Source organism: Thunnus maccoyii, chromosome 12 (assembly GCF_910596095.1).
Source record: "Thunnus maccoyii chromosome 12, fThuMac1.1, whole genome shotgun sequence".
NCBI lineage: Eukaryota > Metazoa > Chordata > Actinopteri > Scombriformes > Scombridae > Thunnus > Thunnus maccoyii.
The window spans coordinates 32,561,999-32,622,946 of record NC_056544.1 but is presented as its reverse complement, the minus strand read 5'-3'; the positions used below and the strand labels follow the sequence as shown (position 1 = coordinate 32,622,946).

Here is a 60,948-nt window from a genome sequence, read left to right as displayed (position 1 = left end):
GAATCACCTGAGTATTACTGCAGATACTGATGTAGTGTGTCAGTGTTTGTCTGTTCAAGTCTCCATTCTGGGGCCTTTTCTGTTCAACATCTACATGCTGCCACTAGCTCAGGTTATGGAAAACAACTAAATATGTTACTAGTTATGCAGATGATACACAAATTTACATAACCATATCACCAGGGGACTATGGTCCAATACAAGCACTGAGTAAGTGCAAAGAAGAAATCAATGATTGGATGTGCCAGAATTTACTTCAATTAAACAAAGATAAAACTGAAGTAATTGTTTTTGGAGCCAAGGAAGAACATTTAAAAGTCAGCACTCAGCTTCAGTCGATAATGTTAAAAACTACAAACCAAGCCAGAAATCTTGGTGCAGTCATGGACTCAGACCTGAATTTCAACAGCTACATTAAGACAATTACAAAGTCAGCCTACTATCACCTGAAGAATATATCAAGAACTAAAGGACTTATGTCTCAGCAGGATTTGGAAAAACTTGTCCATGTATTTATCTTCAGTAGACTCGACTACTGTAACGCTGTCTTCACAGGTCTCCCTAAAAAACAATCAGACAGCTGCAGCTGATTCAGACGCTGCTGCTCGAGTCCTCACTAAGACCAAGAAAGTGGATCATATCACTCCAGTTCTTGGATCTTTACACTGGCTTCCTGTCTGTCAAACAACTGATGTCAAAATACTGCTGTATGTTTATAAAGCACTGAATGGTTTAAAATACATTTCTGACCTGCTGCTTCATTATGAACCATCCAGACCTCTCAGGTTGTCTGGATCAGGTCTGCTTTCTGTCCCCAGAGTCAAAACTAAACATGGAGAAGCAGCGTTCAGTTTTTATGCTCCACATATCTGAACAAACTCCCAGAAAACTGCAGATCTGCTGCAACTCTCAGTTCTTTTAAATCACAGCTGAAGACTTTTCTGTTTGAGTTTTATTGAACCAAATTTAAGGGTCAATATTTTACACTGCACTGTAACTTTTATTCTCCTGTTTTATCTGTCTTTTTCTTTTTTTAGCTTCTTTTTATTTCCAAATTTAACACTTTTTATTGTATTTAAATGTCTTTTTACTTTTGTTGCCTTTATATTCTGTTTTGGTGCCTTTTATGCTCTATGTAAAGCACTTTGAATTGCCTTGTTGTTGAAATGTGCTTCACAAATAAACTTGCCTTTCCTAACAGAGAGAACTATAAGTACAGAACTACAAAGAGACGGAGAGATTCAGGGAGGAGCTAAGCTGTTACTGAACTATAGAAGAGAGACGAACTTCCATATTCAGCAGAGTTCAATACACAAACCACAAACATTACCTTCATTCAACATGCTGGCTTTGCAATACTCCGTATTTTACTTACTATTTCTGGCCATTCTTGCAGGTATGTTGGATTCTGAATTTTATAAAAGTTTAATACTATTAGTATCTGGATGTGATTCATTGAGACTTTGACAACATGTTATAACAGAGTTATCTCTTCCTTTAGGTGTCAGCTGTGAAGAACTCACTCCAGTCAACAATGAAGAGAACAGTTTAGAAGGCAGCACTGTTACTCTGTCCTACAAATACTACAAAGAAGCCGCTTATAGTGATTATTTCTACTGGTATCGACAATATCCAGGAAAACCACCAGAGTTCCTCATTTCCCATTTCGGTTCAGGAGATCCACTATCAGATCCAGTACCTAGATTGTATTTTAATGTGAGTGCAGATAAAACCCAAATGGATCTGCAGATCTCCTCTGCTGCAGTGTCTGACTCTGCTGTGTACTACTGTGCTCTGCAGCCCACAGTGACAGGAAACACCAAAACTCTGTACAAAAACTTTTGGAGCAAAGACAACAGAATACTCCACAACATCCACTAGAGGGAGTCACACACTGTTAAACTTCACAGGTTTGAATCTTCACATATTTGACTCAGCCCTACAAAAGACTTATCTGTATCCAACATGTGTGAAACCTGGATTATGATGGTGACTGCAGCATCAGTGTCATTTCCACAGTTGAATCAAAGAAGTGTAACAGAGGGGATGATTGGGTCCGACTCTTTCTCTCTTGATAAGGATTCCTGTCTCTCAGCTCAGAGTATCTGCTGATGCAGAGTACTGATCCCATAGCAGTGCTCTCTTTCTCCCACATTCAAATCTGTGCACCCCACTGCTTGAAACTCATTGGAACAACTTCAACATGAGGTCACATGAGGTCATGGATTGCTGACGTGACTGAATGAATATAACTGGTAGTGAAAACACTGAAATGTTATAATGACATGGAAGAAGAGACTGTATTACATGTAGATTGGTCTCATCATGGCAGATACTTGATCTGATGAATCACCTGAGTATTACTGCAGATACTGATGTAGTGTGTCAGTGTTTGTCTGTTCAAGTCTCCATTCTGGGGCCTTTTCTGTTCAACATCTACATGCTGCCACTAGCTCAGGTTATGGAAAACAACTAAATATGTTACTAGTTATGCAGATGATACACAAATTTACATAACCATATCACCAGGAAACTATGGTCCAATACAAGCACTGAGTAAGTGCAAAGAAGAAATCAATGATTGGATGTGCCAGAATTTACTTCAATTAAACAAAGATAAAACTGAAGTAATTGTTTTTGGAGCCAAGGAAGAACATTTAAAAGTCAGCACTCAGCTTCAGTCGATAATGTTAAAAACTACAAACCAAGCCAGAAATCTTGGTGCAGTCATGGACTCAGACCTGAATTTCAACAGCTACATTAAGACAATTACAAAGTCAGCCTACTATCACCTGAAGAATATATCAAGAACTAAAGGACTTATGTCTCAGCAGGATTTGGAAAAAATCCTGCTGAGACAACAGAATACTCCACAACATCCACTAGAGGGAGTCACACACTGTTAAACTTCAGTGGTTTCTTATCAAACAGTCTAGATTCTTTTCCCTCATGAGACACAGTTGTGATGAAGAGTTTTACAAATGAATGTCATTTGACATATGAGTCTCCTCCTACTGACTGCAGAGGTGGCTGCATGGCAGAGAGCTGTTTGATTCCAGCTGTGAACATCAGACCAAACACAACTCACAAAACCACTCAACACTTATTCAAACTCAACATTCACTTACAGCATTTCACTTGTGTAACCATGGAAACACTGGCTGTCATTTTACTGTTTTCAGCTCTTGTAGGTACGTATGTTTTTGTCATTGTGTGATATTTTCCAAATGATGGATATTTGACTCTGGAACAGAACTTTAATACAACATGTTTCCTTCACTAGGTAACACCTTGGAAGATGATTTCTATAGAAATCAGTCAAATGAACAGTTGATCAGTTTGTGTCCACAGAGTAACACTGTACAGTTGACATTTTCCACTGTCTTCTCCTCTCAGCCTCATGAACAATGTTAGTCTAATGGCTTCATTTTCTCTACTTTTTCCAGGACTAATAGCTGGAGACACAATCTCTCCTGTAAAAGATGAAGTCAGTGGAAGAGAAGGAGAATCTGTCACATTCACATGTACCTATGAGACACGTTATAGGAGTATTGGCCTTTTCTGGTACAGACATCATTCTGACCTTCAGGCACCTCAGTTTATACTCTGGAAAGGAGCAAAGGGGGACACAGATCAATATATTCCTGATGAACGATATGAATCCACAACATCAGATACAACAACTGAGCTGACCATACAGAGTCTAACCCTGGCAGACACAGCTCTCTACTACTGTGCTCTAGACACACAGTGATAGAAAGTGTAGAAGAGGCTGTACAAAATCCTGAACACAGATATCTGACTACTCTTCAAAGAGGAGGGAAGTGGTATTCAAACCACAGCTTCATATCAGATGGATTCTGCTAATTCCTGTTTTATCGGAGTCACTGTGGTTACAGCTGCTAATGAAACACTGTGGGAGGATTCACATGAGCAGCAAATCCACATCAATGACAAACCAGCTGGATGATGCTTCAAACACAAGACACCATTTCAGAGACAAAAAATATTAAATGAAAAAAACAAATAATAATAAACTTTATTTATATAGCAAAAATTAGTTTAATTGGTTCACTAGTTTCTAAACAAGGAATTACATTTTACCCGTGTCATTTTAGGTCAGGTTGCATGAAATTTCAGGCCACTGTCAGGAGATTTGTTTTGAATGTCTGACTGCGTCAGTAGAATCTACGTATCCACCTATCTGTGTTGTCTAGGAAACCCTCCTCCGACCTCGGTGACCATGGCGATGCTGATTTACCCTCCATCAGAGAGGTTTCTGCTTTCCCCAAAACATCACAGACAGCTGGATTCTCAAGGAGAGGAGAATATATCCCATTCCTGCTTAAGAATTACAGTGTGACCTCAAGGCCCAGGCTTGACCCAATGCAACCCAATTAATAACCCCTGAAGAAGGAAAATTCCATAACACACGCTTTACATGAACGGCTGTGTGAGCAAAACTCCACAAAACTACATTGTAAAATTCTCTGATGACGCCACCATTCTGGGCTTATTACACAGTGATGAAGACACATCACTTTACCACTATGATATCAAACAGTTTGTGGATTAATGTGACGCTCACCATCTTATCTTGAATATAAATAAAACAGAGGAGATGATATTCGATCCAAAGTCAATTGGTGACCATAGTCCAACTATCATTCACAACACACCCAACAAACAGGTTTCTTCATACAAATATCTCGTTGTTCACACTGACAGCTCGCTCACATGGCATGTACATGTTGAAAATCTGCTCCAGGCTACAACAGAGGATGTACTTTGTGAGAAGGCTTAAACTCTAAACAGCAAACTAATGTTTTTATTTTTACCAAATGATTTTTAGAAAGTTTGGTAACCTGTCAGCACTTTTTAAGTCTAAGCTTGCACATCTTATCCAAACAGACATGAAGATTATAGGTCAAAAAGAACAAAACCATCTTCAGTCTTTATGTGAAAAATCTGTGCTCAGAGAGGCACAGAAAATTCTGAATGATCCAACACACATCCTGAACTCTGAATTTGAAGTGTTGCCTTTCAGGATCCTGCAATGCAGACTGAACCGGTACAAGAACTCATTCATTCCATCCTCCATCAAGATATTAAATAGCTACAAGTAGTGGAGTTTATTCATCGTGCATAAAATATTAAATGGCTATAGTCAAAGAAAACTAATATCTTTTTTCCTCTGAGTGATTTATAATTGAATCAAAAAGGCTTCCTTGTAATTACTGAGTAATTAGTACAACTTACACAAGTCTCTCCTGACTGAACTGTTACTGAGGACGAAGTGATGATGTGAAAAAAAACTGAAATTATTTTAATGTAAAATCACTTTTTGTATCCAACATGAGTGAAACATGATTTATATGATGGTGACTGCAGCATCAGAGTTTCCAGAGTTGAAGGTAGAGGAAGAGTAACTGAGAGAAGTGAAAATACAGATCTAAGAGGAGACGGAGAGATTCAGGGAGGAGCTAAGCTGTTACTGAACTATAGAAGAGAGACGAACTTCCATATTCAGCAGAGTTCAATACACAAACCACAAACAGTAGTGACAGCAAACCCACAGTCTCTGTACAAAAACACAAGCTGACACACTGACAAGCTGCTGGAAGCCTTTTTTCCACACTGTTGTACTGAACTTTTTACCTCCACTAGAGGGCCACATTATCAAGTAGGCGGTGCACTACTTCTGCACTGTGTTCAACCATTCTGTCAATAATAACTGCTGCTGTGAAGAGAACAATTCTCAGACTGAATGTTGAACATCAGATAGTTTCTCCTGTTGATTTAAACCTTGTTGTAGAGATGGAACATTGGCTGTGGATTATTCTTGCTGCTCTTTTCTTTGGTAAGACAGAAAGCAGAATGTGTTTCCTTTCTCAACAGTTTTTAACACAGAACTGATCTATAAGTGCTTTTAATGTCCATCATAGAGGAAACATTTATAACTTTTTTAGAAAAAAAGATGTAGTTCAGTCTGACAGACAGCAGTCAGTAAAAAACAGACTATTCTAGATGTCTCAGTGTCTGCTAGGTAACTCTTTAAAGCTGCTGATTGTTCTCCTTTAATCAATCATCTTTATTGATTCATCTCTTCCTCTGCATGTTCTGTTCTTCCCCAGAGTGTAAAGGACAAGACAGCGTGACCCAGCCAACAGGAGATGTCATTGCTGCTGAAGGAGACACAGTTACACTTGCTTGTACATTTGAGACCACTAGAGCAAGTCCCACTTTGTTCTGGTACAAACAAGAAGTAAATGATTCCCCAAAGTATATGCTGCGGAAATTCATTTCTGGACCACCAGATAAAGCTCCAGAGTTCCAGAATAACAGATTTGATGCTACAATCAACGATCTGCAGATCTCCTCTGCTGCAGTGTCTGACTCTGCTGTGTACTACTGTGCTCTGCAGCCCACAGTGACAGGAAACACCAAAACTCTGTACAAAAACCTTTGGAGCAAAGACAACAGAATACTCCACAACATCCACTAGAGGGAGTCACACACTGTTAAACTTCAGTGGTTTCTTATCAAACAGTCTAGATTCTTTTCCCTCATGAGACACAGTTGTGATGAAGAGTTTTACAAATGAATGTCATTTGACATATGAGTCTCCTCCTACTGACTGCAGAGGTGGCTGCATGGCAGAGAGCTGTTTGATTCCAGCTGTGAACATCAGACCAAACACAACTCACAAAACCACTCAACACTTATTCAAACTCAACATTCACTTACAGCATTTCACTTGTGTAACCATGGAAACACTGGCTGTCATTTTACTGTTTTCAGCTCTTGTAGGTACGTATGTTTTTGTCATTGTGTGATATTTTCCAAATGATGGATATTTGACTCTGGAACAGAACTTTAATACAACATGTTTCCTTCACTAGGTAACACCTTGGAAGATGATTTCTATAGAAATCAGTCAAATGAACAGTTGATCAGTTTGTGTCCACAGAGTAACACTGTACAGTTGACATTTTCCACTGTCTTCTCCTCTCAGCCTCATGAACAATGTTAGTCTAATGGCTTCATTTTCTCTACTTTTTCCAGGACTAATAGCTGGAGACACAATCTCTCCTGAACGAGATGAAGTCAGTAGAGGAGAAGGAGAATCTGTCACACTCACATGTACCTATGAGACAAGCTCAGATTACCCTGAACTTTACTGGTACAAACATCATTCTGACCTTCAGGCACTTCAGTTTATACTCTGGAAAGGAGCAAAATCATGGAGTAGACAAGAACATATTCCTGTTAAACGATATAAATCCAAAACATCAGCTACAACAACTGAGCTGACCATACAGAGTCTAACTCTGGCAGACACAGCTCTCTACTACTGTGCTTTGAGGCCCACAGTGATAGAAAGTGTAGAAGAGGCTGTACAAAAACCTGAACACAGATATCTGACTACTCTTCAAAGAGGAGGGAAGTGGTATTCAAACCACAGCTTCATATCAGATGGATTCTGCTAATTCCTGTTTTATCAGAGTCACTGTGGTTACAGCTGCTAATGAAACACTGTGGGAGGATTCACATGAGCAGCAAATCCACATCAATGACAAACCAGCTGGATGATGCTTCAAACACAAGACACCATCAAACATAAAGTGACATAAAACTGTGTGTTGAACAAAAACCTGAAGTTACTGGTCGGGTAAAAAAGTGAATGTAATGAAAATATGAGAATGTTTGTTTCATACTGTCAGTTTTTATCATGAGCTGTTTCCATTAGACATTCAACAAGGGTGTCTGCTGCCTCCACTGTTTGAACTACGAGTGTGAATGAGATATGGTCACTGACTTCATGTTGTCTTCAGGTATTTACATTTGTTGACATAAGAACTGTCAGTTGTCAGTGTTTTACTATTATCTACCTGATAAAAGTTGTAAGTTATGTAAACCAGGACAGAAAAGACACAAACTTTCACTGTTTCCAGGTTTTCAAGCCTCTCATGAGCTGTTCTGGATAAGAACGTCAGCAGAAAAGACTGTTACAAGGATGTTTAATATAGAAAAACAGGGAATTCATCTTCATCTTTACCCAAAGTTGTGGGATATTAAATATGTAGATGAAGTATTTCTTACCTTTCTGTCCAATGTTTTATCCTTCGGGAGTGTAGCAGCTGTGAAATATAGGTGATCCCTCTGGAAACTAAAAATAAACTAAACAAGATACATAAATAAATGACCAAAAAACCTCTTCCATGGACGACCTGAACAAGGTCATCCCAGTCCTTCCATGTTATTAGCGGTGTTCCTCAGGGCTCTGTCTTGGGCCTCCTTCGTTTTATCATTTATCTCTTACCACAAAATTTGAAAAACATGTCCGCTGCTATGCGGATGACACGCAGCTCTACCTGTCTACCAAACCTACTTCCACTCTTGCATCCTCTTCCTCTTCCGCTTGCCTGCTGGAAATCAAATCCTGGCTTTCACATAATTTCCCCAAACTTAACAGTGATAAAACAGAGATTCTCCTCGTGGGTACAAAATTTACTTTATCCAAACTCACCAGTTTTTCACTGACTATTGATTATTCCACAGTCACCCCTTCCCCCAGGTTAAGAGTCTGGGCATCATCCTTGACAGCACATTATCTTTTGAGCCACACATCAATAATATCACCTTGTCTACTGACTTCCACTTACACAATATCTCTCATCTCTGTCTCTATATCCAACAGTACCGCCATTCTCACTCATGCTCTGATTACATCCTGTATCGATTACTTCAACTCTATCCTTTCTGGTCTTCCTCACAAGTTCCTCCATAAACTTCAACTGGTTCAAGATTCTGCCGCCTGTATCATTACCAGAACCTCTTCCAAAGAACATTTCACCTCTGTTCTCCAGCAACTATACTGGCTTCCTGTTAAACACTGTATTGACTTTAAGATTCTGCTTCTCACCTTCAAGGCCCTTCATAAGTTAGCACCTCTGTATCTCTCTGACCTCCTTCACACCTTCACACCCTCCTGTACTCTCAGATCATCCTCTGCCATTCTCCTCACTACACCTCCTGCCTGCTTGACAACCAAGGGGTCCAGAGCCTTCAGCTGTGCTGCCCCTCACCTCTGGACCTCTGTCTCCCAGACATACGCAACACTGATTCTCTCCCAACCTTCAAATCTCGTCTCAAAACGCACCTTTTCAAAGTGGCTTATTCCCTCTGATTGCTTTATTCAAATCAAGTTTGCACTGATGATAATTTTATACTTCTATTTGCTATTTTAACCCTATTTTATATGATGCTGCTTTGTTGGATTTATTGATGTTGTTTTCACTGCTGTGTGTTTGTAAGGTTTCCTTGTGGCAGTGGCAGGAAACACCAAAACTCTGTACAAAAACTTTTGGAGCAAAGACAACAGAATACTCCACAACATCCACTAGAGGGAGTCACACACTGTTAAACTTCAGTGGTTTGAAACTTCACATATTTGACTCAGCCCTACAAAAGACTCATCTGTATCCAACATGTGTGAAACCTGGATTATGATGGTGACTGCAGCATCAGTGTCATTTCCACAGTTGACTCAAAGAAGTGTAACAGAAGGGATGAATGGGTCCGACTCTTTCTCTCTTGATAAGGATTCCTGTCTCTCAGCTCAGAGTATCTGCTGATGCAGAGTACTGATCCCATAGCAGTGCTCTTTTTTTCCCACATTCAAATCTGTGCACCCCACTGCTTGAAACTCATTGGAACAACTTCAACATGAGGTCACATGAGGTCATGGATTGCTGACGTGACTGAATGAATATAACTGGTAGTGAAAACACTGAAATGATATAATAACATGGAGGAAGAGACTGTATTACATGTAGATTGGTCTCATCATGGCAGATACTTGATCTGATGAATCACCTGAGTATTACTGCAGATACTGATGTAGTGTGTCAGTGTTTGTCTGTTCAAGGCTCCATTCTGGGGCCTTTTCTGTTCAACATCTACATGCTGCCACTAGCTCAGGTTATGGAAAACAACTAAATATGTTACTAGTTATGCAGATGATACACAAATTTACATAACCATATCACTAGGGGACTATGGTCCAATACAAGCACTGAGTAAGTGCAATGAACAAATCAATGATTGGATGTGCCAGAATTTTCTTCAGTTAAACAAAGACAAAACTGAAGTAATTGTTTTTGGAGCCAAGGAAGAACGTTTAAAAGTCAGCACTCAGCTTCAGTCGATAATGTTAAAAACTACAAACCAAGCCAGAAATCTTGGTGTAGTCATGGACTCAGACCTGAATTTCAACAGCTACATTAAGACAATTACAAAGTCAGACTACTATCACCTGAAGAATATATCAAGAATTAAAGGAATTATGTCTCAGCAGGATTTGGAAAAACTTGTCCATGTATTTATCTTCAGTAGACTCGACTACTGTAACGCTGTCTTCACAGGTCTCCCTAAAAAACAATCAGACAGCTGCAGCTGATTCAGACGCTGCTGCTCGAGTCCTCACTAAGACCAAGAAAGAGGATCAAATCACTCCAGTTCTTGGATCTTTACACTGGCTTCCTGTCTGTTAAACAACTGATGTCAAAATACTGCTGTATGTTTATAAAGCACTGAATGGTTTAAAATACATTTCTGATCTGCTGCTTCATTATGAACCATCCAGACCTCTCAGTCATCTGGATCAGGTCTGCTTTCTGTCCCCAGAGTCAAAACTAAACATGGAGAAGCAGCCTTCAGATTTTATGCTCCACATATCTGAACAAACTCCAAGAAAACTGCAGATCTGCTGCAACTCTCAATTCTTTTAAATCACAGCTGAAGACTTTTGTTTGACTTTTATTAAACCAAATTTAAGGGTCAATATTTTACACTGCACTGTAACTTTTATTCTCCTGTTTTATCTGTCTTATTCTTTTTTTCAGCTTCTTTTTATTTCCAAATTTAACACTTTTTATTGTATTTAAATGTCTTTTTACTTGTGTTGCTTTTATATTCTGTCTTGATGCCTTTTATGCTCTATGTAAAGCACTTTGAATTGCCTTGTTGTTGAAATGTGCTACACAAATAAACTTGCCTTTCCTAACAGAGAGAACTATAAATACAGAACTACAAAGAGACAGAGACATTCAGGGAGGAGCTAAACTGTTACTGAACTATAGAAGAGAGACGAACTTCCATATTCAGCAGAGTTCAATACACAAACCACAAACATTACCTTCATTCAACATGCTGGCTTTGCAATACTCTTTATTTTCTTTACTATTTCTGGCCATTCTTGCAGGTATGTTGGATTCAGTATTTTATAAAAGTTTAATACTAATAGTATCTGGATGTGATTCATTTACTGAGACAACATGTTATAACAGAGTTATCTCTTCCTTTAGGTGTCAGCTGTCAAGAACTCACTCCAGTCAACAATGAAGAGAACAGTTTAGAAGGCAGCACTGTTACTCTGTCCTACAAATACTCCAAACAAGCTGATAGCAATGATAATTTCTTCTGGTATCGACAATATCCAGGAAAAACACCAGAATTCATCATCTATCATTTAGGAACTGGAAAGATATTAAATGCTCTAATTTCTGGACTGGAGATTACAGTGAAAGACAAACAAATCCATCTGCAGATCTCCTCTGCTGCAGTGACAGACTCTGCTCTGTACTACTGTGCTGTGAGGCCCACAGTGACAGCAAACCCACAGTCTCTGTACAAAAACACAAGCTGACACACTGACAAGCTGCTGGAAGCCTTTTTTCCACACTGTTGTACTGAACTTTTTACCTCCACTAGAGGGCCACATCATCAAGTAGACGGTGCACTACTTCTGCACTGTGTTCAACCATTCTGTCAATAATAACTGCTGCTGTGAAGAGAACAATTCTCAGACTGAATGTTGAACATCAGATAGTTTCTCCTGTTGATTTAAACCTTGTTGTAGAGATGGAACATTGGCTGTGGATTATTCTTGCTGCTCTTTTCTTTGGTAAGACAGAAAGCAGAATGTGTTTCCTTTCTCAACAGTTTTTAACACAGAACTGAGCTATAAGTGCTTTTAATGTCCATCATAGAGGGAACAGGTAATTCCTGCTGCCATTTACAACTTTTTTAGAAAACAAGATGTGGTTCAGTCTGACAGACAGCAGTCAGTAAAAAACAGACTATTCTAGATGTCTCAGTGTCTGCTAGGTAACTCTTTAAAGCTGCTGATTGTTCTCCTTTAATCAATCATCTTTATTGATTCATCTCTTCCTCTGCATGTTCTGTTCTTCCCCAGAGTGTAAAGGACAAGACAGCGTGACCCAGCCAACAGGAGATGTCATTGCTGCTGAAGGAGACACAGTTACACTTGGCTGTACATTTAAGACCAGTGACACAAATTCATACTTATTCTGGTACAAACAAGAAGTAAATGATTTCCCAAAGTTTATGCTGCGGCGTTACATGTCTGGAGGAGGAGATAATGCTGCAGAGTTCCAGAAAGACAGATTTGATGCTACATTGAACAAAACATCAGTTCCTCTGAAGATCCAGAAGCTGCAGCTGTCTGACTCTGCTGTGTACTACTGTGCTCTGCAGCCCACAGTGACAGGAAACACCAAAACTCTGTACAAAAACCTTTGGAGCAAAGACAACAGAATACTCCACAACATCCACTAGAGGGAGTCACACACTGTTAAACTTCAGTGGTTTCTTATCAAACAGTCTGGATTTCTTGTAGTGGTGATAAAAACAACAGACAAATTATAATACAGGTATAGAGTCTGAATAGATTTATTAACACAAGAGAAAAGCATGAATTGGCAGTATGGTGCAATATATCAGTTACAATCACCAAGTATTACAGTACAAAATGATTCATAGATAATATTTATCAGCTCAGAGATGCTGTCTGTTAAACATGACTCCAAGTCCAATATGTTCCCTTTAGTTGAGCTGTGAGGTGAGGTAGGAAGGGATTTATTGAGGAACAAAACTATGTCTGAAGGACAGAAAAGACACAAACTTTCACTGTGGTGTTTAAAACAAAACAAGTTTTCAATCCTCTTATGAGCTGTTCTGGATCAGAACATCAGCAGAATTCCTGAATATATTCTTGAATATAAGATGCTAAATGAAATATTCAGTTATTTGAAACAACAACTTTTAGGTTTTGCTGATCCTTCTTAATTTGAACTCTACTATTGAGAGATAAAACAACTTGAATCCATCATCTCCATGAACTGTGTAACTTCAGACTCTGGTATTGAATCTATTTATTCTTCATTTTATAATAGAATAGAATTGATTTCTCGGGTCACAATATTTCTGGTGTACCACAGGGTTCAATCCTAGGTCCTCTCAATTTCAGTTCATGTGTTGTCTTTGAATTGGTAACTATAGAATCTGATATATTTAGTTACTTACAGCAAAGTGTGGAACAACAGCATTTGAGTGATTCTAGAAAAGAGATCCTTTAACTTGCCGTTAAAATTCTTTCGACTGGTTTAACTCAAACCTGCTAAGGTGTCCATTATTGTTAAGCATACTGCTCATGGGCTGCATGGAATATTTGATGCTGAGGTTTCCTTCAAGCTTTTCAGCTGACTTATGTTATAACGAGACAAATAAATGTTGTATCAACTTTAGGAACATAGATTAGATCCTTCTTGAGTTTGTAAACCCTGAAAATGCGATCCATCCTTTAAATCATCGTGGCTACCTTTCTGTAACTGAGAGAAGCGAAAATACAGATCTAAGAGATTCAGGGAGGAGCTAAGCTGTTACTGAACTATAGAAGAGAGACGAACTTCCATATTCAGCAGAGTTCAATACACAAACCACAAACATTACCTTCATTCAACATGCTGGCATTGAATAGCTCTGTATTTATATTGCTGTTTCTCTGCATTTTAGCAGGTATGTTAGATTTAACCATTAAATAATTTAATGTTTTTGAAATGTAATTAATTTATTGAGAATTTCACATGTTATAACAGAGTTATCTCTTCCTTTAGGTGTCAGCTGTCAAGAACTCACTCCAGTCAACAATGAAGAGTACAGTTTAGAAGGCAGCACTGTTACTCTGTCCTACAAATACTCCAAAGCAGCTGCAGCTGATGATTATTTCTTCTGGTATCGACAATATCCAGGAAAACGACCAGAGTTCCTTATTTCCCATTTCGGTTCAGGGGATCCAATATCAGCTGCAGTACTTAGACTGTCTTTTAATGTGAGTGAAGATAAAATCCATCTGCAGATCTCCTCTGCTGCAGTGACAGACTCTGCTCTGTACTACTGTGCTGTGAGGCCCACAGTGACAGCAAACCCACAGTCTCTGTACAAAAACACAAGCTGACACACTGACAAGCTGCTGGAAGCCTTTTTTCCACACTGTTGTACTGAACTTTTTACCTCCACTAGAGGGCCACATTATCAAGTAGGCGGTGCACTACTTCTGCACTGTGTTCAACCATTCTGTCAATAATAACTGCTGCTGTGAAGAGAACAATTCTCAGACTGAATGTTGAACATCAGATAGTTTCTCCTGTTGATTTAAACCTTGTTGTAGAGATGGAACATTGGCTGTGGATTATTCTTGCTGCTCTTTTCTTTGGTAAGACAGAAAGCAGAATGTGTTTCCTTTCTCAACAGTTTTTAACACAGAACTGAGCTATAAGTGCTTTTAATGTCCATCATAATGGAAACAGGTAATTTCTGCTGCCATTTACAACCTTTTTAGAAAAAAAGATGTGGTTCAGTCTGACAGACTGCAGTCAGTAAAAAACAGACTATTCTAGATATGTCAGTGTCTGCTAGGTAACTCTTTAAAGCTGCTGATTGTTCTCCTTTAATCAATCATCTTTATTGATTCATCTCTTCCTCTGCATGTTCTGTTCTTCCCCAGAGTGTAAAGGACAAGACAGCGTGACCCAGCCAACAGGAGATGTCATTGCTGCTGAAGGAGACACGGTTACACTTGGCTGTCAATATAAGAGCAGTGTAACTCCCTATTTGTTCTGGTACAAACAAGAAGTAAATGATTCCCCAAAGTTTATACTGCGACGTGATAATTATGGAGCTGGACATAATGCTGCTGAGTTTGAGAAGAATAGATTTGATGCTACAGTTAACGGGACATCAGTTCCTCTGCAGATCTCCTCTGCTGCAGTGTCTGACTCTGCTGTGTACTACTGTGCTCTGCAGCCCACAGTGACAGGAAACACCAAAACTCTGTACAAAAACCTTTGGAGCAAAGACAACAGAATACTCCACAACATCCACTAGAGGGAGTCACACACTGTTAAACTTCAGTGCTTTCTTATCAAACAGTCTAGATTCTTTTCCCTCATGAGACACAGTTGTGATGAAGAGTTTTACAAATGAATGTCATTTGACATATGAGTCTCCTCCTACTGACTGCAGAGGTGGCTGCATGGCAGAGAGCTGTTTGATTCCAGCTGTGAACATCAGACCAAACACAACTCACAAAACCACTCAACACTTATTCAAACTCAACATTGACTTACAGCATTTCACTTGTGTAACCATGGAAACACTGGCTGTCATTTCACTGTTTTCAGCTCTTGTAGGTACGTATGTTTTTGTCATTGTGTGATATTTTCCAAATGATGGATATTTGACTCTGGAACAGAACTTTAATACAACATGTTTCCTTCACTAGGTAACACCTTGGAAGATGATTTCTATAGAAATCAGTCTAATGAACAGTTGATCAGTTTGTGTCCACAGAGTAACACTGTACAGTTGACATTTTCCACTGTCTTCTCCTCTCAGCCTCATGAACAATGTTAGTCTAATGGCTTCATTTTCTCTACTTTTTCCAGGACTAATAGCTGGAGACACAATCTCTCCTGTACGAGATAAAGTCAGTGGAAGAGAAGGAGAATCTGTCACACTCACATGTACCTATGAGACAAGTTATAAAAATATTTACCTTTACTGGTACAAACATCATTCTGACCTTCAGGCACCTCAGTTTATACTCTGGAAAGGAGCAAAATCATACAGTGCTTATGATCATATTCCTGATAAACGATATAAATCCTAAACAACAGATACATCAACTGAGCTGACCATACAGAGTCTAACCCTGGCAGACACAGCTCTCTACTACTGTGCTGTGAGACCCACAGTGATAGAAAGTGTAGAAGAGGCTGTACAAAAACCTGAACACAGATATCTGACTACTCTTCAAAGAGGAGGGAAGTGGTATTCAAACCACAGCTTCATATCAGATGGATTCTGCTAATTCCTGTTTTATCAGAGTCACTGTGGTTACAGCTGCTAATGAAACACTGTGGGAGGATTCACATGAGCAGCAAATCCACATCAATGACAAACCAGCTGGATGATGCTTCAAACACAAGACACCATCAAACATAAAGTGACATAAAACTGTGTGTTGAACAAAAACCTGAAGTTACTCGTCGGGTTAAAAAGTGAATGTAATGAAAATATGAGAATGTTTGTTTCATACTGTCAGTTTTTATAATGAGCTGTTTCCATTAGACATTCAACAAGGGTGTCTGCTGCCTCCACTGTTTGAACTACGAGTGTGAATGAGATATGGTCACTGACTACTGAGCATGTGCGAGAACGCTATTCTGTTAACAGAGCTTCGTTAGCTTCTTGTGCTACATATCACTGTCTATTAACATGGTACTACATTATGAATTTCTTGAAGAATTTCACTACAAGTTACAGTACATTTCTGAAACAGGTTGTAGCCACTGTAGGTCTTTGGTTATTGGCCATGATTAATGCTTCTTAACTGTTTAAGTTAACTAGTGTGCAGTGTCTGCTTAACAAACCTGATCTGGATCCAACTGTATGCAATCATTTCAGGTCTAGCTCAAAATGACCTTTTATTTCAAAAAATATTTTGAGTTGTTGGATCTTAGCTCAGATTTCGATACAGTGGATCATGGAGTCCTCAGTGACAGGCTACAACGGTGGGTTGGCCCATCTGTTTCTGATTTAAGCTGGTTTATATCATATTTATCAAATAAACAATTATTTGTGATGGTTGCTAATGATATGTCTGATGCTGCTGTCTTGAGTTATGGAGTGCCTCAAGAGTCTGTTATTGGTCCTATCTTATTTTCTATTCATATACTACTGTTTTAACATATCTTTTCACTTTTATGCAGACGACAAACAGCTGTACATTTCCCTCAGATGTGGCAATTTCAGCAAACTGTCTGATTTAAAGGATTGCCTGGACTCTATGAGAAGCTGGATGTTTAAAAACTTCTTTAACTTGCTTATTCAATGATGATACAACAGTTCATGGAGAGAGAGAATACCACCAACAAGGACCCCTTAATTTCTCTTCTTGTCTCTTTCTCTTCTTCACAAAATAACTCTTCTGTTAGCTTCCTGAGTGCAGTTTCTCCTTTGGAATGTAGGTAACAGTAGCAGGTAGCAGTTGACAGCTAGCTAGCTGTTTTGATTTAAAAATATATCTAAAGATGATATTTCCTCTACTGTTAATTAATTTTGTTACCTCTTCTGTAGAGTATCTTCTGAAGATTATTTGAAGGTTATTTTGCAAAATGTCCCACTTTGTAGGTCCAAGTTTGAGATGTATTCAGGAGCCCATCTCTGGTGCAGTCACTCTCTGAGCTGTGAGAGCAGGGAGGAGGAGATTAAGGGAGGAGCAAAACTGTCACTGAAGTACAGAAAGACACAAACTTTCACTGTGGTGTTTCATACTAAACAACACAGACAGTTTCTTCTTATCTTCAAGATGGTGTCAATGCAATTAAGTCTGTTTTCAACTTTGTTTCTGATCACACTAACAGGTAGGTGACACACTTCATATTTACTTCTGTTGATGTTTGATTGAAAACTGAGCATGAAGTTGTATGTATTCATGTTATGAGTCTTTGACAACATGTTATAACAGAGTTATCTCTTCCTTTAGGTGTCAGCTGTCAAGAACTCACTCCAGTCAACAATGAAGAGAACAGTCTAGAAGGCAGCACTGTTACTCTGTCCTACAACTACTCCAAACAAGCTGCTGGCAATGATCATTTCTTCTGGTATCGACAATATCCAGGAAAACCACCAGAGTTCCTCATGTACATCTCAGGACTGAACAAACCAAGACCAGCAGATTCTCTGAAGTCAGAAACAAGATTCTTTACTGATCTGTTTGAAGACAAGCGTGGAGTCAAACTGCAGATCTCCTCTGCTGCAATGTCTGACTCTGCTGTGTACTACTGTGCTCTGCAGCCCACAGTGACAGGAAACACCAAAACTCTGTACAAAAACCTTTGGAGCAAAGACAACAGAATACTCCACAACATCCACTAGAGGGAGTCACACACTGTTAAACTTCAGTGGTTTGTTTTCAAACAGTCTAGAGTTATTGTGGTGTACTACAGGGTTCAACCTGAGGTCCTCTCATTTTCATTTTACACATTTCCTTTGGGTTAAGATTTGTGGTTTAAAACAATAATTTCAGTCGTTTTACTGATAAAACTTGATGGTATATTACATTAAAATACAGTCATTATGGCAGCTGGTGTATTACATGTTAAGTGCTGCTGTTTCAGACTTTCCTACAGTTCAGTGATTCTAGAACTGAGATCCTTCAACTTGTGAAAATTCTGTCAACAAGTTGAAATCAAAGCTTGTTCAGCTGTCCATTAATGTGAAGCATATTGCTCATAGTCTGTGTATAATATCTGATGCTGAGCTTTCCTTTCATTATCAGCTGACTTCAGTTGTACAATGATGTAACAATTTTGTCTCTACTGTAGGAGCATAACATCAGGTCCTTTGTGTTTTTGTAAACCCTGAAAAGGTGATCCATCCTTTAAATAATCACAGCTACATGTCTGGAACTCCCTGTATAAAGGGGTCACTAAAAAAACATTTCCCTCTTCCAGCTGATATAAAATCATGCTAACAGTCTGTTAACTGTGAGCAGGAATCTTTGGGAAACTCACAGTTTGGGTTGAACATCCACCATAGGTGTCCTCTCTCTCTCTCTCTCTCTCTCTCTCTCTCTCTCTCTGTTGTTTATCCTTCAAACTGAAACTGGTTCACACAACCTGAAGGTTTTGGCCCAGAGGACAAATAAGACACATAATGATCACTGATTACTTTTATAAAAACATGAGGCAATTCTCTGCATTTTGACGGTGTTCCTCAGTGACGGCGTATAAATTCAATCTGTGTTTCTCTTGTTGAAGCAAATGTGTGATGTGGACGCTACAGACAATAAACTTTATCTCCAACAGGCAGAGTGACATTCAAGAGTTAACAGAATGATGCCATGATGGCTTCTTATCCATATTTTACATTTATTCTCATCATGCATAAAATATTAAATGGCTATACTCAAAGAAAACTAATATCATTTTTCCTCTGAGTGATTTATAATTTAATCAGATAGGTTTCCTCATAATTACTAAATAATTACTACCTCATACACCTATTTCCTTTATCTATTTAATCTCTAATGAAAACTGTCATTTAGTACAAGTCTCCTGACTGAACTGTTACTGAGGATGAAGTGATGATGTGAAAAATATATTTCTGTTATAAACTGAAATTATTTAAATGTAAAATCACTTTTTGTATCCAACATGAGTGAAACATGATTTATATGATGGTGACTGCAGCATCAGAGTTTCCAGAGTTGAAGGTAGAGGAAGAGTAACTGAGAGAAGTGAAAATACAGATCTAAGAGGAGACGGAGAGATTCAGGGAGGAGCTAAGCTGTTACTGAACTATAGAAGAGAGACGAACTTCCATATTCAGCAGAGTTCAATACACAAACCACAAACATTACCTTCATTCAACATGCTGGCATTGGACTATTATGTATTTTCTTTACTGTTTCTAGTCATTCTGACAGGTATGAAAGTTTCTGCATGAAAAAAATTCAATTCCACTTTTGTCTGAATGTGATTCCTTGATCGTGACTTTAACATGTTATAACAGAGTTATCTCTTCCTTTAGGTGTCAGCTGTCAAGAACTCACTCCAGTCAACAATGAAGAGAACAGTTTAGAAGGCAGCACTGTTACTCTGTCCTACAACTACTCCAAACAAGCTGATAGCAATGATTATTTCTTCTGGTATCGACAATATCCAGCAAAACCGCCAGAGTTCCTCATTTCCCATTTCGGTTCAGGAGATTCAATATCAGCTGCAGTACCTAGACTGTCTTTTAAAGTGAGTGAAGATAAAACCCAAATGGATCTGCAGATCTCCTTTGCTGCAGTGACAGACTCTGCTCTGTACTACTGTGCTGTGAGGCCCACAGTGACAGCAAACCCACAGTCTCTGTACAAAAACACAAGCTGACACACTGACAAGCTGCTGGAAGCCTTTTTTCCACACTGTTGTACTGAACTTTTTACCTCCACTAGAGGGCCACATTATCAAGTAGGCGGTGCACTACTTCTGCACTGTGTTCAACCATTCTGTCAATAATAACTGCTGCTGTGAAGAGAACAATTCTCAGACTGAATGTTGAACATCAGATAGTTTCTCCTGTTGATTTAAACCTTGTTGTAGAGATGGAACATTGGCTGTGGATTATTCTTGCTGCTCTTTTCTTTGGTAAGACAGAAAGCAGAATGTGTTTCCTTTCTCAACAGTTTTTAACACACAACTGATCTATAAGTGCTTTTAATGTCCATCATAAAGGAAACAGGTTATTTCTGCCTCCATTTATAACTTTTTTAGAAAAAAAGATGTGGTTCAGTCTGACAGACAGCAGTCAGTAGAAACAGACTATTCTAGATGTCTCAGTGTCTGCTAGGTAACTCTTTAAAGCTGCTGATTGTTCTCCTTTAATCAATCATCTTTATTGATTCATCTCTTCCTCTGCATGTTCTGTTCTTCCCCAGAGTGTAAAGGACAAGACAGCGTGACCCAGCCAACAGGAGATGTCATTGCTGCTGAAGGAGACACAGTTACACTTGATTGTACATTTGAGACCACTAGAACAGATTCCACTTTGTTCTGGTACAAACAAGAAGTAAATGATTTTCCAAAGTATATGCTGCGGCGTTACATCTCTGGTGGAGGAGATAATGCTGCAGAGTTCCAGAAAAACAGATTTGATGCTACAGTGAACAATCCATCAGCTCCTCTGAAGATCCAGAAGCTGCAGCTGTCTGACTCTGCTGTGTACTACTGTGCTCTGCAGCCCACAGTGACAGGAAACACCAAAACTCTGTACAAAAACCTTTGGAGCAAAGACAACAGAATACTCCACAACATCCACTAGAGGGAGTCACACACTGTTAAACTTCAGTGGTTTCTTGTCAAACAATCTAGATTCTTTTCCCTCATGAGACACAGTTGTGATGAAGAGTTTTACAAATGAATGTCATTTGACATATGAGTCTCCTCCTACTGACTGCAGAGGTGGCTGCATGGCAGAGAGCTGTTTGATTCCAGCTGTGAACATCAGACCAAACACAACTCACAAAACCACTCAACACTTAGTCAAACTCAACATTCACTTACAGCATTTCACTTGTGTAACCATGGAAACACTGGCTGTCATTTCACTGTTTTCAGCTCTTGTAGGTACGTATGTTTTTGTCATTGTGTGATATTTTCCAAATGATGGATATTTGACTCTGGAACAGAACTTTAATACGACATGTTTCCTTCACTAGGTGTAACACCTTGGAAGATGATTTCTATAGAAATCAGTCAAATGAACAGTTGATCAGTTTGTGTCCACAGAGTAACACTGTACAGTTGACATTTTCCACTGTCTTCTCCTCTCAGCCTCATGAACAATGTTAGTCTAATGGCTTCATTTTCTCTACTTTTTCCAGGACTAATAGCTGGAGACATAATCTCTCCTGAACAAGATGAAGTCAGTGGAAGAGAAGGAGAATCTGTCACACTCACATGTACCTATGAGACAACCGAGACTGGTGTTAACCTTTACTGGTACAAACATCATTCTGATCTTCAGGCACCTCAGTTTATACTCGGGAAAGGAGCAAGATCATGGAGTGGTGGTGAATATATTCCTGATAAACGATATAAATCCAAAACATCAGCTACAACAACTGAGCTGACCATACAGAGTCTAACCCTGGCAGACACAGCTCTCTACTATTGTGCTCTAGACACACAGTGATAGAAAGTGTAGAAGAGGCTGTACAAAAACCTGAACACAGATATCTGACTACTCTTCAAAGAGGAGGGAAGTGGTATTCAAACCACAGCTTCATATCAGATGGATTCTGCTAATTCCTGTTTTATCAGAGTCACTGTGGTTACAGCTGCTAATGAAACACTGTGGGAGGATTCACATGAGCAGCAAATCCACATCAATGACAAACCAGCTGGATGATGCTTCAAACACAAGACACCATTTCAGAGACAAAAAATATTAAATGAAAAAAACAAATAATAATAACAATAATAATAAACTTTATTTATATAGCACTTTTCAAAAACAAGGTTATAAAGTGCTTCACAGACATAAAACAAAATACACAATGCAATTACATATCAAAAAGCTAAAAGACAGTAAGAAATGGAAACAAAGGACCAAATAAACAAATAAAAAAAACCAAAAAAACTCTAATTAAATGCACTTATATAAAAATGAGTTTTTAAAAGAGTTTTAAAAGAGGACACTGAGGTAGCTTGTGTGATTTCCAGAGGACGGTTATTCCACAATTGGGGAGCTCTAACAGCAAATGCCCTTCTACCCCGTCTCAAGCTTTGCCCTGGGGACTGAGAGCAACAGCTGGTCCACAGATCTTAGAGAACAAGCTGGGGTGCAAGGGATGAAGGTCAGTGATATAAGACGGGGCTAGGCTGTTCAGAGATTTAAAAACAAGCAGTAAAATTTTAAAATCAATTCTAAAAACCACAGGTAACCAGTGCAATGAGGCGAGAACAGGGGAAATGTGATCATATTTTCTAGCTCTTGTAAGAACCCTAGCCGCAGTATTCTGTACAAGCTGTAGGTGGTTGATTGATTTTAGGGGCAGTCCAGCAAATAAGGAGTTGCAGTAATCTAACTGACTAGAGACAAAAGCATGAATGAGTATTTCAGCATCACTGAAAGAAAGAAAAGATCTAATCTTTGCAATGTTCCTGATTTGAGTGATAGCTGATTTGGTGATTTTGGTAAAATGTTTAGAAAAATTCAAGTCTGAATCAAAGATTACACCCAGATTTCTGGCCTCATGGGTGCACTGCAAACCCTGGGAAACTAAGGTCTTGCTTATAGAGTCCCTGTGTGCTCTGGGCCCAAACACCATCACTTCAGTTTTGTTATTATTGAGCATTAAGAAATTATTGGACATCCAAGATCTAATACTTGCAAGACACGTTGTGAGTGAGGTAAGTGAGGTAATGTCTGATGGATTTATGGATAGATATATCTGTGTATCGTCTGCATGAAAATGGAAGGAAATATTGGAGTTGTGAATGACTTGACCCAGTGGTATCATGTAAATGGAAAACAGTAAAGGGCCAAGAACTGATCCTTGAGGAACGCCGCAGCTGATAATTGAGGATTTGGAAGAGACATTTCCAATTGAAACTGAGAATGTTCTGTTGTCAAATAAGACTTAAACCAGTCTAGAGCAGTACCAGTCACGCCGATGCAGTTTTCTAGTTGATTAATTAATATTCCATGATCGACTGTGTCAAATGCTGCAGAAAGATCTAAAAGTACCAGAACAGTACAGCAGCCAGCATCCAAATTCATTCTAATGTCATTTAAAACTTACTTTAAAAGTGCAGTTTCTGTGCTATGATGAGTGTGAAAACCAGCCTGAAATTTGTCAAAGAGAGAGTGGTCATTCATAAAAGAAATAAGCTGAGAGTAAACCACTTTCTCCAGCACCTTGGTGAGAAAGGGTCATTTGGATATAGATCTAAAATTATTCAGATTAGTGGTGTCAAGATTTGATTTTTTGAGAAGGGGGTGAAAAACAGCGGATTTAAAAATCGGAGGCACAATCCCTGAAGACATAGATTTGTTAAAAATTGCTAAAATATTTGACGATAAAAAGGCAGAAAACTCCTTTAAAAATCTAGTGGGTAAAACATCAGAGGGAGAGGTGGAAGATTTCATGCCATTGATTATCCTCAGTAAATCTAACTTAAAGAATTAAAAAACTGATGCACTTCACAGTGTGGCAAAATAAGCAGAAATGGTATGATTTGGGCTCTAATGTTGAAAACTTTATTGACAAAAAACAAATGAAAACTCTCACACCTTTCAATTGAGGAGACTTCTATGGAATTGGGAGTTAATGGTACTAAAAAGTAACTCGTTGGGGATTTGCAGCAATAAGATGAGGGAAGAATTTTGATCTTTTGTCCTTTACAGTGTAATTAAATTCTTTTAAAAGCTCTTTCATGGCATTAAAATCGTGTCTTAATTTGGAAACTTTCCATTTCCGTTCAGCACGTTTACATGCCCTTCTAATGTTCTGGACACACTCATTAAACCATGGAGATGGTTTTGTCAAAATAGGGCTTTGGACAATTATACAGGTGCTACAGTGTCCAGTGTAGTAGCACAACGTTGCTAATATTTAGAAACCAGCTCCTCTACAGAGGAGGAATAATCTAAAGGGTCAAGCTGCTGTGAAGCATGATGGTTATTGCAGAAATTCTCACAGGTTTGTGGCGTGATGGGTCTAAAATAACGAGGGCCTCTAGTGTTAGAAACCATAGGCACTAATGGGATGTTAAAAAGGATAGCTGCAAAGTCAGAAACATGCTTGTTTAAGGACTGTAGATTTACTGGATTAATGTCATAAATAATAATTAGGTCAAGAGTATGACCATGTTGGTGAGTAGAGCCAGAGACATGCTGAATACAGTCAAAAGTACTGATAAGATCAAGGAATTCAGATGCACGTTTGTCACTTTGGTTGTCAAGGTCTAAGATTTGACCACAGCTGTGAGTTGGTTCATTGACATGTTGTATGAAGCTCAGATCTTCCAATAGATGTGAAAAGTCAGAAGCCTTCTTGTCTGTGTTATTGTCAGTGTGTAAATTAGAGTCAGCAATGATGATTATATTGTCATAGTTAGAGCTGATGATAGATAAGAGCTCAGAGAGATCAGACAAGACATTTGGGCAATGCTTTGGTGGTCTACAGACAATAGCTGCAAAAAGACATTTCAGTATGACAGCATGGTACTCAAATGAACTAAAAACATCTAAAGAAACATCCCTCAGCCTCAGAGCATCGATACATATGGCGGCTGTCCCTCCGCCCCTCTTCCCTTGTCTAATGGAGTAGGAGAAATTATAAGTTTGCAGGTTAAATTTCATTAAGAGCATCTGTGTTTAGCCAGGTTTCAGTTGAAAATAGACAGTCAAACTGAGGCTCTACAATAAGATCATTCATTTAAAAGGTTTGACTGCTGAGGGACCTGATATTTAAAAGTGCTATTTGCAGATTTACTGTCTTGCTTTGATCTGTAAGTGGTTGGTAACAGCTACTGGATGCAGGGATGCATATGAGGTCTTATAAGAGACTGAGATTTGTTGAATTAGATTTTAAAATGGTCTATGAGATCTTTCGGTTGCATGGACTGGAATCCTGTCTGGTGAGCAGATAGATGGTACATGCTGATCAGATAAACTTGAGGATATGTGTGAAGTATTTGTTGCAGCAGAACAAAGTCTGTGAAAAGTCTGATGGTCAATTTTACAGTCAGAGCCTGAATAAACACTGTGGGAGGATTCACTTGAGCAGCAAATCCACATCAATGACAAACCAGCTGGATGAGGCTTCAAACACAAACTGTGATGAAGTTCATGATGTCATTGATGGTTCAACAACCTATAGAGGTGATTTCCTGGCCCCGCCCTCTGAGGTTCAACTCAACCAATGAGATTATTTCTGTCTGCAGAGCAGAAATGTTTGAGGAAGTAAAATCCCAATCAGCTTGATGCTGAGGAGAAGGGCTGTGCAGCAGAGAGGCTGTTTAGTTTCTTCATTCTACTGCAGTGGAAGAACATTGATCATCTGCTGTCTGTTTGGTTTCAACAACTCCAAAGACATGTTGCTTTACCTCTTTATACTTTTATCTCACTTTATAGGTGAGTGTTAGAACAGAGATGAAAGTCTCATTTTACCTGATGTATTAACCAGATATCTGTTTTTCATAGCTGGATGATTTTGTGGAAGTAAATTCAGAAACGAACCTGCTGATTGTTCTCCTTTAATCAGTCATCTTTATTCATTCATCTCTTCCTCTGCATGTTCTGTTCTTCCCCAGAGTGTAAAGGACAAGACAGTGTGACCCAGCCAACAGGAGATGTCATTGCTGCTGAAGGAGACACAGTTACACTTCCTTGTACATTTGAGACCAGTGCTCTTAATGCATATTTGTTCTGGTACAAACAAGAAGTAAATGATCTTCCAAAGTATATTTTGCGACGAGATACCTTTGGAACAGGAGATAATGCTCCTGAGTTTGTGAGAGAAAGATTTAATGCTACAATCATCAAACCATCAGTTCCTCTGAAGATCCAGAAGCTGCAGCTGTCTGACTCTGCTGTGTACTACTGTCCTCTGCAGCCCACAGTGACAGGAAACACCAAAACTCTGTACAAAAACCTTTGGAGCAAAGACAACAGAATACTCCACAACATCCACTAGAGGGAGTCACACACTGTTAAACTTCAGTGGTTTCTTATCAAACAGTCTAGATTCTTTTCCCTCATGAGACACAGTTGTGATGAAGAGTTTTACAAATGAATGTCATTTGACATATGAGTCTCCTCCTACTGACTGCAGAGGTGGCTGCATGGCAGAGAGCTGTTTGATTCCAGCTGTGAACATCAGACCAAACACAACTCACAAAACCACTCAACACTTATTCAAACTCAACATTCACTTACAGCATTTCACTTGTGTAACCATGGAAACACTGGCTGTCATTTTACTGTTTTCAGCTCTTGTAGGTACGTATGTTTTTGTCATTGTGTGATATTTTCCAAATGATGGATATTTGACTCTGGAACAGAACTTTAATACAACATGTTTCCTTCACTAGGTAACACCTTGGAAGATGATTTCTATAGAAATCAGTCAAATGAACAGTTGATCAGTTTGTGTCCACAGAGTAACACTGTACAGTTGACATTTTCCACTGTCTTCTCCTCTCAGCCTCATGAACAATGTTAGTCTAATGGCTTCATTTTCTCTACTTTTTCCAGGACTAATAGCTGGAGACACAATCTCTCCTGTACGAGATGAAGTCAGTAGAAGAGAAGGAGAATCTGTCACACTCACATGTACCTATGAGACAACTGAAACTTATGTTTACCTTTACTGGTACAAACATCATTCTGACCTTCAGGCACCTAAGTTTATACTCAAGAAAGGAGCAAGAGACTTTACTGATGAATATATTCCTAATAAACGATATGAATCCACAACATCATATACATCAACTGAGCTGACCATACAGAGTCTAACCCTGGCAGACACAGCTCTCTACTACTGTGCTCTGCAGCCCACAGTGATAGAAAGTGTAGAAGAGGCTGTACAAAAACCTGAACACAGATATCTGACTACTCTTCAAAGAGGAGGGAAGTGGTATTCAAACCACAGCTTCATATCAGATGGATTCTGCTAATTCCTGTTTTATCAGAGTCACTGTGGTTACAGCTGCTAATGAAACACTGTGGGAGGATTCACATGAGCAGCAAATCCACATCAATGACAAACCAGCTGGATGATGCTTCAAACACAAGACACCATCAAACATAAAGTGACATAAAACTGTGTGTTGAACAAAAACCTGAAGTTACTCGTCGGGTTAAAAAGTGAATGTAATGAAAATATGAGAATGTTTGTTTCATACTGTCAGTTTTTATCATGAGTTGTTTCCATTAGACAGGCTGTGATACTTTTACTCACAGAATCAACTCTGTGAGGGAAATATTCAATGTGAGGATACAGATAAAATCTAAAAATAAAAACAATTTACCCTGGTTTAATGAAAATATGTGGAAACTAATGAAATCTAGAGATGCTGCACTAAGGACGGCAATTAAAACTAGAAGAGACACCGACATGCTGATTTATAAAGGTTTAAGGAACAAAGTTATCCAAGAGCTAAGAGAAGCTAAATCTCGTTTTTATCTCAATATTTTGAATGAGGCAAAAGGCAACAGTAAATTGATCTGGAAAAACATCAATGATCTCACAAGGACGGACACAAAATTTTAAACTCAAAGTACAGGGAAAGTTAATTGAAGATCATCTTCAAGGAAACTGGATATTGTTCCTATAGATGCTACAGGTCAGGTTTTCGAGCTGGTAGAAACTAATGAGTTACAGGTAAACAAAATCATCAGCTCCTTATAAAGCTTTAAATATAGAGATGCTTTCCAATTTGACACCACGTTTGTCAAATCACACAAAGGTATTTTAACTCCCCCTATTGCTCATTTAATTAACTTGTCTTTTAAACACAGCTCCTTTCCTGATGACTGGAAATGTGCCGTTGTCACGCCTGTTTTTAAATCTGGAGACCGCCTTGAAGCCAGTAACTACAGACCAATAAGTATACTGCCAGTACTCTCAAAGGTTGCTGAGAAAGTTGTCATTAAACAACTGACAACATTTCTTAATACAAACAATTTTGGTCTACATTGTATGCAATTTGGCTTTAGAGCAAATCATTCCACTGAAACTGCTACCTTGCACTTAATAGAGCAAATTAAATCAAGACTTGACAAAGGAGGAGTAGTTGTTGCTGTATTTTTAGATCTGCGTAAAGCATTCGACACAGTCAATCATGATGTTTTAATATCAAAACTCTCTAAATTTAACTTCTCATCTAGAGCGCTGGCATGGATGTCTTCATATTTATCTAATAGGAGACAATGTGTTAAAGTTGGTGACACACTGTCCAGTAACATGAAGTGCACAATGGGTGTTCCACAAGGGTCAGTGTTAGGTCCCCTATTATTTAGCCTATATATTAATGATCTCCCTCAACAGTGTCATGATGCAGAGCTACAAATGTATGCAGATGACAGCGTTGTGTACACACATGCAAAAACAGCTGAGTTAGCTGCTGCTAAGCTAACAACTGCATTGGAAAGGATCACACATTGGCTTGATCAATCATGTCTGAGTCTAAATGTAAACAAGACGAAAGGTATGTTTTTCTCTAAGACTATGGTACAACCTCATAACGCTGATATTCTCATCAAAGGTGAAAAAATTGACATAGTGACTAATTTTAAATATCTTGGTGTGACACTGGATCCAAATTTGAACTTTGAGAAACATGTTAAAAAAACGGTTAAAACCATAAAGTATAACTTAGCAAATTTTAGACATATTAGAAACTGTCTCTCTTTGGACGCTGCAGATATTTATGCAGCTATGATTCTTTCTCATATGTCTTATTGATCACATGTTGGGGGCAGGCTGGAGAAACAGCCATAAAACCTCTTGAGTCCTTATACAAACAAACTCTAAAAACTCTGGACAAAAAGCCAATGCATTTCCATCACTGTAGGGTTCTGGAGAAATACAATTTACTGAGCTTTGAGAAGTTTAAATTATTCTCAAATTTGTGCCTAGTTTATAAATGTTAAATGGTTTGGCCTCCTCCACTATGTGACTTTGTGTTCACTCGCTCAGTAAGTTCTATTAGATCCTCCAGAATATCCTCTATACAAGATTGTACCATTTAATCACACTGCATTTGGACAATCAGCTTTCTCTGTGAAAGCCACAACTCAGTGGAACGTCCTACCTGATGATATGAAGAACTGTAGTTCAATCAATACATTAAAGGCCAAATTAAAAAATCTACTAAAGACCAATCAGCTGTGTGACCATTGAGTCTAAACTCCATCTATGGTCTTCTCATTAGCGCAGGTAGTCTTGCTTTTAATTTGACAAGTTTACATTATTAATTTCTAATTGACATTGTGGGTGTATGTGATGTGCTGTGTGTGGCTTTGTATTTTCTATTTGGTATGGTGTATTCTGTGTGTTTTGTTTTGGTTTTTTTTTTGCTTTGTACTGTTTGTTGATGTGCTGTTGTATGTTTTTGGTCAGGACGAGGGATGCAAATTAGCTTCAAGCTAACTCTGGTGCATCTTCAATGTTTAAAACTGCACACTGTCCCAGTCAATAAATAAATCAATCATTATATGTTGGGGATCAAAGTGAGTCTGCACCAGATGTAAAACAGGAAACATTCAATCTCCAGTGATGACTACATACAAGACAAGCTATGCTAGGAAAGGAGAGAGGCACAAACATGTGTTTAGTGTAAAGTTGTCAGTAGGAGGAATAACACAGGGCTGTGAATGAGCTCTGTCACTGTGATCAGACTCCTCCTTTAAATCCACCAACTTAGTGTTGATGAAGACTAAACAGAGATCAGAGTCTTCTTTATACTCGCTGTAGCTCAGAGTTACTCAACACTGCAGATATGACGTCTCTGTTCATCTCAGTGTTGCTGGCTGCTATGTGCCTTGGTATGAAAACAGCTCTGTTTCTGTCATATCAATCCATCATTGACATGATTCTTTAACAGCTCACTGATACTGTTTGTTGCTGTTTTACAGAATGCAGAGCACAAAAAGACAACGTGCGGCAACCAAAAGGAGATGTGACTGCTGCTGAAGGAGAGGCAGTAACACTTGACTGTCAATATAACAGCAGTGGTACAAATAATTACCTCTTTTGGTACAAACAGGATGGAAACAACAGCCCCAAATTCATCCTGAGCCGAGTTAAACTGGATGAAGGGAACACACCAGATGAGTTTAAGGAAAGATTTTCATCCGCACTGAATTCCAACTTAAGATCAGTTCCTCTGAAGATCCAGAAGCTGCAGCTGACTGACTCTGCTGTGTACTACTGTGCTCTGCAGCCCACAGTGACAGGAAACACCAAAACTCTGTACAAAAACCTTTGGAGCAAAGACAACAGAATACTCCACAACATCCACTAGAGGGAGTCACACACTGTTAAACTTTAAGGACATTAAACAACAAATGTTTGAGAAACATCCACTAAAGATGTCCCCTCTCTCTCTCTCTCTCTCTCTCTCTCTCTCTCTCTCTCTCTCTCTCTCTCTCTCTCTCTCTCTCTCTCTGCTGCTGTTTATCCTTCAAACTGAAACTGGTTCACACAACCTGAAGGTTTTGGTCCAGAAATTTTATTTTTTAATTTTAATATAATGAAACTAAAGTTTTACACTATTGCTAACGGGTGATTTTTGAAATGATGAAGATGTAAACTATTAGTCTGGTTGTTGAAAATGATACATTGGAGTAAGAGAGAGCGCTTTCAACTTTTTATCTTTAGTTCTGAAACCTGTCTGTTGTCATGGTTCAGCAGTGATGCCTCTCTGTTGCCATGGTTACTGAGCTCAAAGAGGGAAGTGAAACACTGAAGAGCAGAAATGTGATCAGTCTCTCTCCCTGCAGTGGGTGGAGTCGCCCCCACCCTGACTTGTTGCCTAAACCCAACTACACACGGGACTCAGGATGCAAACCCGGGTCTCTGCTGCCAGAGTCCTGCATGTTGTACGCCTGCCATCCACTCCATCCTCCTCCTTCTGACTTCACAGCCATATATACCATACCATCATAAGGATGATACAGTTTAATACTAATGTATGTCAATGTTTAGTTGAGTTTTTTTTCCTTCTCAAACACACTGCTGGTCGGCTCTTTCATGTGATATCTTTCCATGCAGATAGGTCTGTGAAAATGACTCCCGCTTCCTTTGTTGGGCTGACAAATCTCAGAGCTGTGTGTCTGAAAAACCTGCACAAATAAAATATTTGATATTAAGGAAACAGCTTAACCACCTTGATTTTTTCCCGCCCAAATACCTGACATGTTTCTGTTCCTTAATGATCTTGTTACAACGTGTGAGCTGTTGTTACATATGTAATAACCACAGTATATCACCTGTTTTGATGGTTTTGGTTAAAGGTCATCAGCCATACTGAGCCATGGCTCACCAACAGTAGCAGACTGGTATATTCTCTCTTTTCAAAGAGGAAACACTGAGCTCATAATTAATGACAAACATGGGATCATTGTTGAGTTGATGCTAAGAAGCTGTGATGGTAAACTTCACTGATTTCAGAGGAATCTCCTTATAAATAAAACTGTTTGTGTGAGTCCTTTATTTCATTGTTTGAATATAGTTTTAGTTTTGACACACTTAATAAAGTGTGTGTGTGTGTGTGTGTGTGTGTGTGTGTGTGTGTGTGTGTGTGTGTGTGTTCAGTGAACTGTATCAGTCAGTTTCTGTTCAGTCTGACTGAGGGAGGTTTTTGTACGACGCTTTTTCACTGTGTGATCACAGCTTGACTGTTGATATTGTGGAGACTCTGACAGTAATAAACTGCTGCATCTTCAGTCTGAACTCCACTGATGGTCAGAGTGAAGTCAGATTTTGATCCACTGCCTGTAAAACGACGTGGAATCCCTGATACTCGCTGATTAGCATAGTAAATGAGAAGTTTAGGAGTTTCTCCATCTCTCTGTTGGTACCAGGCTAAGAAGTGGTAGCTGCCTGCAGCATAAACATCCTGACTGGTCTTACAGCTGATGGTTGCGGAGCCTCCCAGAGCAGATGTCACTGCTGCAGGCTGAGTCACTGTGATCTGGCCTCTGGACTCTGAGGATACAGAGACAAAAACATAAAGCAGCGTCATGGTTTTGATGGTTTTGTGGGCTTCATTTCAGAGGGATGGATGTTCATAGAGGAGAGGAGTTTGATTCTCTGGACCTTACCTGTGAAGCAGCAGCAGAGGAGAGTCCAGATGAGGACGGAGATCAAAGTCATGTTGTTGATGAGGAGGATTTCTGTGGCTTCTGTTGTGATGAAGGACAGCTGTCAGTCATCCAGTGTTCAACTCTCAGGACTATAAACTCTCCCAGAGCACTGGAGCATGGTGCCGCTGATGCAAAGTGTCTCTCTATGGAAATGCTCTGACTGACTCCAACAGGGACTTGGATTACTCTGATGATGCTGTTTCATCAATGGATCAATCAACTTATCACAGTATTGATTAGGATGTGTCAGTGATTATTTTTATGTGGTTTGGGCTTCATGTGTATTGACAGCTGTTTTTTTTTTAGAATGTATTTTGTTATATTCAAATGTATTACCACAAAAAGATAATATAACTTGAGTTTTAAAATCATTATATACGAAATAAAATCACATATTCATAAATTGGCGGCTCTGTGTTGTTGTAAGTTTTCGAGTTATTTCAGTAATTTTACTTCATTTTGGTGAGTTTGTTTGTGTCAAAGTCAGAGAGCCGTGTCTCTCTACACTGAGAGGTTTTTGTACGGCGGCTCAATGAGTTTGTATCACTGTGGTACACATTCGGTGGAGGAACCAGACTGGATGTTGGAAGTAAGTTTCTGTTAAAATATTAAATACTGTATCATCAGTTAAGTTTATAATTTCTACGTCTGAACATTTGTAGTAGATATAAGTTTCCACTGTGCTGATCTAAAACACTTTAAAGTCTCAGTTTTATTGTTTGTTCCTCTTGTGTTTCCTTAAAGTTGAACTCAAAGCAGCTTTACTGAACTTTTTTTGAAATGTTCAAGTTAATTTGTTAAATGTGAACAGCTTGAACTGCAGGACAGAGTAAAAAACAACAATCCTACTTTAAAAATGATTTTAATTTCAGCCTTTAATTCTCTGTTTTAATTTAATAATTTAAATTCAAAGAAGATAAACAATGTGAAATGCTGTGAATCTCTGATCATTTAAAATGTCTCCAGTTGTCTTTTAACCTCAGTCTGAAATCATTTTGACAGATTTTTGAGAGTTTTTCATTTTTTGAATGTCTCAACATTTTCCGTATATTACGGTGGTCTGTTAGTTTTGACTGATGAATCTGATTAACTGTTGATCTTTTGATAGTTTTGAAAGTAAACATGTTGTTATAAATTCAAACTAAATCATAGATGTCTGAATTATATATTCAAACTTTATGTCCTTATTTATATATAGTGTATAGTGTAAAATAAAATACATTAAACAGTCATATAAACGACTTAAAGGAGTTTCTGTCAGATGTTTTTTCTGCTCCACCAGTCACTCACTGACACACTGTTTCACTTCCCTCTGAGAAACCTCTCATGCATATCAGCACAGAAAGAGTCCTCATATGGCTCCACCCTCTCACAGTAAAGGTGTCCAAGTGTCTGGTGTTGGATTGACAGCTGTCCTCTAATCTGATTGGTGTCTCCTAGGTGATGTCCGTCCCACCCTGACGGTGCTGCCCCCCTCCAGCGAGGAGCTGCAGCAGGGGAAGGCCACGCTCATATGTCTGGCCAACAAGGGCTTCCCCTCAGACTGGAGTCTGGCCTGGAAGGTGGACGGCAGCAGCAGCAGCAGCAGCAGCGGGGAGGAGAGCAGGAGCCCCGGGGTGCTGCAGAAGGACGGCCGCTACAGCTGGAGCAGCACCCTGAGGCTCCCTGCAGACCAGTGGAGGAAGGTGGGCTCTGTGACCTGTGAGGCCACCCAGGGCTCCCAGACTCCAGTCTCAGAGACACTGAGGAGAGACCAGTGTTCCCAGTCCTGACCTGACTCACTGGGACTCTGCTACTGGTTTTACTCTGCTACTGCTCTCACTCTGATCTCTAATCAGAACAGTGTAACATTGTGTAACTTCAAACTGTAACAACTGCATTACTGTAGTACTGATGACTTAGATGCTTGAAACAATAAACATTTTCTCTCTTGAAATCAAATATTTTTCTGTGGATGTTTGACACCAACAATACATGCAGGATTATAACTCTTTCTTGATCTTAATCTTGGGATTATATAAAGTATTGTTACATATTTATGAAGTCTTTGAGTCTCAACTGACAGTGTGTCTGTTTAGCAGTGGTATCATAAATCATTATGTAAAACATGGTGTTAATGGAAGGATGAAAGGATACCATAATTTTAAAATCCTTTCAAAATGTAATTTACATTAATAGAGTTTTGAGGATTAGAAACAAAGTGCAGAGTATTGTCAGCAAAAGATGATATCACCTGGTTCTTCTTTTACACCAAAGGTTTCCATGTCAGTATGTTTGTTGCATGTTTCTTTAAGAATACCAAAAGAACACCTCTGATGTGTTTTTATTTATGTGCTGCATTAAAGTTCTTATTGAATTGTCCCTGGTTTTGAGATGTTAAAATGTGCAATAATATGTTTTAATGTCTGAAAGGGTATTATCTTATTCAAAGAGAAAATTAAAATATGTATTTGTAATGCTTTAAACAGATATAGGACTTTGTTTGCTCATATTTTAGTTTTCTAAACTGGTTTGATCATTTCATGGAAAATCACCCAGGTATCCTTTGACCTTGATGTAATTTATTATTATTTCAGTTTCATAAAGGGTAAATGTGCATTAAGCTGATATCCTGAATCCTGTCAATAAATTGACAAAAGTCTAAAGAATAAAAAATGAAGATCTGACATAGAATGCAGGACATAATCATAACAAATATGTAAAAATAACAAAACATGAGTGTGATCTCTAAAGTTACACTATGTACATATACAGTAGGTACAATCATTGTACAAATGTAGTGCATCTGGCCTGCCTCCCCATGTTCCCCCCACACTAGACCTCTGACCTTTTCATGTGTGTCTGAAAGAAAAAGGGAAAAAAACTACTAATAACACAAAAATGACTATCTAAGATAATTTTGTTTCCATTAGAGTTCTTCTTAAAAGCCCTCCTTAATTTCAGTTCCTGCCATAAAAACAAGAGATACCAACATTGTTTCCCTCTGAGATCTGATTATTATTATTATATCAGAAGGAATATAGGATTTTGTGAAATATAATAAAATGTCATCGGCATATAGATAGATTTTTCAATAGTGTGACTGAAACAACATCTGAAATTTTGTGATGTTTCTAATGTAAAGATGACAAAATGTAGAGAGTGGTGCAGAAAGAGGAAGTCCACTGCTGTTTTAATCTTAAAGCTGAATCTGGTTCACTGACAGTTTGGCCCAGAGGATAAATAATAAGAAACATCTTTACTGATTACTTTTGTAGACACATAACGGACCGTATTTTAAGTGCAGCGTGGTAGATCCTGGATGTACGGACTGTGCAGGCGTCTCCAGGCACTCCTGTTATTCAGGTTCATGAATGTGCCGGAGCACAAAGTGCAAAAGGGCTGGATGAAGGTGAATATAGAAGGGAGGGTGGGCTGATTATTTGTCAAGTCAATTATTATCAAACAGTCTAGATTTCTTGTAGTGGTGATGAAAACAACAGAAATAGAAGCAATACAGATAAATAGATCATATCAACATTCTATAGAAAATATGACATCATAATTTCTCTTCATGAACCGGTTGACATCACAGACTCAGAGTTTGATTGGTTTATTCTTATTATAAAACAAGTTTCCCTGTAGTTCTCTTGGATTTCTTGTGGTGAACCACAGGGTTCAATCCTGGGTCCTCTTATTTTCAGTTTACATGTTACTGTTGGATCAAAGAGTTAAGTGTTAGTGTTCCAGATCTTCCTACAATCCAGTGATTCTTAAACTGAGATCTTTTAATTTGCCCCTAAAATTCTGCCAAACAGGTGAAATCTGCTGAAACTGTCTGTTGATGTTAAGCTTACTGCTCATAGTCTGGGTATAATATTTGATGCTGTGTTTTCCTTTAATCATCAGCTGACTTAAATCGTACAGTGAAGAGGTAATGTTGTCTCTGAAGCATATAATTAGGTTCTTCTTGTGTTTGTAAAGCCTGAAAAGGTGATCAGCTACCTTTCTGCAACTCCAGTTAAAATGTAACCAGTCTGTTAACGAGGAGGAAGAGTAACTGAGAGAAGTGAAAATAAAGATCTAAGAGGAGACGGAGAGATTCAGGGAGGAGATAAACTGTTACTGAACTATAGAAGAGAGACGAACTTCCATATTCAGCAGAGTTCAATACACAAACCACAAACATTGCCTTCATTCAACATGCTGGCATTTGACTATTATGTTTTTTCTTTACTGTTTCTAGTCATTCTGACAGGTATGAAAGTTTCTGCATGAAAAAAATTCAATTCCACTTTTGTCTGAATGTGATTCCTTGATCGTGACTTTAACATGTTATAACAGAGTTATCTCTTCCTTTAGGTGTCAGCTGTGAAGAACTCACTCCAGTCAACAATGAAGAGAACAGTTTAGAAGGCAGCACTGTTACTCTGTCCTACAAATACTCCAAACAAGCTGATAACTTTGATAATTTCTTCTGGTATCGACAATATCCAGGAAAACCACCAGAGTTCCTCATCTCTCACACAGGAACAGGAAGTCTGATATCAGATCCAGTATCTAGACTGTCTTTTAATGTGAATGAAGATAAAACCCAAATGGATCTGCAAATCTCCTCTGCTGCAGTGACAGACTCTGCTCTGTACTACTGTGCTGTGAGGCCCACAGTGACAGCAAACCCACAGTCTCTGTACAAAAACACAAGCTGACACACTGACAAGCTGCTGGAAGCCTTTTTTCCACACTGTTGTACTGAACTTTTTACCTCCACTAGAGGGCCACATTATCAAGTAGGCGGTGCACTACTTCTGCACTGTGTTCAACCATTCTGTCAATAATAACTGCTGCTGTGAAGAGAACAATTCTCAGACTGAATGTTGAACATCAGATAGTTTCTCCTGTTGATTTAAACCTTGTTGTAGAGATGGAACATTGGCTGTGGATTATTCTTGCTGCTCTTTTCTTTGGTAAGACAGAAAACAGAATGTGTTTCCTTTCTCAACAGTTTCTAACACAGAACTGAGCTATAAGTGCTTTTAATGTCCATCATAGAGGGAACAAGTTATTTCTGCCTCCATTTATAACTTATTTAGAAAAAAAGATGTGGTTTTTACTGACAGACAGCAGTCAGTAGAAACAGGCTATTTTAGATGTCTCAGTGTCTGCTAGGTAACTCTTTAAAGCTGCTGATTGTTCTCCTTTAATCAATCATCTTTATTGATTCATCTCTTCCTCTGCATGTTCTGTTCTTCCCCAGAGTGTAAAGCACAAGACAGCGTGACCCAGCCAACAGGAGATGTCATTGCTGCTGAAGGAGACACAGTTACACTTGCTTGTACATTTAAGACCAGTGACTCAAATACATACTTATTCTGGTACAAACAAGAAGTAAATGGTTTCCCGAAGTATATTTTGCACCGTAATACTTATGGAGCTGAACATAATGCTGCTGAGTTTGAGAAGAATAGATTTGATGCTAAAATTAACGGGACATCAGTTCCTCTGAAGATCCAGAAGCTGCAGCTGTCTGACTCTGCTGTGTACTACTGTGCTCTGCAGCCCACAGTGACAGGAAACACCAAAACTCTGTACAAAAACCTTTGGAGCAAAGACAACAGAATACTCCACAACATCCACTAGAGGGAGTCACACACTGTTAAACTTCAGTGGTTTCTTATCAAACAGTCTAGATTCTTTTCCCTCATGAGACACAGTTGTGATGAAGAGTTTTACAAATGAATGTCATTTGACATATGAGTCTCCTCCTACTGACTGCAGAGGTGGCTGCATGGCAGAGAGCTGTTTGATTCCAGCTGTGAACATCAGACCAAACACAACTCACAAAACCACTCAACACTTATTCAAACTCAACATTCACTTACAGCATTTCACTTGTGTAACCATGGAAACACTGGCTGTCATTTCACTGTTTTCAGCTCTTGTAGGTACGTATGTTTTTGTCATTGTGTGATATTTTCCAAATGATGGATATTTGACTCTGGAACAGAACTTTAATACAACATGTTTCCTTCACTAGGTAACACCTTGGAAGATGATTTCTATAGAAATCAGTCAAATGAACAGTTGATCAGTTTGTGTCCACAGAGTAACACTGTACAGTTGACATTTTCCACTGTCTTCTCCTCTCAGCCTCATGAACAATGTTAGTCTAATGGCTTCATTTTCTCTACTTTTTCCAGGACTAATAGCTGGAGACACAATCTCTCCTGTACGAGATGAAGTCAGTGGAAGAGAAGGAGGATCTGTCACACTCACATATACGTATGAGACAAGTGCAGGGGGTGCTTACCTTAACTGGTACAAACATCATTCTGACCTTCAGGCACCTCAGTTTATACTCTGGAAAGGAGCAAAATCACGGAGTGATGAAGAATATATTCCTGATGAACGATATGAATCCACAACATCAGCTACAACAACTGAGCTGACCATACAGAATCTAACCCTGGCAGACACAGCTCTCTACTACTGTGCTCTAGACACACAGTGATAGAAAGTGTAGAAGAGGCTGTACAAAAACCTGAACACAGATATCTGACTACTCTTCAAAGAGGAGGGAAGTGGTATTCAAACCACAGCTTCATATCAGATGGATTCTGCTAACTCCTGTTTTATCAGAGTCACTGTGGTTACAGCTGCTAATGAAACACTGTGGGAGGATTCACATGAGCAGCAAATCCACATCAATGACAAACCAGCTGGATGATGCTTCAAACACAAGACACCATCAAACATAAAGTGACATAAAACTGTGTGTTGAACAAAAACCTGAAGTTACTCTTCGGGTTAAAAAGTGAATGTAATGACAATATGAGAATGTTTGTTTCATACTGTCAGTTTTTATCATGAGCTGTTTCCATTAGACATTCAACAAGGGTGTCTGCTGCCTCCACTGTTTGAACTACGAGTGTGAATGAGATATGGTCACTGACTACTGAGCATGTGCAGGAATGCTATTCTGTTAACAGAGCTTCGCTAGCTTCTTGTGCTACATATCACTATCTATTAACATGGTACTACATTATGAATTTCTTTAAGAATTTCAGTAGAAGTTACAGTACATTTCTCAAACATGTTGTAGCCACTGTAGGTCTTTGGTTATTGGCCATGATTAATGCTTCTTAACTGTTTAAAGTTAACTAGTGTGCAGTGTCTGCTTAACAAACCTGATCTGGATCCAACTGTATGCAATCATTTCAGGTCTAGCTCAAAATGACCTTTTATTTCAAAAAATATTTTGAGTTGTTGGATCTTAGCTCAGATTTCGATACAGTGGATCATGGAGTCCTCAGTGACAGGCTACAACGGTGGGTTGGCCCATCTGTTTCTGATTTAAGCTGGTTTATATCATATTTATCAAATAAACAATTATTTGTGATGGTTGCTAATGATATGTCTGATGCTGCTGTCTTGAGTTATGGAGTGCCTCAAGGGTCTGTTATTGGCCCTATCTTATTTTCTATTCATATACTACTGTTGTAACATATCTTTTCACTTTTATGCAGACGACAAACAGCTGTACATTTCCCTCAGATGTGGCAATTTCAGCAAACTGTCTGATTTAAAGGATTGCCTGGACTCTATGAGAAGCTGGATGTTTAAAAACTTCTTTAACTTTCTTATTCAGTGATGATACAACAGAAGTTTTGAGGCACTATTTAACTACATAACTAAATCTTTACTTTAAGATTCAAGATTTAGTTTATTGACATTTTCTTGTATATATGCATACACAAAAAACAAAATGCTGTTCCTCCCAGCTCACAGCAATGTAACAACAACATAAAGGATAAATATCTACTGTGTATGCAAAAATTATATTTAAAAAAATGATAAAAGCACATGAATCCCAAGAGAAAAAAACAAAAAACAAACGAGCAGTTAGCAGCACAGTGTATTAAAGTGCATTTAGACAGAAAAGTACATGTCTCAATTGGATGTAGACAGCTCTTGCATGTCAACGACTGACCAGCACTGATGGGGGAGTTATATAATCCATTATGCTGTCCAGAGAACATTTGGCAACATGATTATTGTTGCATGACCGGTATGTATAGGTTAGCAGTTAGCCTAGCTTGCACTCATCTGCACTTGCTTTGGGTCCACTGGGTGCAGCAGACCAAATGCCATCAGCTGATTTAGCTCCCAGCCAGTATTTCTCGAAGCAAAAGTCTTTGTTACAAATGTCCAAAAAAACTGATATAGACATATTATAGACATATTTCCTCTACACCCCACAGAAACCCTGAAAAGGTGATCCATCCTTTAAATAATCACAGCTACATGTCTGGAACTCCCTGTATAAAGGGGTCACTAAAAACATTTCCCTCTTCCAGCTGATATAAAATCATCAACTGTGAGCAGGAATCTTTGGGAAACTCACAGTTTGGGTTGGACATCCACCATAGGTGTCCTCTCCCTCTCTCTCTCTCTCTCTCTCTCTCTCTCTCTCTCTCTCTCTCTCTCTCTCTCTCTCTCTCTCTCTCTCTCTCTGCTGTTTATCCTTCAAACTGAAACTGGTTCACACAACCTGAAGGTTTTGGCCCAGAGGACAAATAAGACACATAATGATCACTGATTACTTTTATAAGAACATGAGGCAATTCTCTGCATGTTGACGGTGTTCCTCAGTGACGGCGTATAAATTCAATCTGTGTTTCTCTTGTTGAAGCAAATGTGTGATGTGGACGCTACAGACAATAAACTTTATCTCCAACAGGCAGAGTGACATTCAAGAGTTAACAGAGTGATGCCATGATGGCTTCTTATCCATATTTTACACTTATTCTCATCATGCACAAAATATTAAATGGCTATACTCAAAGAAAACTAATATCATTTTTCCTCTGAGTGATTTATAATTTAATCAGATAGGTTTCCTCATAATTACTAAATAATTACTACCTCATACACCTATTTCCTTTATCTATTTAATCTCTAATGAAAACTGTCATTTAGTACAAGTCTCCTGACTGAACTGTTACTGAGGATGAAGTGATGATGTGAAAAATATATTTCTGTTATAAACTGAAATTATTTTAATGTAAAATCACTTTTTGTATCCAACATGTGTGAAACATGATTTATATGATGGTGACTGCAGCATCAGAGTTTCCAGAGTTGAAGGTAGAGGAAGAGTAACTGAGAGAAGTGAAAATACAGATCTAAGAGGAGACGGAGAGATTCAGGGAGGAGCTAAGCTGTTACTGAACTATAGAAGAGAGACGAACTTCCATATTCAGCAGAGTTCAATACACAAACCACAAACATTACCTTCATTCAACATGCTGGCATTGGACTATTATGTATTTTCTTTACTGTTTCTAGTCATTCTGACAGGTATGAAAGTTTCTGCATGAAAAAAATTCAATTCCATTTTTGTCTGAATGTGATTCCTTGATCGTGACTTTAACATGTTATAACAGAGAAACATGAAAACATTTTGTATTATGAATATTGTACAGGTGTTTCTGAGATAATGATTACAGTCTAATCTTTCTCTCCACTGCTGTTTTACTCTAAACAGTTATACATTCAAATATTAATTTATTATGAACTATTGCATTAAAGTCATCAGTCAGCATCTGTGAAATATAAGAGACCCTCTCTGGAAACTGATGTTTTTAGCACATCACACACTTAAAAACATCTCAACTTATGAATTAAAGAAGTAAATATTTTAATGGAGCAGTATCTGCTGCAAAATAATGATCACATTAATGTCTGAAAACATGTAGATTGAAGCCAAAGTTTATTACGTTCACTGTTCTCACAAAGAAACATTTAAAAATGTAATGAACAAGCTACAAAGTCTGATAATTATCCTTTTATCACCTGATCGTAGTTATATAATATTCTGAAGAGGAAGACAGCAGCAGGAAGAAAAAACAGCTGAGAGCTGAGAGGAGGGAGGAGAAAACCTGAGACTGAAGAACAGAAAAGACACAAACTTTCACTGTGGACTTTAACACAGACACGGTTGGTTTTTAAGATGCTGTCAGTGCACTTTAGTCTGTTTCTGACTTTGTTTCTCGTCACACTGACAGGTAGGTGAGCAGATGAACTACTAAATAATATTTTCTACTATTGACTTTAAAGGAGTTTTACTGATAAACATGAAGTAAAACAGAGTTATCTCTTCCTTTAGGTGTCGGCTGTGAAGAACTCACTCCAGTCAACAATGAAGAGTACAGTTTAGAAGGCAGCACTGTTACTCTGTCCTGTACATATACTAAAGGAGCTGCTGATTATTTCTTCTGGTATCGACAATATCCAGGAAAACCACCAGAGTTCCTCATCTCTCACCTGGAAAACGGAGATGTGGTTAAAAATCCAGTATCTAGACTGTCTGTTAATGTGATTAAAGATAAAACCCAAATGGATCTGCAGATCTCCTCTGCTGCAGTGACAGACTCTGCTCTGTACTACTGTGCTGTGAGGCCCACAGTGACAGCAAACCCACAGTCTCTGTACAAAAACACAAGCTGACACACTGACAAGCTGCTGGAAGCCTTTTTTCCACACTGTTGTACTGAACTTTTTACCTCCACTAGAGGGCCACATTATCAAGTAGGCGGTGCACTACTTCTGCACTGTGTTCAACCATTCTGTCAATAATAACTGCTGCTGTGAAGAGAACAATTCTCAGACTGAATGTTGAACATCAGATAGTTTCTCCTGTTGATTTAAACCTTGTTGTAGAGATGGAACATTGGCTGTGGATTATTCTCGCTGCTCTTTTCTTTGGTAAGACAGAAAGCAGAATGTGTTTCCTTTCTCAACAGTTTTTAACACAGAACTGAGCTATAAGTGCTTTTAATGTCCATCATAAAGGAAACATTTATAACTTTTTTAGAAAAAAAGATGTAGTTCAGTCTGACAGACAGCAGTCAGTAGAAACAGACTATTCTAGATGTCTCAGTGTCTGCTAGGTAACTCTTTAAAGCTGCTGATTGTTCTCCTTTAATCAATCATCTTTATTGATTCATCTCTTCCTCTGCATGTTCTGTTCTTCCCCAGAGTGTAAAGGACAAGACAGCGTGACCCAGCCAACAGGAGATGTCATTGCTGCTGAAGGAGACACAGTTACACTTGGCTGTCAATATAAGAGCAGTGGAACTCCCTATTTGTTCTGGTACAAACAAGAAGTAAATGATTTCCCAAAGTATGTTTTGCAACGTTTGTCTGGAGGAGGAGATAATGCTGCCGAGTTCCAGAAAGACAGATTTGATGCTACATTGAACAAAACATCAGTTCCTCTGAAGATCCAGAAGCTGCAGCTGTCTGACTCTGCTGTGTACTACTGTGCTCTGCAGCCCACAGTGACAGGAAACACCAAAACTCGGTACAAAAACCTTTGGAGCAAAGACAACAGAATACTCCACAACATCCACTAGAGGGAGTCACACACTGTTAAACTTCAGTGGTTTCTTATCAAACAGTCTAGATTCTTTTCCCTCATGAGACACAGTTGTGATGAAGAGTTTTACAAATGAATGTCATTTGACATATGAGTCTCCTCCTACTGACTGCAGAGGTGGCTGCATGGCAGAGAGCTGTTTGATTCCAGCTGTGAACATCAGACCAAACACAACTCACAAAACCACTCAACACTTATTCAAACTCAACATTCATTTACAGCATTTCACTTGTGTAACCATGGAAACACTGGCTGTCATTTTACTGTTTTCAGCTCTTGTAGGTACGTATGTTTTTGTCATTGTGTGATATTTTCCAAATGATGGATATTTGACTCTGGAACAGAACTTTAATACAACATGTTTCCTTCACTAGGTAACACCTTGGAAGATGATTTCTATAGAAATCAGTCAAATGAACAGTTGATCAGTTTGTGTCCACAGAGTAACACTGTACAGTTGACATTTTCCACTGTCTTCTCCTCTCAGCCTCATGAACAATGTTAGTCTAATGGCTTCATTTTCTCTACTTTTTCCAGGACTAATAGCTGGAGACACAATCTCTCCTGTACGAGATGAAGTCAGTGGAAGAGAAGGAGGATCTGTCACACTCACATATACGTATGAGACAAGTGCAGGGGGTGCTTACCTTAACTGGTACAAACATCATTCTGACCTTCAGGCACCTCAGTTTATACTCTGGAAAGGAGCAAAATCACGGAGTGATGAAGAATATATTCCTGATGAACGATATGAATCCACAACATCAGCTACAACAACTGAGCTGACCATACAGAATCTAACCCTGGCAGACACAGCTCTCTACTACTGTGCTCTAGACACACAGTGATAGAAAGTGTAGAAGAGGCTGTACAAAAACCTGAACACAGATATCTGACTACTCTTCAAAGAGGAGGGAAGTGGTATTCAAACCACAGCTTCATATCAGATGGATTCTGCTAACTCCTGTTTTATCAGAGTCACTGTGGTTACAGCTGCTAATGAAACACTGTGGGAGGATTCACATGAGCAGCAAATCCACATCAATGACAAACCAGCTGGATGATGCTTCAAACACAAGACACCATCAAACATAAAGTGACATAAAACTGTGTGTTGAACAAAAACCTGAAGTTACTCTTCGGGTTAAAAAGTGAATGTAATGACAATATGAGAATGTTTGTTTCATACTGTCAGTTTTTATCATGAGCTGTTTCCATTAGACATTCAACAAGGGTGTCTGCTGCCTCCACTGTTTGAACTACGAGTGTGAATGAGATATGGTCACTGACTACTGAGCATGTGCAGGAATGCTATTCTGTTAACAGAGCTTCGCTAGCTTCTTGTGCTACATATCACTATCTATTAACATGGTACTACATTATGAATTTCTTTAAGAATTTCAGTAGAAGTTACAGTACATTTCTCAAACATGTTGTAGCCACTGTAGGTCTTTGGTTATTGGCCATGATTAATGCTTCTTAACTGTTTAAAGTTAACTAGTGTGCAGTGTCTGCTTAACAAACCTGATCTGGATCCAACTGTATGCAATCATTTCAGGTCTAGCTCAAAATGACCTTTTATTTCAAAAAATATTTTGAGTTGTTGGATCTTAGCTCAGATTTCGATACAGTGGATCATGGAGTCCTCAGTGACAGGCTACAACGGTGGGTTGGCCCATCTGTTTCTGATTTAAGCTGGTTTATATCATATTTATCAAATAAACAATTATTTGTGATGGTTGCTAATGATATGTCTGATGCTGCTGTCTTGAGTTATGGAGTGCCTCAAGGGTCTGTTATTGGCCCTATCTTATTTTCTATTCATATACTACTGTTGTAACATATCTTTTCACTTTTATGCAGACGACAAACAGCTGTACATTTCCCTCAGATGTGGCAATTTCAGCAAACTGTCTGATTTAAAGGATTGCCTGGACTCTATGAGAAGCTGGATGTTTAAAAACTTCTTTAACTTTCTTATTCAGTGATGATACAACAGAAGTTTTGAGGCACTATTTAACTACATAACTAAATCTTTACTTTAAGATTCAAGATTTAGTTTATTGACATTTTCTTGTATATATGCATACACAAAAAACAAAATGCTGTTCCTCCCAGCTCACAGCAATGTAACAACAACATAAAGGATAAATATCTACTGTGTATGCAAAAATTATATTTAAAAAAATGATAAAAGCACATGAATCCCAAGAGAAAAAAACAAAAAACAAACGAGCAGTTAGCAGCACAGTGTATTAAAGTGCATTTAGACAGAAAAGTACATGTCTCAATTGGATGTAGACAGCTCTTGCATGTCAACGACTGACCAGCACTGATGGGGGAGTTATATAATCCATTATGCTGTCCAGAGAACATTTGGCAACATGATTATTGTTGCATGACCGGTATGTATAGGTTAAAAGTTAGCCTAGCTTGCACTCATCTGCACTTGCTTTGGGTCCACTGGGTGCAGCAGACCAAATGCCATCAGCTGATTTAGCTCCCAGCCAGTATTTCTCGAAGCAAAAGTCTTTGTTACAAATGTCAAAAAAAACTGATATAGACATATTATAGACATATTTCCTCTACACCCCACAGAAACCCTGAAAAGGTGATCCATCCTTTAAATAATCACAGCTACATGTCTGGAACTCCCTGTATAAAGGGGTCACTAAAAACATTTCCCTCTTCCAGCTGATATAAAATCATCAACTGTGAGCAGGAATCTTTGGGAAACTCACAGTTTGGGTTGGACATCCACCATAGGTGTCCTCTCCCTCTCTCTCTCTCTCTCTCTCTCTCTCTCTCTCTCCTCTCTCTCTCTCTCTCTCTCTCTCTCTCTCTCTCTCTCTCTGCTGTTTATCCTTCAAACTGAAACTGGTTCACACAACCTGAAGGTTTTGGCCCAGAGGACAAATAAGACACATAATGATCACTGATTACTTTTATAAGAACATGAGGCAATTCTCTGCATGTTGACGGTGTTCCTCAGTGACGGCGTATAAATTCAATCTGTGTTTCTCTTGTTGAAGCAAATGTGTGATGTGGACGCTACAGACAATAAACTTTATCTCCAACAGGCAGAGTGACATTCAAGAGTTAACAGAGTGATGCCATGATGGCTTCTTATCCATATTTTACACTTATTCTCATCATGCACAAAATATTAAATGGCTATACTCAAAGAAAACTAATATCATTTTTCCTCTGAGTGATTTATAATTTAATCAGATAGGTTTCCTCATAATTACTAAATAATTACTACCTCATACACCTATTTCCTTTATCTATTTAATCTCTAATGAAAACTGTCATTTAGTACAAGTCTCCTGACTGAACTGTTACTGAGGATGAAGTGATGATGTGAAAAATATATTTCTGTTATAAACTGAAATTATTTTAATGTAAAATCACTTTTTGTATCCAACATGTGTGAAACATGATTTATATGATGGTGACTGCAGCATCAGAGTTTCCAGAGTTGAAGGTAGAGGAAGAGTAACTGAGAGAAGTGAAAATACAGATCTAAGAGGAGACGGAGAGATTCAGGGAGGAGCTAAGCTGTTACTGAACTATAGAAGAGAGACGAACTTCCATATTCAGCAGAGTTCAATACACAAACCACAAACATTACCTTCATTCAACATGCTGGCATTGGACTATTATGTATTTTCTTTACTGTTTCTAGTCATTCTGACAGGTATGAAAGTTTCTGCATGAAAAAAATTCAATTCCATTTTTGTCTGAATGTGATTCCTTGATCGTGACTTTAACATGTTATAACAGAGAAACATGAAAACATTTTGTATTATGAATATTGTACATGTGTTTCTGAGATAATGGTTACAGTCTAATCTTTCTCTCCACTGCTGTTTTACTCTAAACAGTTATACATTCAAATATTAATTTATTATGAACTATTGCATTAAAGTCATCAGTCAGCATCTGTGAAATATAAGAGACCCTCTCTGGAAACTAATGTTTTTAGCACATCACACACTTAAAAACATCTCAACTTATGAATTAAAGAAGTAAATATTTTAATGGAGCAGTATCTGCTGCAAAATAATGATCACATTAATGTCTGAAAACATGTAGATTGAAGCCAAAGTTTATTATGTTCACTGTTCTCACAAAGAAACATTTAAAAATTTAATGAACAAGCTACAAAGTCTGATAATTATCCTTTTATCACCTGATCGTAGTTATATAATATCCTGAAGAGGAAGACAGCAGCAGGAAGAAAAAACAGCTGAGAGCTGAGAGGAGGGAGGAGAAAACCTGAGACTGAAGAACAGAAAAGACACAAACTTTCACTGTGGACTTTAACACAAACACGGTTGGTTTTTAAGATGCTGTCAGTGCACTTTAGTCTGTTTCTGACTTTGTTTCTCGTCACACTGACAGGTAGGTGAGCAGATGAACTACTAAATAATATTTTCTACTATTGACTTTAAAGGAGTTTTACTGATAAACATGAAGTAAAACAGAGTTATCTCTTCCTTTAGGTGTCGGCTGTGAAGAACTCACTCCAGTCAACAATGAAGAGTACAGTTTAGAAGGCAGCACTGTTACTCTGTCCTGTACATATACTAAAGGAGCTGCTGATTATTTCTTCTGGTATCGACAATATCCAGGAAAACCACCAGAGTTCCTCATCTCTCACCTGGAAAACGGAGATGTGGTTAAAAATCCAGTATCTAGACTGTCTGTTAATGTGATTAAAGATAAAACCCAAATGGATCTGCAGATCTCCTCTGCTGCAGTGACAGACTCTGCTCTGTACTACTGTGCTGTGAGGCCCACAGTGACAGCAAACCCACAGTCTCTGTACAAAAACACAAGCTGACACACTGACAAGCTGCTGGAAGCCTTTTTTCCACACTGTTGTACTGAACTTTTTACCTCCACTAGAGGGCCACATTATCAAGTAGGCGGTGCACTACTTCTGCACTGTGTTCAACCATTCTGTCAATAATAACTGCTGCTGTGAAGAGAACAATTCTCAGACTGAATGTTGAACATCAGATAGTTTCTCCTGTTGATTTAAACCTTGTTGTAGAGATGGAACATTGGCTGTGGATTATTCTCGCTGCTCTTTTCTTTGGTAAGACAGAAAGCAGAATGTGTTTCCTTTCTCAACAGTTTTTAACACAGAACTGAGCTATAAGTGCTTTTAATGTCCATCATAAAGGAAACATTTATAACTTTTTTAGAAAAAAAGATGTAGTTCAGTCTGACAGACAGCAGTCAGTAGAAACAGACTATTCTAGATGTCTCAGTGTCTGCTAGGTAACTCTTTAAAGCTGCTGATTGTTCTCCTTTAATCAATCATCTTTATTGATTCATCTCTTCCTCTGCATGTTCTGTTCTTCCCCAGAGTGTAAAGGACAAGACAGCGTGACCCAGCCAACAGGAGATGTCATTGCTGCTGAAGGAGACACAGTTACACTTGGCTGTCAATATAAGAGCAGTGGAACTCCCTATTTGTTCTGGTACAAACAAGAAGTAAATGATTTCCCAAAGTATGTTTTGCAACGTTTGTCTGGAGGAGGAGATAATGCTGCCGAGTTCCAGAAAGACAGATTTGATGCTACATTGAACAAAACATCAGTTCCTCTGAAGATCCAGAAGCTGCAGCTGTCTGACTCTGCTGTGTACTACTGTGCTCTGCAGCCCACAGTGACAGGAAACACCAAAACTCGGTACAAAAACCTTTGGAGCAAAGACAACAGAATACTCCACAACATCCACTAGAGGGAGTCACACACTGTTAAACTTCAGTGGTTTCTTATCAAACAGTCTAGATTCTTTTCCCTCATGAGACACAGTTGTGATGAAGAGTTTTACAAATGAATGTCATTTGACATATGAGTCTCCTCCTACTGACTGCAGAGGTGGCTGCATGGCAGAGAGCTGTTTGATTCCAGCTGTGAACATCAGACCAAACACAACTCACAAAACCACTCAACACTTATTCAAACTCAACATTCATTTACAGCATTTCACTTGTGTAACCATGGAAACACTGGCTGTCATTTTACTGTTTTCAGCTCTTGTAGGTACGTATGTTTTTGTCATTGTGTGATATTTTCCAAATGATGGATATTTGACTCTGGAACAGAACTTTAATACAACATGTTTCCTTCACTAGGTAACACCTTGGAAGATGATTTCTATAGAAATCAGTCAAATGAACAGTTGATCAGTTTGTGTCCACAGAGTAACACTGTACAGTTGACATTTTCCACTGTCTTCTCCTCTCAGCCTCATGAACAATGTTAGTCTAATGGCTTCATTTTCTCTACTTTTTCCAGGACTAATAGCTGGAGACACAATCTCTCCTGTAAAAGAACAAGTCAGTGGAAGAGAAGGAGAATCTGTCACACTCACATGTACCTATCAGACAAGTTATACTGATGTTTGGCTTTTCTGGTACAGACATCACTCTGACCTTCAGGCACCTCAGTTTATACTCAGCAAAGGAAGAGGATCATGGAGTCATCTAGAATATATTACTGATAAACGATATAAATCCAAAACATCAGCTACAACAACTGAGCTGACCATACAGAGTCTAACCCTGGCAGACACAGCTCTCTACTACTGTGCTCTAGACACACAGTGATAGAAAGTGTAGAAGAGGCTGTACAAAAACCTGAACACAGATATCTGACTACTCTTCAAAGAGGAGGGAAGTGGTATTCAAACCACAGCTTCATATCAGATGGATTCTGCTAATTCCTGTTTTATCAGAGTCACTGTGGTTACAGCTGCTAATGAAACACTGTGGGAGGATTCACATGAGCAGCAAATCCACATCAATGACAAACCAGCTGGATGATGCTTCAAACACAAAACCATTTCATGGAACAAAAGATTAAATGAAAAAAACTAATCAACAGATTATTCACATTAAAGTTTTGATATTTGCAGCCTTGTTCATTTTGCCTTGTTTTGGTTTGTATCAAGATTTCAAGTGTTTGTTGTCACTATTCAGCCATGATGTGTCAGTAGATGAACACAACACAGAACGCATCGTTCCCATCAGAAAAAGTGCTTTCAGTCAGTCAGTATTTTGTCATTGCAGCTAAACAGTGGAACTCGCTCCTCAAGCTCATCAAGGAAATTCATACATATCACACTTTCACAGACCAGCTGACGATGTGGCTCATTGAAAACCAGGTTTGCCGACATTAGTCTGTCGACAGCCCTCTCTGCTGCCATCTTGTGTTTTTAATTTGATACATGTAATTCTGTTTTATCATATGTCTTCAGTTATTATCTTATTCTGTTCATGCTGTTGTGTATATATGTGTATATAACAAAAATATCGTAAAAACGGTAAAACGTCTGTCAGCAACAGTTGCCAAACACTTACCATCAAATAACAGTAAAAAACCTTTAATTATTCTACAGAGATTTCTTTTAAAAATACGGATATTTACTTCGGACATTGTCTGCATTTTTACAGTCCAACTATTGTAAAATAAAAAGAAAATATCATTATAAAACATCACTAGAATGTTAAACAAATGTATTAATCTGCACAAAAAATTTTTAAATGATTGCAGAAATATCTTAGAATTACCTAATTTAAATGAAGACTGTTGTTTTCATACAGTAATCTTTGTTAAATTCATAGGATTATCCAATCCATCCACAAGAACTCCCCATCAAAGTACAGATTTCTGGATGTAAAACACAGAAAAATTATGTAAAATTACATTTAAATTACCCTCCTATAACACCCATTAACTGTATCTTGAGAGCTTTAGGCTTTTATTTTATGTGATTATCCAGTCTATTTACAGTAAATTCCTGGTAAAATTGATTTTATACTGTACAAAAATATAAGATCATGTGATAATAGTTTATAAAAACATAATTATGATGATCGTTACTTTATATAAACATTATTTGACAGTAAGAACAAGCAACTCTCCAATATATTTACAGGCTTTTCCCATTAATGTATGAGGTTTACTTTATATAAACATTATTTGATAGTATTTAAAAGCAACTATAAAATATATCTACTAGGGGTGTGCCCGAATACAAAGACGTTATTCGGCAAAGCACAAAAAACATGTGAAATACCAGCGTGCAGGTCGGTTACATCACTATCTCAGTGTCTCTCCTCTGCTCCACTGTTACGTCTATCAGCAGGTCTCAATGAGGGGAGTCACATCCACCTGATACATGACTCACATTTCCTTATTTGGACATCATTCCCGGAATACACTGAGAGCGTGGTGCTGATAACGCCAAGGTCACAGGTTCGATCTCTATACTGGCCAGGATCAGTTGTTGTAAAGGGAGAAGTTCTTGTGCCGCCTGCAGATGGAAAGAAAGTTGATGTAAACTTCCCTGTTTCTAACCCATGGAATAACCAACAGTGCCACATCATCTCACACGTGTATCCTGTGAAAGCTTCACGTCCAAAGTCCTGCTCCTTCTTACTCGTTGTCAGGAGACTACTACTGTAGCCACATTGAAACGTACACTTCCCTTTCCACATGACCACGTGGCCTAAAGGACTTAGGATCAGAAGATTGAGGGTTTGAATCCCTTCGTGGTTGGCTATCCCCGCTTGCTTTGTGTATATGTCTGTTGAGTGAAGAAAACCCCAACGAGAGGCTGTGAACATGTACATCAACCTATGTGACATTGCTGATCATGGGTAAAATCTGCTAGTAGTCACAGAAATGCAGCAGATTAAACAAAGTGTTTGGCTTTAGGAACTTACAGGAAGTATGTGTTTTCTGTGATTAACATCTGTATCAGAGGGGGTACCTGTAAATATTCGGCACCCCCGCTCTGCTTATTATGGGCACATTCAGCAGGAGTAACGCTTTGGAGGAATCCTGGTTAACGTCAGTTCCTTCAAATCAAGGCATTGTCTGTTTCCTGCCATGAAGATTTGTATGCAGAGCGTTGGCTTTTCAATGTTTGGAACCACAACATTGCTGATTGTGATGAAAAACTACTCATGAGTGGAGTAATGCTTTGGAGGAACTGTGCTATAAATGTGTTTGGTGTGTACACCAGCATTATGCAGAGAAAACTTACTTCTGTCATGGAATGACTTTGAGATGGACAGCAGCAAAGTCACCAGCAATGTGGGGGGAAATTCAACCTTCTGGGGGTTACACAGTCCCAACTGTCAATAGGCTGCCTATACTGTAAGGCAGGTTCAGGAAGTGCTACCATCGTCCTCCCTCCATCGCTTCAATTGGATGCGTCCATCCATGTAATGTCAGAGGTCAAGCAGGAAATAAATCAAGATGGAAAGAGTGGAGTTTGAACCGAAAATAACGCTAGCCGATACAAATGGATGAAGGTCCCAGAAAACAAAAAGGTGGAGCAGAAAAGGTCAGAGAGAAAAAGAAAAAGATCTTGAGGCTGATGCTGCAAAATGTTTCAAGTTAACACATTTATTCAAAATATCGATGCCACTGCCAACCAAAATCCTGTTAGCATTAGCATGGCTAGCTGCAGTGATAACATTAACAGTCCATGGCCAAATGAAGAGGAGGAGGAAGAGTCTGGACAGATGAGCAGCAGGCTGATTCCAGTGGAGAGCAGGAGCAAGAAGAGGAGGACGCTGCCGAGGACGAGTGAAAGCTGCATGATAACCTCCAGCAGGTGATACTGCTAACGTTAGCTCATGTAGTGACAGTGTTAACAGCGGAGCTCTGAACCTGACGCTCTCTGTTACACAAGTAGCATGCAAGAGCAGCTTCATCAAGAATAGATTACGGAGCACTACATTTAGAAGCGTTCATGTTTATGGCTACAGAATAAAACTTTCTTATAGCTTTAGACACTGATGGAATGATGTAATCGACAGGATGGCAGAGAAGAGACGTCTTCTCACCGCCTAAGGTAGGACATGCTATTCTATTCTATTCTATTCTATTCTATTCTATTTGTTGCTTATGCTGTTTTTTCAATGATGTCAGCTGATTGGTCACACTGGGTCCACTCCATTAGGCTGCAGGCCTGCTGCTTGTCACAGCCTGACAATACCAGTGAGTGAATGTTTAAATAGTGTCGGTAGCATGAAATCCTGACTGTTAAGCCTGATGTGTGAATTGCATCAGATCAGCTGCAAACACAATGTTGGATGATTGACTATTAATAGTTCTCACAATTCCAGATCATCAATGAATTAAATCCTAAATACGCCTCTTGGGCTGCTGATTTGTCCTCTAAGCTATTTCTTGTCTATTTATTTATTTATTATAGTATTTTATGAAACCCTGTAAGTACACCTGTTGTTTGGGTTCTAACTTGATATCTATTGCTTAGCTTATATGTTATAAATACCCTGTTATTGCTTTATGCAACTCATAAGTGTGTTTGTTGGGGATAAATGTTGCCGGTCCAGATGAGAATTGCCAGGGCAGAATTTTGTTCCCAGTCTGACTCTGCAGCCCACAGTGACAGAAAACACCAAAACTCAAACTCAAACACAACCTGACAGATTTTTGATGCTTCTGTAGTTTCACATGACAACAGATCAGTCATGTAAAAGCTGCTCCAGGCAAAGTTTTTATGTTGACAATGAAGACATAAGAGAAGAGAAAGAGTCCTGCGATGGTGATATAACTGGTAGGATGTCAGTATACACATCCTTCTTACTGGGATCAGTGATGTCACAGTGATGTCATTAAAGGAGGAGGGGCTTCCTCTACAGATGGGAGAAGCCCAGCTGTCCCCATCAGAAAGTAAGCAGACTTCAGTAAGTTGACTTTGAGGATTACTGAGCTGTTTATCTATGAACATGTTGCTTTTAGTGCCAGCTCTGCTCCTCTGCATATTCACTGGTAAGTCACATTTTATTCATTTCATTAATTAGTTGAATTCAATGGCAAGAACATTCATATCTGATAATGTAATTAAAGCAGCTACATAGTTACTGAAGCACAGAACAAGAAGCCCAAGAAAATGTAAATTTGTTCACTAACTTCTGGATTTAAATATTTTCATGTAGGTGTCAGCTGTGAAGAACTCACTGCAGTCAAGAATGAAGAGAACAGTTTGGAGGGCAGCGCTGTTACTCTGTCCTATAAATACCCAAAACTTAAATCTAGTGATTATTTCTTCTGGTATCGACAATATCCAGGAAAACCACCAGAGTTCCTCATCCAGCACTTAGGTTCTGGAGCAGTAGCAAATACAAAACCTGGACTGGAGATTACAGTGAAGGACAAACAAATCCATCTGCAGATCTCCTCTGCTGCAGTGTCTGACTCTGCTGTGTACTACTGTGCTCTGCAGCCCACAGTGACAGGAAACACCAAAACTCTGTACAAAAACCTTTGGAGCAAAGACAACAGAATACTCCACAACATCCACTAGAGGGAGTCACACACTGTTAAACTTCAGTGGTTTGATATGAAACAGTCTAGATTTCTTGCAGTGGTGATAAAAACAACAGAAAATGAAAACTACAGATAAAACAGATATTATTTATATAAACAATATGTCATCATAACAGAGTGTTACAGCAAATCCTTTGATATCTAATAGAGCTCCAATTTAGCTGTGAACAACTATTTTTATGAGACACTCTTATTCATAACTGCCCAAATAAAAAACAATTTTAATAATGTGAATAATGTATTTGAGTAGAATTTTCAGTATATGGACATCATGGTTATATATATATTGAACTCCACTGACAGATCAAACAATTTGAATCAAATATCTCCATAAACTGGTTGAAATCACAGAATCAGAGTTTGATTGTTTTATTCTTATTATAAAACAAGTTTCTCTGTAGTTCTCTTGGAGTTCTTGTGGTGAACCACAGGGTTCAATCCTGGGTCCTCTTGTTTTCAGTTTACATGTTACTGTTGGATCAAAGAGTTAAGTGCTGGTGTTCCAGATCTTCCTACAATCAAGTTCTTAAACTGAGATCCTTTAACTTGACCCTAAAATTCTGCCAAACAGGTGAAATCCTGCTGAAACTGTCTGTTGATGTTAAACTTACTGCTCATAGTCTGGGTATAATATTTGATGCTGTATTTTCCTTTAATCATCAGCTGATTTAAATTGTACAGTGAAGAGGTAATGTTGTCTCCACTTCTGAAGCATATAATTAGGTTCTCCTTGTGTTTATAAAGTCTGAGAAGGTGATCAGCTACCTTTCTGCAACTCCAGTTATAAATGTAACCAGTCTGTTAACCAGGAGGAAGAGTAACTGAGAGAAGTGAAAATACAGATCTAAGAGGAGACGGAGAGATTCAGGGAGGAGCTAAGCTGTTACTGAACTATAGAAGAGAGACGAACTTCCATATTCAGCAGAGTTCAATACACAAACCACAAACATTACCTTCATTCAACATGCTGGCATTGAAGTATTATGTATTTCCTGTGTTTTTTCTTGTAATTCTAACAGGTATGTTACATTTCATTCTTGTATTTTTTGAATTCTGAATCATTCATTGAAATGTTAATAACATGTTATAACAGAGTTATCTCTTCCTTTAGGTGTCAGCTGTCAAGAACTCACTCCAGTCAACAATGAAGAGAACAGTTTAGAAGGCAGCACTGTTACTCTGTCCTACAACTACTCCAAACCTGCAACTGGTTCTGATTATTTCTTCTGGTATCGACAATATCCAGGAAAACCACCAGAGTTCCTTATTTCTCATTATGGAACAGAACCAGAAAAGAATTTAACAAACTCGAGGTTATCTGTTAAAGTGACTGAGGGTCGAACCCAAATGCATCTGCAGATCTCCTCTGCTGCAGTGTCTGACTCTGCTGTGTACTACTGTGCTCTGCAGCCCACAGTGACAGGAAACAGCAAAACTCTGTACAAAAACCTTTGGAGCAAAGACAACAGAATACTCCACAACATCCACTAGAGGGAGTCACACACTGTTAAACTTCAGTGGTTTCTTATCAAACAGTCTAGATTCTTTTCCCTCATGAGACACAGTTGTGATGAAGAGTTTTACAAATGAATGTCATTTGACATATGAGTCTCCTCCTACTGACTGCAGAGGTGGCTGCATGGCAGAGAGCTGTTTGATTCCAGCTGTGAACATCAGACCAAACACAACTCACAAAACCACTCAACACTTATTCAAACTCAACATTCACTTACAGCACATTTCACTTGTGTAACCATGGAAACACTGGCTGTCATTTCACTGTTTTCAGCTCTTGTAGGTACGTATGTTTTTGTCATTGTGTGATATTTTCCAAATGATGGATATTTGACTCTGGAACAGAACTTTAATACAACATGTTTCCTTCACTAGGTAACACCTTGGAAGATGATTTCTATAGAAATCAGTCAAATGAACAGTTGATCAGTTTGTGTCCACAGAGTAACACTGTACAGTTGACATTTTCCACTGTCTTCTCCTCTCAGCCTCATGAACAATGTTAGTCTAATGGCTTCATTTTCTCTACTTTTTCCAGGACTAATAGCTGGAGACACAATCTCTCCTGTAAAAGATGAAGTCAGTGGAAGAGAAGGAGAATCTGTCACACTCACATGTACGTATAAGAGAAGTGCAGGGAGTGTTTGGCTTTACTGGTACAAACATCATTCTGACCTTCAGTCACCTCAGTTTAAAGGATATGGATCCCAAACATCAGCTACAACAACTGAGCTGACCATACAGAGTCTAACCTTGGCAGACTCAGCTCTCTACTACTGTGCTTTGAGGCCCACAGTGATAGAAAGTGTAGAAGAGGCTGTACAAAAACCTGAACACAGATATCTGACTACTCTTCAAAGAGGAGGGAAGTGGTATTCAAACCACAGCTTCATATCAGATGGATTCTGCTAATTCCTGTTTTATCAGAGTCACTGTGGTTACAGCTGCTAATGAAACACTGTGGGAGGATTCACATGAGCAGCAAATCCACATCAATGACAAACCAGCTGGATGATGCTTCAAACTCAAAACCATTTCATGGAACAAAAGATTAAATGAAAAAAACTAATCAACAGATTATTCACATTAAAGTTTTGATATTTGCAGCCTTGTTCATTTTTCCTTGTTTTGGTTTGTATCAAGATTTCAAGTGTTTGTTGTCACTATTCAGCCATGATGTGTCAGTAGATGAACACAACACAGAACGCATCGTTCCCATCAGAAAAAGTGCTTTCAGTCAGTCAGTATTCTGTCATTGCAGCTAAACAGTGGAACTCGCTCCTCAAGCTCATCAAGGAAATTCATACATGTCACACTTTCACAGACCAGCTGATGATGTGGCTCATTGAAAACCAGGTTTGCCGACATTAGTCTGTCGACAGCCCTCTCTGCTGCCATCTTGTGTTTTTAATGTGATACATGTAATTCTGTTTTATCATATGTCTTCAGTTATTACCTTATTCTGTTCATGCTGTTGTGTATATATGTGTATATAACAAAAATATCGTAAAAACGGTAAAACGTCTGTCAGCAACAGTTGCCAAACACTTACCATCAAATAACAGTAAAAAACCTTTAATTATTCTACAGAGATTTCTTTTAAAAATACGGATATTTACTTTAAACATTGTCTCCATTTTTACAGTCCAACCATTGTAAAATAAAAAGAAAATATCATTATAAAACATCGCTAGAATGTTAAACAAATGTATTAATCTGCACAAAAATTTTTTAAATGATTGCAGAAATATCTTAGAATTACCTAATTTTAATGAAGACTGTTGTTTTCATACAGTAATCTTTGTTAAATTTATAGGATTATCCAATCCATCCACAAGAACTCCCCATCAAAGTACAGATTTCTGGATGTAAAACACAGAAAAATTATGTAAAATTACATTTAAATTACCCTTCTATAACACCCATTAACTATATCTTGAGAGCTTTAGGCTTTTATTTTATGTGATTATCCAGTCTATTTACAGTAAATTCCTGGTAAAATTGATTTTATACTGTACAAAAATATAAAATCATGTGATAATAGTTTATAAAAACATAATTATGATAATCGTTACTTTATATAAACATTATTTGACAATAAGAACAAGCAACTCTCCAATATATTTACAGGCTTTTCCTATTAATGTATGAGGTTTACTTTATATAAACATTATTTGATAGTATTTAAAGGCAACTATAAAATATATCTACTAGGGGTGTGCCCGAATACAAAGACGCTATTCGGCAAAGCACAAAAAACATGTGAAATACCAGCGTGCAGGTCGGTTACATCACTATCTCAGTGTCTCTCCTCTGCTCCGCTGTTACGTCTATCAGCAGGTCTCAATGAGGGGAGTCACATCCACCTGCTACATGACTCACATTTCCTTATTTGGACATCATTCCCGGAATACACTGAGAGCGTGGTGCTGATAACGCCAAGGTCACAGGTTCGATCTCTATACTGGCCAGGATCAGTTGTTGTAAAGGGAGAAGTTCTTGTGCCGCCTGCAGATGGAAAGAAAGTTGATGTAAACTTCCCTGTTTCTAACCCATGGAATGACCAACAGTGCCACATCATCTCACACGTGTATCCTGTGAAAGCTTCACGTCCAAAGTCCTGCTCCTTCTTACTCGTTGTCAGGAGACTACTACTGTAGCTGCATTGAAACGTACACTTCCCTTTCCACATGACCACGTGGCCTAAAGGACGAGGCGTCTGACTTTGGATCAGAAGATTGACGGTTCGAATCCCTTCGTGGTTGGCTATCCCTGCTTGCATTGCATATGTGTCTGTTGAGTGAAGAAAACCCCAACGAGAGGCTGTGAACATGTACATCAACCTATGTGACATTGCTGATCATGGGTAAAATCTGCTAGTAGTCACAGCAATGCAGCAGATTAAACAAAGTGTTTGGCTTTAGGAACTTACAGGAAGTATGTGTTTTCTGTGATTAACATCTGTATCAGAGGGGGTACCTGTAAATATTCGGCACCCTCGCTCTGCTTATTATGGGCACATTCAGCAGGAGTAACGCTTTGGAGGAATCCTGGTTAACGTCAGTTCCTTCAAATCAAGGCATTGTGTGTTTCCTGCCATGAAGATTTGTATGCAGAGCGTTGGCTTTTCAATGTTTGGAACCACAACATTGCTGATTGTGATGAAAAACTACTCATGAGTGGAGTAATGCTTTGGAGGAACTGTGCTATAAATGTGTTTGGTGTGTACACCAGCATTATGCAGAGAAAACCTACTTCTGTCATGGAATAACTTTGAGATGGACAGCAGCAAAGTCACCAGCAATGTGGGGGGAAATTCAACCTTCTGGGGGTTACACAGTCCCAACTGTCAATAGGCTGCCTATACTGTAAGGCAGGTTCAGGAAGTGCTACCATCGTCCTCCCTCCATCGCTTCAATTGGATGCGTCCATCCATGTAATGTCACAGGTCAAGCAGGAAATAAATCAAGATGGAAAGAGTTTGAATCTAAAATAACGCTAGCCGATACAAATGGATGAAGGTCCCAAAAAACAAAAAGGTGGAGCAGAAAAGGTCAGAGAGAAAAAGAAAAAGAATCTTGAGGCTGATGCTGCAAAATGTTTCAAGTTAACACATTTATTCAAAATATCGATGCCACTGCCAACCAAAATCCTGGTAGCGTTAGCATGGCTAGCTGCAATGATAACATTAACAGTCCATTGCCAAATGAAGAGGAGGAGGAAGAGTCTGGACAGATGAGCAGCAGGCTGAGTCCAGTGGAGAGCAGGAGCAAGAAGAGGAGGACGCTGCCGAGGACGAGTGAAAGCTGCATGATAACCACCAGCAGG

General features: G+C 38.7%; 6 gene segments (V, D, J or C); 5 read left to right on the top strand and 1 right to left on the bottom strand.

The window, feature by feature from the left end:
- Nucleotides 1–11,681: 11,681 nt before the first annotated feature.
- LOC121908863 lies at nt 11,682–14,269 on the top strand (the record flags this gene model as incomplete). The annotated part of the segment is given in 4 exon segments: nt 11,682–11,968; nt 12,260–12,558; nt 12,914–12,920; nt 14,154–14,269. Coding segments are annotated over 4 exon segments (465 nt in total), but the record flags the coding sequence as incomplete, so codon positions are not given.
- Nucleotides 14,270–17,651: 3,382 nt separating this feature from the next.
- Nucleotides 17,652–18,800, top strand: LOC121908862. The segment is given in 3 exon segments: nt 17,652–17,789; nt 17,912–18,188; nt 18,797–18,800. Coding segments are annotated over 3 exon segments (336 nt in total).
- A 1,000-nt stretch (nt 18,801–19,800) lies between these two features.
- Nucleotides 19,801–20,391, top strand: LOC121908861. The segment is given in 3 exon segments: nt 19,801–19,855; nt 19,960–20,127; nt 20,372–20,391. Coding segments are annotated over 3 exon segments (243 nt in total).
- LOC121909407 lies at nt 20,278–21,183 on the top strand (the record flags this gene model as incomplete). The annotated part of the segment is given in 2 exon segments: nt 20,278–20,564; nt 20,855–21,183. Coding segments are annotated over 2 exon segments (372 nt in total), but the record flags the coding sequence as incomplete, so codon positions are not given.
- An 11,110-nt stretch (nt 21,184–32,293) lies between these two features.
- Nucleotides 32,294–32,806, bottom strand: LOC121909405. The segment is given in 2 exon segments: nt 32,294–32,638; nt 32,755–32,806. Coding segments are annotated over 2 exon segments (384 nt in total).
- A 106-nt stretch (nt 32,807–32,912) lies between these two features.
- LOC121908860 lies at nt 32,913–34,737 on the top strand. The segment is given in 3 exon segments: nt 32,913–32,931; nt 33,308–33,385; nt 34,237–34,737. Coding segments are annotated over 3 exon segments (429 nt in total).
- The last annotated feature ends 26,211 nt before the right edge of the window (nt 34,738–60,948 follow it).